Source organism: Xiphophorus couchianus, chromosome 2 (genome assembly GCF_001444195.1).
Source record: "Xiphophorus couchianus chromosome 2, X_couchianus-1.0, whole genome shotgun sequence".
NCBI lineage: Eukaryota > Metazoa > Chordata > Actinopteri > Cyprinodontiformes > Poeciliidae > Xiphophorus > Xiphophorus couchianus.
In genome coordinates, this window is record NC_040229.1 from 9,375,124 (window position 1) to 9,434,258 (window position 59,135).

At 36.4% G+C, this 59,135-nt stretch overlaps 4 protein-coding genes and 1 long non-coding RNA gene across 8 annotated transcripts; 3 read left to right on the forward strand and 2 right to left on the reverse strand.

Moving 5' to 3' along the window:
* Window positions 1–1,716: 1,716 nt before the first annotated feature.
* On the reverse strand, window positions 1,717–6,291 carry LOC114156193 (GTPase IMAP family member 4-like). Its single transcript, XM_028036477.1, has 2 exons — window positions 6,175–6,291; window positions 1,717–3,145 (listed from the first exon to the last, which is right to left on the reverse strand). Exons 1-2 carry the CDS (start codon window positions 6,200–6,202, stop codon window positions 2,241–2,243), a joined length of 933 nt encoding a protein of 310 aa, XP_027892278.1. The 5' UTR covers window positions 6,203–6,291; the 3' UTR covers window positions 1,717–2,240.
* Window positions 6,292–20,414: 14,123 nt separating this feature from the next.
* Window positions 20,415–24,367, forward strand: LOC114156200 (GTPase IMAP family member 4-like). The gene is made up of 2 exons (XM_028036488.1): window positions 20,415–20,694; window positions 22,598–24,367. Exons 1-2 carry the CDS (start codon window positions 20,667–20,669, stop codon window positions 23,431–23,433), a joined length of 864 nt encoding a protein of 287 aa, XP_027892289.1. The 5' UTR covers window positions 20,415–20,666; the 3' UTR covers window positions 23,434–24,367.
* A 2,537-nt stretch (window positions 24,368–26,904) lies between these two features.
* LOC114156227 (uncharacterized) lies at window positions 26,905–27,577 on the reverse strand. Its single transcript, XR_003597914.1, has 2 exons — window positions 27,494–27,577; window positions 26,905–27,291 (listed from the first exon to the last, which is right to left on the reverse strand). It is a non-coding gene; the product is annotated as an uncharacterized LOC114156227 (long non-coding RNA).
* A 71-nt stretch (window positions 27,578–27,648) lies between these two features.
* Window positions 27,649–47,317, forward strand: LOC114156172 (GTPase IMAP family member 4-like). Of its 2 annotated transcripts, none has more exons than XM_028036447.1 (4): window positions 27,649–27,814; window positions 28,376–28,931; window positions 35,690–35,931; window positions 47,006–47,317. In XM_028036447.1, exons 1-4 carry the CDS (start codon window positions 27,793–27,795, stop codon window positions 47,176–47,178), a joined length of 993 nt encoding a protein of 330 aa, XP_027892248.1. In that variant the 5' UTR covers window positions 27,649–27,792; the 3' UTR covers window positions 47,179–47,317. The 2 variants fall into 2 exon arrangements, with proteins under 2 accessions (XP_027892248.1, XP_027892256.1); XM_028036455.1 differs by lacking the exons at window positions 27,649–27,814; window positions 28,376–28,931 and adding exons at window positions 30,583–30,689; window positions 31,800–31,887 and having other exon boundaries at window positions 35,173–35,931.
* LOC114156208 (GTPase IMAP family member 2-like) lies at window positions 45,712–50,162 on the forward strand. Of its 3 annotated transcripts, none has more exons than XM_028036515.1 (3): window positions 45,712–45,975; window positions 49,260–49,834; window positions 49,868–50,162. In XM_028036515.1, exons 1-3 carry the CDS (start codon window positions 45,948–45,950, stop codon window positions 50,000–50,002), a joined length of 738 nt encoding a protein of 245 aa, XP_027892316.1. In that variant the 5' UTR covers window positions 45,712–45,947; the 3' UTR covers window positions 50,003–50,162. The 3 variants fall into 3 exon arrangements, with proteins under 3 accessions (XP_027892316.1, XP_027892307.1, XP_027892300.1); XM_028036506.1 differs by adding an exon at window positions 48,465–48,471 and having other exon boundaries at window positions 45,712–45,950; window positions 49,260–50,162; XM_028036499.1 differs by having other exon boundaries at window positions 49,260–50,162.
* The last annotated feature ends 8,973 nt before the right edge of the window (window positions 50,163–59,135 follow it).

The following is a 59,135-nucleotide window of genomic DNA, read 5'->3' on the forward strand; positions in this document are numbered from 1 at the left end:
GATTGTTTGTCTGTTGTAATTAATATGTTTTATTTTGTACATAATATATAACAGACCGTACCAAACAACTGTGAAATTATTAAAATCTAAGTTGTACGTTTTATAAAAGCAGTGTAAGTATAATTGCACTATATTACTTTACTAAAGAAACTGATTTCTATTTTCACAGAATAAAAACACACAAATCATCTGCCGTCACATTCACATGAAACCGGACAGCATAGATTAATAATTGAAATCGCATATGGAGTCCAGCAGCAGAGCAGATGGAGAAGGTAAGAAAACTGGAAACATGATGCCAATCAGCAGTTTTTCTTTTCTTTTGTTTTTTAACCTGAAACCAGTTGAACTGTTTCTGTTGCACTGAGAGCTGAAGGATGTGTCTCAAAAGGCTGCAAACAGCGCCACCTTGTGGAGTTTTAGAGCTGTTGGATCAGGCTGGCAACACCTGATTTCTCTCACTCTGACATTCAGTTTCCCAGCACCAAGTGAACTGACTGCTCAAACAAATGTTTTTCTCGTTTCATTTCACAGAAAAAAGGTGCACAAACATCTGCTGCAGCTTCCAGACTCCTGCTGCTTTAATAATCTGCTGGTCAAGTCCGATGCGACGGGATTTCAGCTTCTTCTGCTTCCTGCAAGAAAACATGCAGTCACGATGGAAACCTGAATAGAGAGGTATCAGAACCGATCTTTTTCCTTTACTCTTCTCAGCAGACAGTTTCTGTATCAACATTGTGAAGTTTCTTTATTCAGACCTTAATAATTAAGTGTCTGCTGATATTCAGTGCTCTGATAATCAGCAGACTCTGATAATCTTCAGATTGTGGAGAAATGTTCTGCAGACGGTGATGTTTCCTCAAAGACTCCGACTTATTTAATAGCTTAAATAAGCTATTAGCTATTTATTTGACTTATTAGCAATATTTAGTATACTCCGACGGTCTAGAACTGTGTGAACGACCTTTTCTCTGAACATGTTAGCAAACTAAAACCTCTCTGAATATATATTAGGGCTGTTGTAAACAATTATTCTAGTAATCAAGCAATCTATCAATTATTCTTATGATTAGTCAAGTAATCAAATAAAAAAAATTATAAATAAAATCTTAGTAAATACTTCCATAACAGCAGTGATAACATTGGATATCAACATCGGCCCAATTTTCATATTTTTGCATCCCTAACAATTAGTTTTCTGTAGTTTAGAAAATTAACCTGTAACAGTAATGGGTCACTTTTTTAGGTAACCTGAACAAAAATTATAGAAAATCTGAAAAATCAACAGGCTCACAAGAAAATTCATAAAAAAATCAAATTTTCTTTTACGTATTCCTATTGAGTCAATTTAACAGGTGAACTGTCACATTGCTCAGCCACTGATAGCCAAATTCAGTCGTGTGATGAAAAACATATGTTTTTTTTTTGTGTACTGGCCCGGTACACATGTACATCGCTTTATCACACTGTACATACATCATAAATCTCTAAGGCTCCACAAGGTGGCGCTGTTCGGAACCTTTTGAAGCAGATCCTTCAGCTCATAGTGTAGCAGGGACTGTTCAACTGGTTTCATGTAAAACACCTGCTGATTAAAATCACGTTTCCAGTTTTCTGACCTTCTCCATGTAGATCTGTTCTGCTGCTGGACCTGAAACTTCCCATATTCCAGTTATCTACGTATATTGTCCAGTTTCACGATGGCGGACAAACTGATTTGTGAGTAAAAGTGCTTTTATTCCGCGAAAACAGAAATCAGATTTTTTAGTAATGGCTTTTGCTGTGATAATGGTTATACTCCATTTATATAATATAGATAGATGTACTTTATTCATCCCAGCAGGGAAATTACTTCGCAGTTACAGCATAGAGACAAGACACAATAACAACTACCACTGAGTAGTAGTTGTAGATAAAATAAAATATAAAATGCTGTTAATATAAAAAGCAACTTAGAGCAGTCCTTGCAAAGATAATGTAGTAATTACACAATTGTTTGTACTGTCTGCTATTATGTATAAAATCAAACATGTTAATTAACATAGACAAAAAAAGCATGAACTTAGCTTACATTACATTATGATTGTAAATATTAATCATTGTTCAACTGATTGACAGTTAATGCGTCCTCAGTTAAGCCATTAACTAGGTAGATAAATATCTGCTTCTACTGGTAAATATTTTTTTATTCATGTAACATCATAGTTTAATAAGCTGCAGCCAAAACATCACACATATTATCACTGTGTAGAACATCCCATCTTTTGCACTGCTGCTGCAGCTCCAACAATTGCTCCCAGATTAACTCCAACACCAGCTCCAATAGCAACTCCTATTGGTCCTCCCAGAACTCCAACAGCAGCTCCAACACCTGCTCCAGTAGCAGCTCCAGCAGCAGCACCCCCCAGAGTAGCACGCATAAATGAGTTGTCTTTCTCTGCCTGCCTTCTTGCATCTTCAGGATCAATTTCTGGATTTTCTCTGATTAATCGATCTACTTCTTGTTGCTTGGCTCTCTGCGCCTCTTTAAACATTTCATTGGTGTAGAAACTTCCTCCATTTCCCTTTACCAGTCTGTTGATCTTCTGCACCAGTCCCCTGACTTGACCAGGATCCTCAACTGTGTTGTCAAATACATGATATTTATCTTCAAATGTCTGGAAGAAGGCACACTGACTAATGAAATGCCGTAGAGGTCTGTGTTTTAGTAACATTTCTCCTATTGCAATATTTTCCCGTTTTAGTTCGTCTCCATGGGTAAACAGGATCATAGTGTATGTGGCTGCTTCATTGCCAAAAATTTTCTGGATAATTTTTAAGCTTCTTTCTTCTTCTGTGGTGAATCTGGTCGGCTGGAGCACAATCAGGAACACATGAGGACCAGGAGCCGCCAGGCAGATGCCTTTAGCAATTTCTTCCATAATCTCTTTATGACTTTTATTTGTATCAAACAGACCTGGAGTATCAATAACAGCCAGATTTAAACCATCAAAATCATTGATTTTCTTCTCACAGACCGATGTCATAGAGGAAAAAGAGAGACAAGAATGAAAAAATCTTCCTCCCAACATGGTGTTTCCTGCTGCACTTTTTCCAACTCCAGTTTTCCCAAGAAGAACAATCCTGAGCGCCGTATCCTTTTTAGCTGTTGGAGAATTTGAAGACAACAACAAAGAGGGAGAATTTTAATTCTGATAACTTCAAAGTAACTTAAAATATGTCTAATGATGCCAGTTACAGAATTAGATGTTTCTTTTTAGATGTATAGATTGGGAGGAGAATTTAGATGTTTAAAGTTTCAGCTAATAATGTCTATAGAAATATTTTTGTATTAGATTAATAGTTTTATGGACTTAGATCAACCCCGGTATTTTCATATACATGAGTTGCTATACTTTCAGTAACATTAGTAAGCTTGCACCAAGCTTATCTGAGCTCCTGCAAAAAATAATGTTGACAGAGTTTTAGATTCCTCAAGAAAAGACACTGTGTCTCATTACACCGATGAAGTGGTTTCCACTCAATCTTCCTTTAGATAAGAACTGTAGTTCTGGATGCCTGAAGTTTGCGGTTGTCTGAGTGGAATCTTTTCCCAGACGCTTCATCCTAGCGGCTGCTGCTTGGCTTCTTTGCTCATCAAACCCACAACTCACTGACCCACCAGATGCCTTATTGTTCATAAGAGCTGCTCTAATAAGATGTTGTGTCTGGGCAGAGAAAGTTAAATTAATCAATCTAGTTCTGCCAGTCACGTTTATTTGTATAGCACATTTCAGCAACAAGGCATTTCAAAGTGCTCTGCATCAAAAAAACAAAAATACAAAGTCAGAGACGACTCACTCAGTAATTACATTTTGTCAAGTGCCATGTTACACATCAGATGGTTGATTAATGTTTAATTTATAATGTTTCAAAAGCAACTCTAAACAGGTGGATTTTTAGTCTAGATTTAAAGAAACTCGGTGTTTCAGCTGTTTTGCAGTTTTTTGGAAGTTTGTTCCAGATTTGTGGTGCATAGAAGCTGAATGCTGCTTCTCCATATTTGGTTCTGGTTATGGGGATGCAGAGCAGAACCAGAATAGGGGATTAACAGGCTTCTTCAGCACTTGATGAAATGCAGAGAAGGTCATGCAGTCATTTGAATCAGGGTTTCTGCAACAGAGACAGATCTAAAATACGTTCATTGGTTAGAGCTCTGGTAAATTAACAGCTATGTACTTGTATCACCTGCTCAGACCAAGATGTTCAACCGGTCCCTTTGACTATACCCAGTGTCCTGCAGATGTAATATGTGGCTCTGCCTCACCAGACCTGAGTCAAATAATCAGGCAATTAGCAGCACTTTGGAGAACTTGACTGCACTGAGGAGGTAATTCAGCAATGTGATTCAGGTGTGTTTATCCAGGGACGCATCTAAAAGTTGCAGGACTCGTGACTTGGATTTGAGGATTCCTGCTCTAAAGCAGTGGTTCTCAAACTTTTTTCAGTGATGTACCCCCTTAAAAATATATTTTTAGTCAAGTACCCCCTGACACGGGCAAAACATTTTTGGAATTAAAAAGAGGTACAGTGCTGTAAAATCACTGTCTGATTTATTAAAGCCAAACAACTTATATCAGTGAACCTGACAAATACATCCATATTGCAAACATTGCATGGTTAAACAAAAAAGAAAAACAGAAGACGGTGACCACCAGGAAGGTATAAAACCAGTCAAACCGTTTTATTTTAAAGGATATTGAAACTAAATACTGAATATAAAATTCAGTGCATGAACACACATTTATATTTTATCGAACTTTTTACAAAATAATTTTTCCCAAGACTTATTATGAGGAGCCTACTGATTTTTTAAAGATATTTTGAAAAGCTTCACGTACCCCCTGCAGTACCTCCACGTACCCCCAGGGGTACGCGTACCCCCATTTGAGAACCACTGTCCTAAAGGATAAGATTTCCATCAAGACTTAGCTTTAACATTTTAATATGAACTTAAGGCAGAGAAAAAATAAAAAACAGTCTTCACTTTGGGCCTTCTTCTAACAATTACCCACAAATCATGCGTCGTCCTGCTTGTCTCAGTGAAGCCCTGCACAGAGACTTGAACTTTCTTTTAAGTCAATCAATCTGTGTAGGCTCTGCCTCGGCAGGTAGCACAGTCTCACGTGGATCAGGATTTGTGACCCAACTTGTCTTAACTGGTTTCTGTCTTGTAAAACCTTAGGGGCCTTTCCGAAGTGAGTTCAAACTCAAAAGAGAAAACAACTCCAAATAAGGCAAAGGCTCATTGCAGCTTCCTACAATCTAGGAATTGTGGAAAGGTTCTTAGTATTTGAGTATTATTATTGCTACACAAAGAAATCAGAGCTCTCTTTACACGGCTTAAAATACAAAAAACATCTAACACTGCATTTTATTCTGCCAAACTGAGATGCCAAGCAAAACAGGAGACATAAGGAAAACCAAGGAAGTTTACACAGGCAGGAAGTGGATAAACCACCGGTGACAGTATAGGAGGGGATCGAGGTAGAGCCACCAAACTCTTTAGAGAAAAGCAGAACCAGAAGCAGAAATGGAGCAGAAGAGGGACAAGCTGAGCACAAATCAGGAAACCTTCACCCCATTTTGTTTTGATTTTTAAAAAAAAAATCAAAGCATAAATTACATTAACAATTAAAATTCTGCACATTTTAGATAGGGGTTTTTGTCAAATTTTACCTGGTATCCTTAAATCTTTAAGTATCTGAGAATCCTTAAATTCTATTCACTTAAAATTAAAATGCTTTCCAAGTCAGTGTTGATGTTTCACATCAAATCAAAATTTTGTTATGGGTTGAATATACATACTTTAATGAAATAGAAAATAATTGTTGCCTCTGCAAACAAAGAGAAAACTCCATGGAAAACTTTTTATTCATTCACTTGTGCAAAAAAGAAAATTTGAAGGGAAGTCATTTCTGAAAATTATTAAAGGTTAAATGTTAGGACTAGAAGATATTTAAACAAAAAAGTACATTTTGATATTTAATGATACTTAATGGAAGGTGTAATATTTTATATTTCAGTTTAAAAACAACTGAAACAATGAACCTGTTAGAGGTTAATTATTTAAAATTTTTCTGATAAGGTTTGCCCTCTATAGATAATAAGCTATTAATCATAAACTCTTATTACCAGCTGGACGATAGTTGGTCATTTCCATTATGTCCCTGCAGGCTGTTGATTTGTAACGATACAAGGTTGTTGATTTCTTGGCAACTAATGTTTGTATCAGTTCTGTTTTATGGTCCGGGTTCTTGGCTCCTCCTTTTGGATCTGTCTGCCAATCTGTCTGCCAGTGCAGTCACTGTCAGAACTATGCGTGCTCAGTCACTATGCAGGATGCTTTCAAATAGAAAACCATGAGGGAACGTAATAAACTAAATGTTTTGAGAAACACACACACATATAATAGTTCACTACATGTATCTATTAGTTACGACTGTTAGATGGGTTGCTTGGGAAGCAACTCTTCTAGAGCAATTTCCACTAAATCAGCTCAGCTGCAGAAATTTGTAAAAAATCAAACCAGATGTTCAAACGCTATTTGCTTTGTACAGAGAGTCTGGATGTTGGGCCTTTGGAGAAATAATTGCTTGCTAGAGGCGTGGACTCTGTTGAACTTTTAAACTTTACCCAGTTGCTAACATTTAGCCAGGATGTATATAATGCGCAAGTTCTACGCTATGAAGCTTTCCAGAAATTCCCTGCATTGTAAACAACCGTCCTCCTCTGCTCAGAGAGAAGTGCCGAAACAAACTAGATGGTTGTTGCTGTTAATTAAATATTTGGAAGTGTGGCCAATACAGATTGAATGACTCCCATGGATAGAATAGACGTCACTTCCTCCATTGCCACTGCAGCAGAGGAAGTGAATAATAACTGAAGTTATGTTTGGACCCAAAGAGGACTGATCTGGTCAGCACACAGTTTCAGTTGTTACAGCTAGAAACCAACGATCTGGTTGAACCTTCAGAACCACATAAAGACAGTTACAAAGTCGGCCTTCTGTCACCTGAAGAACATTTCCATCATTAGAGGACTAATGTCTCAGTAAGATCTAGAGAAACTCATCCATGGGTTTGTCTTTAGTTGCATTGATTACTTCACAGGTCTGCCTAAAAAGATCAGAGAGCTGCAGCTGATCCATAACGCTGCTGCTGCTGCTCTGACTAAAACCAGGATGTTTTTATGTTTCTATGATGTAAAAGCACTTTGAACTGTCTTGTTGCTGAAATGTACTATACAAATGAACTTGACTGATTTCTAAAACTACAGTCAGAATACATTTCTAAAGCTGCACAGAAAATGTAGCTAATTGCTCTGTTCTGTCTGGGTTCCTGTTTGTCACCAATATTATTTGTGGTGTTAATGCACAAAATCTGAAGGTAAGAGGTCAAAAGAGAGAGGAAAATATTTTCTTGTTTGTCACTTCAGGGTTTCATTCTTGCTTTTTGCAGTTGATGTGGTTTTGTTAGTTTGTTGAAGAGTAAACCTTCAGCATGGACTGAAAGGATTCATAAACCTTCAGCATGGACTGAAGTGATTCCTAGCCAGCTGGAAATGGGTGGATCGATTCTTTTGGTTCAAGGATCAGGCTATGTTACAAACAGAAGAGTGAAAGTATCATGATATGTTTTATACAAGTGGTGAAGTTGAAGGTTGTAAAAATAAGGTAAAATTTTTCTATATGCAGAAAAGTGGCCAAGACAGTAAGCAATGGGAGACAAGAGAAGCGAAACTCCTTATCAGATGAGAGAAGTGGAAGAACATTAAGTAAACTTGTAAGACCAAAAGCAGTACGCGCAATAAAAAAAAGTAAAACGAGTCCATGAATAAAATAAATAGAAAATCAAAATTTTATTTTACTGAAAAATAGCAAAATTCTGAGAAAAAGTTGAGAGCTTTTTCCTGGTTTGTGGTGTTTGGTTTGTGCACCAAGTGTTCTTTCACACATTGCTAAGAACACCTAAATGTTGCCTAGGTTGCTGCTATATATATATATATATATATATATATATATATATATATATATATACTATTTGTTTTTTCTAAATTTTATGTTCATTAATTGGATGAAAAGAAACAGCGGAGCAGCGTATTTAATATCTATACTTTCATCCAATGTCCTGGAAAAGTAGATGCAACTCTTTTTGAAACTTCAGCAGAAAGAAATTCATCAAAGTCGGTTCATCATTATAGTAACATGACTTAAAAAAAAACATCATCGGACTTATTTTAAACTAATCAACAGGTAGAGAACGCCCTCTGCTGGAAACAGGTGACAATATCAAAGTGCACTGATTTACTTTATATTTTAAACACTAAACCTTTCGTTTTATAGAAGTTATTTTTCTTTCTGCTGAGGACATTGTGGTATTGGCATGTCGATAATTATACGGATAACTGAATGTGTAATGAAACTAATGACAGTTTTTGATGAGTCTTTTCAAACAGTTACATTTCCAAGTGCTTTGTGCAAAATTATTGAACCCCTTTTTCTCTGAGGGAAACCAATTACCGTCAGAAGTTGCCTAATGACTAAATGGAGTCCATCTGTGTATAAATAAAAATAAATTAACAAGAAATATAAAGACCTAGAAATATGACAAAACACGGATTGAAGTCGAGAAAGGAAAGAATTTGTATAAAATACAAAAGTCTGTATAATTTAAAATGTTGGTGAGAGAAACAGAAGAAAATAAATTATTTTGATTATTCAATAATTACTAAATGACATGTTGTATTTGATTGGAAAGAAAAACAATAAATGCGAGGGATGTAGAGGGAAACAAAATATAGAAACTGATGAAATGTGAAGAATATGGATCTGAAAGAAGGAAAAGAGTCTTAAAGGAATATTGGGAACTGAAGTAAATGATGAGGAAATTTATATATGGAAAGCGTTATTTTTTCTTTATGACAGAATTTAAAAAACAGAATTTAATTGGTTTGAGTTAAGGCTGTTACACATACATGTTGCTCACGATCTGTTATAAAAAAGAAGAAGCAGGTTCCAACACGTTTTGCTTTTGGCATAAAGCCACTTTCGTTTTCACCAACGTGTGTTTCTATCTTGGCTTTAACCTCAGCGACAGCTCGTCTTCTGTTACACTGGTAAGAAAATAAGGTTATTTATCAACATTGTTTTTGATAAACTTTATAATCTGAAGGTGCAAATGATGAAGTTAGTTACTTTATTTTCATCTTCTGTCTAGTATCAACTTTAGCCACATTAGACTAGAAACAATCTGCTAACGCCAGTGGTGAATGTCTAGAGACGACTCTATTAATGGGAACAGTCTAATAAATGTTGCTGCATTTTAATGCTTTGGTGAAGACAGTTTGTATTTTCTTGCCTTGTTTGACACCAGGGCTCCGTTTTATAAGCAGGTTAAGCAAGTTATGGATGGCAGTTATTCTGAATAAACTAGTATCTGTGTGATACTCTCGAGTTTTCGGTTTCAGAACTGGAGACATCAAGTTAGCTCTGAGTTAAAGCTAAAGTATGTAACTGTTATAAAAATAATAGATTCTTTTTTACATATTTCTTGAATATGTCACTATATTGTGACAATATGCTATTAGACACAGAATCTACAACATTTTTTTTAGCCCCTTTGCCTTTTCTCAGTGCTAACTAGAAATGACCAATCAGTGCCAGGAGGAGGATCTCAGCGCTGTTAATCACCATCCACGTAGCGCTACTCATTCACAATGATGGCAGATAAACTGTTGTCCTGTAAAGATAAGTTGTTTCTGCGCCATTAGCACATTGAGCAGCTAGTACATGAGAGTGATTGACAGCGCTAAGACTCTCCTCCCGGCTCTGATTGGTTATTTTTGGTCAGGAGCGTTGCATTTCTTCAGACAGCATATAGACTGTAAATAAAAACTCTAGGCAAGCCAAACACGCAGGGTAGACTTGTGACAAATATGTGATGAACAGACCAGCTAAGCCTGTCCCAATAATCAATAAATCAGTTCATCGAAAGATAAATTAAGACAAACTCAATAATTTCCATTTGCATGATTTTTCTCTTCTTTCTTTTTTGTACCAAAACCTGGATATCAAAAGTCTTCAGTCTGGTGCTTTGGCCTCAACTATCCCCCCATTTTTTGAAGGATAGTTTTGTTTACAGATTCTTCATGATTCATTTTATTTGTTGTTTCTGTTGTTTTATTTATTTTGGATATTTAAAATGTTTTCCAGTTCCAGTGATAAAAAATCATTAGGATTTAAGGTTTATTGATCTTTGAGAGTGTGTTCTTGCATTATTATGTCATTAACATTATATGATTTGAAAATGGTCTCAAAACAACAATATTATTTATCACAATAACTTGAGACAATTTATTATAATAATAATATAATAATAACTTTTGTTACTGTGACAGGCCTACGACCAGCATCAGATATGATTTTCATTCTACAAAACTTAATTTGACTAACATGTCAGCTACATGTGTTGATTAAGTGCATTTAAATCGAAATAGCATAAAATAAAGTCGACGGTTCTTTGTTGTTCCATGTTGGTAAGATTCAGACGTGTCAATGGCAAAGCAAAAGGAAAGTGACAGTTTACAGGTTAAGACACTAAAACCAGAGCAATAATAAAAAAACTAAAAACTATAAGAACCAATCAGAAAAAACAGGAGCCACAAAAGTTTTTATAGGCTGTTTAGTAAAGAAGAATAAAACTCAGGATGGAATAAAATGAAATGTATTATTTGAACACAGCTTATGTTTCATCAAAAAGGTTTCTCAGATTTATAAAATATAAAAAACAGTCAAGTGACACTGATGACAGCACATACAGTGAACCGGTTCAGCCTGTAGAAGCTCTTGTTTTTCATTGCAGACCTCATCATAACGAACCCGGGTTTTTAAACATTGTAAGCCGCTGTTTTCTGGATATACAGCTTCAATGGATTTATCACCAACATCCGCTGTTTGTGGTAAGTAAATAGAGCTTTTTTTTTGCTTTGCTTTTTAAAACATGAGACTGAACAAGAGTACAAGAACATGGCAGTTACACCAGAAAATGTCATTTTGAATTGTTTTGTTGCTTAAATGTAACAAACACTGATTTCAGCTTAGCATTTACTTGTTTATTTTTTTATCATTCATATGTCCTAAATCTAAGATCACAGATGATTAAAAACTAAGAAAAAATGCAAAATTTTTCTTCAGATATTATTTCTTCAAATAACTGTCTTAAAAGTCAAGTTTATTTATATTTCAGCTACAAGAAAATTAAAATTGCTTTTCATGATAAAAAGATATACATAAAATCATGAGACCGTGGGAAAATAAAGAGAAGTTCTGAAAAGTTGTAATCCAGCCTAGAAATAGAGTTCTGGTTATTATTAATTCAATGCAACTAACCGGGTGTTTAATATTTATTTATGGTGTATTTGCACCAGAAACGTCCTCTGGTCTGGACCAAAAACGGACTTTATGATTTGGTTTGGTGCATGGCGCTTTACAGGGACCAATAATCTATTCAAATCAACAAAAGAATAATCTCAAGATATGAAAACAAAGATTTTGGAATGACTTAACCAAAGACCCATCCTGATCCCAGTAGGGACAAGCAGAGGTGTGACCAAGTCACTGTGTTGCAAGTCTCAAGTAAGTCTCAAGTCTTTGTCCTCAAGTCCGAGTCAAGTCTCAAGTAAAGACTGGCAAAAGTCGAGTCAAGTCTCAAGTCAGGAACCTTTAATTTCAAGTCATTTCGAGTCGTTTTTATTTTTTATTTTTTTTTATAATTTGCAATTATACATAAAATTCAAATAATAGACCATTTGTTTGTTTTAAAATATGTATTTATCTCAAATGATAGAACATGTGTAGCTGAACACAAAGTATAAAAAACATTTTTAAATTGGACCACTTTATTGCCCAGTTCTGTTAAACTTGATATTCAATAAAAAAAGACGAAAATGCTGACATTTCCACAGCACAATACAAAGAACCATAACAGCAGTTTTTTCCTCTTTTCTCTGACCTGTCAAAACAATATATTGTCAATATAATTTCCCAACGTAGATGTCTTCAAACACACCAACCATCCTTAGATGATACTAGACCCGGCTCATCATCATGATGGGACAGAGAGACTCTGTTCCCTGTGTTCAGGTCCAGAATCTGCTTTCTGTTCCGGAGCCCCGCTCACTATCCACCGGCTTCCTGAGCTAACACGGTGCACATTATTTGTGGAGGCATTTGAAGGACCGGATTTATGGTAAATAATCACCAATTTAACCCGGAGTACACATGCTAACACGAAGTTAGCTAAAGTCAACTATCTTACAGCAAAAGAAAAGCGCCACCTACCGATCTTTGTGAAGCTTCAAATGCCGGACAAAGTTGGACGTCGTGGCATCTCCATCCGATATTCTCTTCTTGCATGTTTTACAAGTTGCAGTTCGTTTTTTAGTCGAAAGTTCATAACCTACGTAGCCAAAAGAAATTACTCGCGGAAGCATATTCGAGCGGTTATTTCGTATTTCGTTCCCTGAGCTCTGCAGCTTTGCCGCGTTTTTTTAAACGTCCAAATCCTGTTAATTTGATTGGTTGTGCTGCAGCTACGTACACATACATACATAAGGAGAGAGGAAAACCATAGTGACGGTCTGCGCATATTGATAAGGAATGAGTGACATTAATTAATGACGCCACTTTATAAATAATGTGTTTTAAATTTTAAGACTTTGAGTAAAAAATATCAAGTCTTTTCAAGTAAACAGCTTCAAGTCGAGTCAAGTCCCAAGTCAATGGCATGAAAGTCAAAGTCAAGTCCGAGTCTTTGAGCATTTTTTCAAGTCAAGTCTCAAGTCGTGATTTTAACGACTCGAGTCTGACTCGAGTCCAAGTCATGTGACTCGAGTCCCCACCTCTGGGGACAAGGATATATGATAATGGATGGACTTAACCAAAGTACAGAGTTAGATCTGACAGAAAAAGGTTGGATGCAAACAAGATAATAAACTAGTCGGTTTTAGGTATTTGTTGTATGTTAAATATTAACTTGTGTATTAGCTGAAGTTCTTAGTGCTTATTTGCTGTGTGTTTATGTCGGTTTGCTGAACCGCACCGAAGTGTACAACAGTGTTAATTTCTTTAGAAAATGTTGGCTAAAAACTGAAATAGATTTTCTTACATGAGGATGATTGGCAAAGTATAAAAGAAAATGTATTTTGCTACAAGTCCTTTTTATTGTTTCTACAAATTTGCAATCTATCTAATTTTCTTTTAGATTAATAAATGTAACCATAACATATCCTTTTATAACTGACATCTATCTGAATAAAAAATGCTCAGGTTGTTGTTTTCTAATTCTCCAACAGCTGAAAAGGAGCCAGAACTCAGGATTGTTCTTCTTGGAAAAACTGGAGTTGGAAAAAGTGCAGCAGCAAAAACCATATTAGGGAACAAACCTTTTAAGTCTCATCCTTGGTTTTCCTCAGTGGCATTGTTCTGTGAGAAGAAAACCAATGTTTATGCCGGTCTAAATCTGGATGTTATTGATACTCCATTCCTGTTTAGGACGATAAAAAGTAATAAAGATATTGTGATGGAGATTGCTAAAGGCATCAGCATGGCGGCTCCTGGTCCACTTGTGTTCCTGATTGTTCTCCAACCGACCAGATTCACACCAGAAGATGAAAAAGTGGTGGAACTAATTAAGAAAATGCTTGGAGAAGAAGCAGCCAGATACACCATGGTCCTGTTTACCCATGGAGACGAACTGAGAAAGGAAAGCACTAACATTGAAGACCTGTTAGAAAGACACAAACCTCTAAAACACATCATCAGTCAGTGCTCCATCCTGGAGAAATTTGAAGATAAATATCATGTTTTTGACAATAATGATGAGGATCCTGGTCAAGTCAGCGAACTGCTGGAGAAGATCCAAAGAATGGTTCAGCAAAATGGAGGAAGTTTCTACAGCAATGAGATGTTCAGAGAGTCTCATAGAGCGAAGCAAGAAGAAATGGGACGACCGCTCAGATTAACAAGAGCTGCTCCTCAAGGTAAGGCTGGGCGATATGACCCAAAATCAATATTATAATATTCTGATCAGTTCATCTAAATAACAATAAGTGGATGTTAACTCTAATCACCCCCAGCTGCTGCACCCCTGGAGATAAAGAACGTGATGGCCCAACACAAACTCTTCACAGCCTCTTATATTGGTGGTATAATTTATGCAATTATTTTTATTACCACTTTAATTAAAAATAAAGTGGCAATCAACAAGGTTTATAAAATATGTTTTTTTGTCAAGTTATGTAATTCTGTGATCTACCTAATTTTTTCCCACCAAATCAGTAAATCTGAGAAACACGTCATTCTGTATTTTACGTCATCAAACCCATTTTTAGTTTCTACTTTTATCTGAAAAAAGAAATTGATTTCAGTTTATCATTGTTTTCTAATTCTCCCAACAGCTAAAAATCCGGACCGTAGGATTGTTCTTCTTGGAAGAACTGGAGTTGGAAAAAGTGCAGCGGGAAACACCATTTTAGGAGGAAGATTGTTTCAGTCTAGATTCTCTAATTCTTCTGTGACATCGGTCTGTCAGAGGGAAAGCAATTCTGTCCATGGCTTAAATCTGGATGTTGTTGACACTCCAGATCTGTTTGGGTCAAACCTGGAGTATCTGGTCTGCCCCAAACAGATCGCTAGATGCATCAGTATGGCGGCTCCTGGTCCTCATGTCTTCCTGATTGTTCTCCAACCGACCAGATTCACAGCAGAAGAAAGAAAAACTGTGGAAATAATCCAGAGATTGTTTGGAGAAGAAGCAGCCAAATACACCATGGTCCTGTTTACCTATGGGGATGTGCTGAAAGAGAAAAACATAACAATGGAAAACCTGTTAGAAAAACACCAACCTCTAAAATGCTTCATCAGTCAGTGCTCCGTCTTGGAGAAATTTGAAGAAAAATATCACGTTTTTGACAACAAAGCTGCAGGAAGAACTCAAGTCAGCGAACTTCTAAACAAGATCAACAAAATGGTTGAACAAAATGGAGGAAGTTACTACAGCAATGAGATGTTCAGAGAGGCACAGAGAGCCAAGCAACAAGAAATGGACCGACTGCGCAGAGAATATCCAGGGACAGTTTTTAAAGATCGAAGAAAAAAGGCAGAGAGAGAGAACTCATTTATCTGTGCTGCTATGGATGCTGCTACAGGTGGAGCTGCTGCAGGTGGAGCTGCTGCAGGTGGAGCTGCTGCAGGTGGAGCTGCTGCAGGTGGAGCTGCTGCAGGTGGAGCTACAAACATCTCCAACATGTTAGAGTTGGTAGGAGGGCAGCTACTGCTAGAGTGAGAGGGGAAAGGGTTAGAGATGCACCGATCCGATATTAATACCCGTATCAGTTATTGGTGACGATGGTAATTGATGGCGACACACCAAATTACAGAATTATTTTGTTTTACGTTATGTTTATTAGATATTTTGAATATTTATATGGAAAAAGGGAAAAGGGACAACAACAGGACAAAACTTATACAGGACAGAAATAGAAAACAAAACATAAATAACTGTAATTACTGGAACAAAGTAACCCATGTAAATATAATATGGGTCATTTTTGCACCAAAAATGTAAATTTCAGACCTGCTACAATATAAAGGCTTCAACATGTTTAAAGTGAAAGATGCATTTTAAAGATATTCATCATCCCGGTTCACATTTATGGCCTTTTAATTTTGAGATAATCCAGAACTCGCTCCCATTTTTTAAATGCATTTTCCATTCAGATAATTTCTCAGTCTTTCTAATACAATAACTTCACAAATTAAGTTTTCCCACAACTGAAGAGGCCTCGAAACTAACACCTCTAATCATTATGGACTTTCTAGTCAACATCAATAGGAATTGTTCAGTCTCTTTGTCAGTATCCAAGTGAAAAGTTTGTTTTTTTTATTTATGTTAAAGCAATATAAAGCACATGAATATGTATAGGCTATATTTGTACCAGCCATAATCAGAGTTTGAAGTGGTTTTAAGTATCATGAAATGTTGAATTTTACTTTATTTTGAAAAACCAACACCGCCGATGCGTTTCCCTTCATAACAGCAGCTCCTGCAGGGCTGCAGAGGGAAAACCTTCAGCTGATTATCATACTGGGCTTTATTTATTTATTCACATGCTTTTATTTTGGTTTTGGACAATAAGTTGAGTTTGAATTAAGCAGATGGCTCATTAACATCTCCAACATATCAGTCTGGGTTTGTACTGCTGCGTCTTTATTTATTTTCAGGGGTACCCAAATATTTTATTCAAGAGTAGCACTACTTCAACATATTTTCATACAAGTGGAAGTAAAAAGTATTCATCCAAGAAATTACTCAAGTAAGAGTAAAGAAGTATTTGGTAAAAAGTCTACTGAAGTGTTGAGTAACTGATCAAATTATCAGTCATTTAATATTTAAAAAAAATACATTATCAGATGTACCAAAATTTTAAATATAGTGGAAACTTTGATATTTTGAGCACCAAAATTTACAATAATTCATATAATTCAAAAAATAACAAAATCAGGCAAATTAAAATGGAGTTTCTTTCAATTAAAAAAACGTCTTAATCTCCATGTGTGTCTGGTGAATTTTTGGTTAAAACATGTTTGTTTTTCATTGAGTGGGTAGAAAATCCAGAAACTTTGCTCAAGTAAGAAAAGAGATACTTCATAATGAAAATACTCAAGTTAAACTAAAACGTACAGTGTAATAAAAACATTCCTAAATGTATTTTTTTCCTAAAAGAGTTACTTAAGTAAATGTAAATGAGCAAATACAATAGTTTTTACCCAACTCTGTTTATTTTACATTATATTTAGTGTTCCTAATTGCACTTTCTCGACTGTTTCTTGCAGTTTAGTTTTGCATGTTTGACCAAAGTCTACATATTGATTTTATCTGTATTAGTTTCTTTATTATTTATGAATAAACAGTTTTCTACAAACTGGTTGTTACCCTCCTAATTGCACCATAACAAATTAAAGTTTTTATGTTTTTACATGTTTGACCAAACTTGTGAAGCTGTTGGTGTATTTAAGTGTTGCAGAATTATCAAGCAAATTAGTAATTTGCTACATTTATGTTTGTGTTTTTAAAAAAGTTTTAAATCAATTCAGTTCTGTTTTTCTGTATCGGATCGGTATTGACTGATACCAAACTTCAGATATCTGTATCCGTATCAAAAGTGAGACCCGTGGATCTGTGCATCCCTAGAAATGGTTTTATTTGCTGTAGCAGTGAAAGAGAATGATGATGTGTTATACAGTGAGGATGTGTCTGATGTTTTGGCTGCAGCTTGTTGAACCCTGATTTTTATGAATAACATGTTGGGCAACATGCTGAATCCCACATTAACAGTCTGAATATTAGTGCATAGAAGTCGGAAAATCTGAAGATGACTGTACTGTGGTTAAACTTTAAACTTGACCTTGAAAGGTCAAGGTTATAGGTCAGGTTTAAAGAAGTGAAGTGAAAACTTCATGTTTTGAGAGCTGTTTACTCACTTATTGAGGAACAGAATGAGTGAGTAAACAAATGTTTATGCATTTTAAGCATGCATAAACTCTTTTATGTAAAAGGAGAGGATGTTAAACTAGACTTACGCTGAAGCTTGTTTTCTGTTTGTATGTTGCTGATGGAACAGAACTTTGTGTGGGAGGAAGTGAGAAGTGCGTATGTGATGAAGAAGAACATAAAAACCACATATGTACGGTGGGAGCTTGCTCTCATTCTCTGTGAGTCTTCAGGATGCTGCTTTAGCTTCTTCTTGAATAAAATTATAATGACGAAATGCATCTTCAGTCAAAACTGATTCTGTGTCGTTAATTGAAATTGTGTCTCTGAATGGGAAAATACCCATAACAACTTGTACAGAAGCTTCTAACCATCAATAACAGTAGAAACAAATACTGTTAATTTAACAACATATTGTCCTGATTATTTTAGACATTCTACTTTGAGTAATTATTGATTGGTTTATCTGGTGATTACCAATCAATAATTAGTGATAATCATTACCGGATGGAATATGTAATATATATATTTTCATAACCAAGAAAAGAAAGGAGAGGATCTACATTTAGTTTGCTGATTAATTTTACTGGAGATCTAAAAGAGGAACCTGGGATTAGTGGTATTTCGTTTTGCTCTTAAAACTCCAATAAAGATTGGTTTTAGCTTTTTATTTCTATTTGGTATTTCCCCAAATAGATTAATATTTTACTAAGATATGTCTATAAAGTTGAGTTTTCCTCCGAATAGACCCAACAGCTTCAATGCTCTATAGGCAGGAATGGGGAATATATTGAACTTTATCACAACATTTTGCTGTGTTTATTGCAATAACAATTAATATTTTAAAACAAATATAAACTTATTTTTTGCAATAGATTTAGGGGATATGTCTGTACATCACTGCAACTCATCAGAGCCCCACAAACACACACTTATTAGAAAGTTCCCCATAATTAAATAGGCTATTTCATTACTCTAGTTACATCTGGTAGTGCAATTGTACTGCTAACTGCACAAAAGTGCATTTAAATTATTGAATATATTTATATTGTTCTCACAGAGCAAGCCAACGGAGCTTGTTCTGTGAGAACACCAAAATACCCTGATATATGTGATAAAATCTGAAATTTTATAATCTAATATAAGTCTTTAAAATGTTCAAAGAAAACTTGTTACACACTTAAAGTTTTAGAATATTTGGAGAGTTTGTAACCGAATCTCAGAAATATGTACACATCATGTATAAAGTCAAGTTTTGTGTTTTGTGATAGGTAAGATAAATTATTTTAATTGACCAAATGCCAGAATAATAGGAGTTTTTTTTAACCATGTACTTTCTTTATTTAATGACAACGATTGACATTTAAGATTACTACTTGTATTTTGTAAGGAGCGTAGCTGAAGGAAGTAGAATGTTATGGTCATGAGATGAAAAGTCTTTGCATGAGAAGCCAGTCAGGAAAATCAGCTGGGAAATGAGATGCAAACCTTCAGGAACTGAAAATGAAAATAGTTCATGCACCTGTTTTGGCTTAGAGCAAATATATTCTTAACATTAAAGCTGTAGTTTGTAATTATATATATTACATTTATGTTGAAATTATTATGCTGTGACAATATAAGACTGATAAGCTTTGAAAAAATATCCATCTCCTCTGCAGAAATACACAACTCAGTCAGAAACAGTCCATCAGAACCGGGAGGAGGGACTTAACGCTGTCAATCAGGCTTGTATTTGCACTGCTCAGACTGTCCCCCTTGTGCTTTGCTAAACTATAGCTGGTTCACCGCAGTAGACCCTTTCATGGATGCTAAGGCTAGTTAGCATAGCCATTGATGATGGTGGATAAAAAGTTTTTGTGGGACTGTAAGTCGTTTCTCCGCCATTAGCACATTGAGCAGCGAATACACTAGCTTGATTGACAATGCTAGGACTTTCCTCCTGGCTCTGATTGGTTATTTTCAGGAATCACCAAGATATTCTCAATAGTCACATTTTAAAAATGCTTAAAAGAAAATTTTAAGTAACTGTTTGGTTACAAGAATGAAAAAATAGAATATTTATTTGGTAAATTCACAAAAGCACAGCACTTCATTGCAGCTCATAATAAAACACTTTTTCTTTTACCAAGCTTGTGGGTGTCACTGAAATTATTTTTGCATAGAAAAAATGATATTTGTTTCTGACAGTTAAAATATTTTTGGTTTTAATTTGTTTTTGGTTACGTTTAGGAAATATGTATTATCTTTGTATAAGTCGTGTTTATTTTGGCACAAAGGACTATTTTTGTTGCATCACTATTGTCACCAGGTTTTTGGAAAGACAAAAGATGTAAAGACATGAGATATCTGCAGCAGCTTGGTCAGTTCACTAACTTTTAATGGTATTTTGTAATTATTATGTTGTAGTATTTGGTAAATTTGTAACCTTTGGAGTTCTAATTATTTTATATGTTAACTTTAGAGGGCACAACACTGAAAATATTTGCCTACAACCTCTGAAGTGGCAGGCAGCCATGAGGTAACGTCTGGATAAAACGTGTAATTCAGTAAAGTGCTTAAAGCTTTTGTATTTCTGTAGTTTTCATGGCGTTCAATAAAAACAAGCAAAGTGTCCATCGTGAAGAAGTCGTGTCTGTGTTGTCCTGTTAGAGTTCCCATCCCTGCAACATTATTTCTCAGATGCCTTAAAACAGGCAGAACCGAAAACCAGAGGAAGTAAAGTTACCATAGCTGAACGAAACATTTTGAAAACAGAGGATACTTCAATGGGAAAGGAACATTTTTCATTGAAAACATAAAACCCTAAACATAAACTTTTGCTAAATTAAACCCAACTTCCTCTCATATGAGCTGATCTTTCTGTGATTGTTGAAACTTTTAGTTTTTGTTTTTTTTCAGGACGTTCTGCTTAAAGCGTCCTGGGTGGTTCCGACTGTGATGGCAAACAAATTCAGAAGGAGGAGGAGGAGTCTGGACTCAGAATATAACACAGCAGGAATTAAAAAGTAAAATTATTCACCACCATCAACAGCAAAACATCACAAATCCACTGCCTGCAAGAGAACAGTGGAAATGGCCAACGTCAGCTACGATCGACTTGGTAAGAAGTTTCATTCATTATAATCTCCAGAAGGTAAACATCATTTACCAGAAAAAAATAGATAAGGAATCTTAAAGAGTTTGTACTGGAACTGCTTTTTAAACATTTTTTTCATTAAATATAGAAAAATATACTACAAAATATTTTCCTTCTTGTAAAATACCTTCTAACTAGAACATTTAACTAGTAACAGTGATGAGTGACGACTGTTTTCTCCTGTAAAGGCAACAATGTTTTTCTACAAAACAATGGCCAACAACAGCTGCAATTGGTAATGAAGGTTTTCATTAAAGAGGCACTTTGCTCATCATTACATCGTCACACTTGAAAGTATTTTATTTGGATTTAATGTGAAAAACATGAAGCAGTGCTAAATTATAAAGACAATATATAATCGCACATTGTTTTCAAACTGGTTTATACCTACAGCTAGTATTTCATAGCAACATGAGAAATATATTAAATGATAAAAAAATTTAAATGGTTGATTTTTATTTTTTGTGCTGAAGTTGAAGACAAATGATATCGGAACAAAAATTACGTATGTTTACATACATAAATCTTTGAGCTCTTAGAATGTTTTAGGCATTTCAATGTAAATATTGCAGGTTTAATAAAATATTAAAACCACAGACAGTTAACTCTGATGATACAGAGAGCCTTTTTAAAAGGTTTTACTATAGAGGCCTTTATTTAACAGTTGTCACTTGGCAGACAGGAGGTTGTGAGAAAGAGGAAAGACAAGCAGCAAAGGTCATCAGGTCCTTACCTGAAGTAAACACCCCACACCTGGAAGGACTGAGATTCCAACAAAGTTTTCAGGTCTATCTAGCACTGCATGCGGTCTGAAGATTAATTTGCTGTGGTCATAGAGATTTGGTGGAAAATAATCGAAAAAAAATTGTCAGTGGGAAACATGCACTTAAACACTTTTGCCCAGAGCATTTAGAGGGCAGAATAAAGTTTATTCCATTTTTAAAATTGGAGTCTGGAAAAATGTAAAAGATGGATAAATGTCTGCAACTGACCTCATGAACAGCTTAATACTACAATGATAGTATTACAGCAACATGTTCATATGAAGGATTGGTCATAATTACATCAGATGCCTTGTGGTTAAATCAAAGATCAATGGGTCAAACTGGGTCCAAAACAATAAATATGTGCTATGGCTACAAATGGGTTCAGTTTATGTGTAAAGCAGTTAAATTTTATGTAGGTACAACAAATATTAATGCGCAGCCTGACATACATGATCAAAACATAGTTCAGATACACAGTATTAAGTCATTGCTCACCTGCTTTTTGCAAGTGCAAAATGCTCACAGCACAACGGTACAGTTATGACATAAAAATGACTGGTTAAATATTAGCTTCATGGATTTTACTGAGTTGATGAAAGTAGAGGTTAAAGTTGAAGAACAGAACTTTTAATATTTTGTCTCCTAAAGTTATTCCAATTGACGGATGCAGCAAAATGAAATGAGAATTGATCTAGTGTATGAATTATGTGTGTTAAAATATATTAAATAATCTATATACAAAAACCAAGAGTTAGAATCAGCTAGTGTGTGAGCATATTCTCAGCTTTGTGCCTCTATTGTTTTGGTTTTCTACACTATACAACACTCTTCATTGGGTATTTATTTAGAAAATATTTCTTAAAGGAAATTTTCATAAGAAATGACACCTTGCAAAGTTTATAAAAACAAATATTCAAGTTATTTCATTCTGTGGTCTACATAAATTTTTCTCCAGATCTGTAAAAATAAGCATGAAACATCATTTGTATTTAAGTATTAAGTAAGTTAAGTATTTGGCATAACTTTACCCATTTTTAGTTTGTTCTTCTACTTGGGAAAAAATAATTTCAGTTTATTGTTGTTTTCTAATTCTTCAACAGGTCAAAAGAAGACAGGCCTCAGGATTGTTCTTCTTGGAGGAACTGGAGTCGGAAAAAGTGCAGCAGGAAACACAATTTTAGGAGGAAGATTGTTTCAGTCTAAAGTCTCTCTTTCCTCTGTGACAACAGTCTGTCAGAGGGAAACCAGTAATGTGGGTGGTTTAAATCTGGATGTCATTGATACTCCAGGTCTGTTTGAGACAGGTAAAGGTAATGAAGAGGTTGTGAAGGAGATACCTAAAGCCATCAGCATGGCGGCTCCTGGTCCTCATGTGTTCCTGATTGTTCTCCAACCAACCAGATTCACTAAAGAAGATGAAAAAATGGTGGAGATAATCCAGAAAATGTTTGGAGAAACAGCAGCCAGATACACCATGATCCTGTTTACCCATGGAGACGAGCTAAAAAAGGGAAACATGACAATGGAAAACCTGTTAGAAACATCCCAGCCTCTAAAACACGTCATCAGTCAGTGTGCCGTCTTCCAGGAATTTGAAGATAAATATCATGTCTTTGACAACACAGTTGAGGATCCTGGTCAAGTCAGAGGATTGATGCAGAAGATCAACAGAATGGTTAAGGGAAATGGAGGAAGTTTCTACACCAATGAAATGTTTGAAGAGGCGCAGAGAGCCGAGCAAGAAGAATCAGAACGATTCCGCAGAGGAAATTCTGGCAATAATCCTGGAGATGCAAGAGGGCAGACAGAGAGAAACAACTTGATGATCCAGGGTGCTTGGTTGGGAGCTTCAGCACTGGCTTGTGGAGTGGCTGTTGGAGCTTTTGGTGGCGTTGTTGTTGTGCAGATCCTGAGGCAGTGGTTTGAGCTGCAGTAGCAGTGAAAGAGAAAGCCTGCATTATACAGTGATGATGTGTCTGATGTTTTGGCCGCAGCTTATTAAATCATGATTAAAATGTTCAGCTGTGCTTTGATCAACGTGCTGAATCCCTAATTAACATCCTGAATATCAGAGCATGAATGTGTGAAAATCTGAAGATAACTTGCAACATATTATCTTGTACTGCTGACTCAAAGTTTATATTTTTAGCTGAGTCTCTTCGAAATGAAGCCACTAAAGAGCTACAACACCTCAACTCTTTACTTCCTCCTTAATTCATAAAATAAGGAGGAAGTAATGGTGCATTACTTCTATATTTTGTTTCTGTATAAACTTATCTTAACTGAGTTTCTGTCCTCTGCACTACATTCATCCATCCTGCAGATGAGGGATGGATGAAACTGTTGGGTTCTGCAGGGAGTGGTTTCCTTCTCCTTCACAGGGTGGCAGGCTGATGGGATCCAGCTGTTGCTCATCACCACCAATCTGCAAGGTCCTTAAAGGGGAGCGGCTTCCCAGAGTCAGATGCCAGATGGTTCCGCTTCTACAGTGTGAACCCGAGCTGAACACTCTCTGAACTGGCCCCACCTGAAGAATCGGATCCTAGCTGCTCTGTTTGGCCTTGCACCTGGGTGCGTGACGCCGCCACTCAGCTGCTGCCTGTCTGCCCTCAATCGCCTGCTGGAACTTCCCCCATCTGGAAAACCACCACACCTACTGTTGGACCCCCATGTACTCTCCTCTGCTTACCTCAACCCGCAGCCCGTAAGTCACCATCAGGTTACTCCATCATTCCCTTCATTACTTCCCACTTTAACCGCTCGCCCTTTGCAGTTCCTCCGCTGGCCCGGTTCCTCCCTGCTGCCGCAGATCGACGCCCCTCCACACGCTCTCCAGCACATTCAGTTACTAAATAAATCTGTTAAAACTGTTTGGGTGTCCGTAGTTGTTGCTTGCCTTAAGAGTCCTAGAAACCTCGCATTATGACAGAAACTATAAAACTTTCTTCCTCTGAATGATATTTTTACCAATGGATGTAAAATAAACTGAATTCAACTGTAATGTGATTTATTTGAATTACATTATAAAATGAGTTTGATTCAACTGGACCTCATAATCTCATATGATCGATTGCCATATAATTAATTCAGATTTGTGTGTAAACAAGTTCATTAATATTTTATCCATGTTTTAACATGCTAATAAATAGAGACATTAAAATACAGTCTGACTCCTTTTATTGTATTCACACATTTTTCAGTTTCTAATAGTTGTAGCAGCAGAAGGTAAAAGATTTATTTAGTGCTTTGCTCTTTAAATTCACGTCTCACTGAGCAGAGTAACCAAAAGGAAACACCTCTATGGGAATTGGACCAAGACCATCAGCACCAATAGGACAAACGTGGTTTCACAATTTATAAAGTTACATTTATTTCTAGTTTTCTTTAAAAGACATTTAAGACCAAAAATAACTCTGGAAAATGAAGTGGAAGAGTTAAAGCCTGAGGCCTGACAGCAGGGAGGGCGGTCTGAACAGGGAAACTGCTCCTAAACTAAAACAAAAAGAATAAAGCAAATAAATCACCTCAAGAACTTCTGAACATTTAATCAGTCCTGACAGGAACCCGGCACCAACCACCAACCACCACCTCCAGCTTGACACGAGGAACGGACTGTTTGGTTGCACAGCAAATGCAAAACTATGATTGAGAAAATCTGAACAGTATCACAGCATGTAGTAATTGTATGTGATCATAATGTAATTTGTTAGAGTTCCTTTTGGGAAAGCAGAGGGCAAATAAAGTATTAATAAAAGTGAAGAACTAGAAATATGGCAAAAAAACAAACAAACATGGAATGAAGATGAGAATTGAACAAAACCAAAAGTATTAATTGAAAATGTTGAAACAGGTGAGAAGATATAATATATATTATAATATTTATTTAATTTGGAAGATAAGATAAATATGAGGGATGTGGAAGGAAACAACATGTCGAACATTTATTGATGAATTGTGAAGCAAATCTGAAAGGAAATTGAGGAAAATGGTGAGAAGGAAAAGAATGGAGTCTAAAAGGAATATTGGAAACTGTAATAAATAAAGAGAAATTTTAGATAATAAGGAAAGCTTTATTTATTTATCTTCATGATGCGAAATTAAAAAACTGAATTTAATGAGTGGGAGTTAATGCTGTTACAGCTTCATGTACAGTAGGTGGCGGTATTCAGCTATAAGCTCCTGTCGATCCGCCATTATGGAAAAAAAAGAAGAAGTTGTAATTCAGACCAGAATTAATAAATGTTGTACATATTAATCTAAGGCAATTCTAAAGAATTGGAGTTTAAGCACCGATTTGGGGAGCATTCACACCGGGAAAATGGTCTGGAAAATGCACAGTTCTTTGTTCTGATTGGTGTGTTTTGCTTTCACCTTGTGCTTTTTTACAAGTGGACTATAATTTATGAACCAATACCTGCTGGTGACAGACATCGCTCCCATTGGACAGAAATGATGGGAAATGTTTTTTAATGTCAAGCAAAACAGGTTTCACGATGTGACATTTCTAATTTTGGTACCAAAGACTGCTGAAGCTGAATGGGACAAGATACTCTGTGTGTTTTCACCCAACAGCATCGCTAAGCAGATATACTATATATATATATACCATACCATACCAACTTTATTTATAAAGCACTTTAAAACAACCACAGCTGATACAAAGTGCTGTACATCAAAACACAACATAACAATAAAAAAAAACATAAAATAAAAACTTACAGTTTAAAAACAAAAACATACAATTTAAAACTAGATCCCGCTAGAGTTGAAAGCCAAATAAAATAGATGGGTTTTAAGACGAGCTTTAAAAGTGGACAGTGAAGGGGCCTCCCTGACCTGCAAAGGCAAGTTGGTCCATAATTTGGGGCCCATGACAGAGAAAGCCCTGTCCCCTCTGAGCTTCCTTCTTGATCTCGGTACCTCCAAAAGCAGCTGATCTGCGGACCTAAGAGACCGATAAGGTATGTATGGGTGAAGAAGCTCAGAGAGGTAAGCCGGGGCAAGATTATGTAGTGATTTAAAAACAAACATAAGAATTTTAAAATGAATCCTAAAATATACCGGCAGCCAGTGAATATATATATATATAAAAAAATATTTTATATATATATATATATATGTATATATATATATATATATATTTTTTTCCCCTCCGATTTTTATTTTACGACAATCCCACAAAGTCCTGCAGTGTGTGGTGTGTTGCGTGGTGGTGTGTTAAATATGCCCGATTCAACTTGGTCTCGGTCCGATTGTCTCAGCCTGTGGGGTTTTTCCGCGGTGACGTAACGGAGAGGAATCCCAAACAGTTGTCATGGCAACTGAGAGTCCGGTGGACATCGGAGGTGATATGTGGAAATGTTTATTACTATATGTAAAAGTTATTTTTATATATGTTTATTATACGTGGTTTTGTTTATTCAGTTAAAAATGTTAACTACGAGAAAACATGCTGAAAAAAGTAAAATGCAACTCCTTCATTACACGAATGGAAATAGAATAACATTTATATGGGAAATGCAGTTTCAGAATAAAATTTACATTAATGTAAATTAATTACCTATCACACATACTAGAACTTTGCTACATTAAATCTGTCATTTTAACATAAGTCGGTCATGCTGAGTGTTCGTCGAAACATTTATTTAGTATTTCCATCAGGAAAATGTTCTTCAAATCTGTGTAACCAGGTTCTGGTTCGCTCCACTGTACCAGGCCGGCCCAAGTAACCCCTGCGTTGTGTAGATTTTTTAATGAAGACGAGAAGTTTCTGGCTGATCAGGCAGTTTATTTCCTGAATGAGAACATATGGGGGTTCAAATCAGAGAAACGGCTCAGCTTCACTCAGCACACTACAACAGAGCGTAAAGTTAGCCTTTAGCTTAGCACATGAAGTGTTTTGCAATATTAACTAAACTAAAAGTACAAACATTGGTGCCAGGAACACATCTAGTAAATTTCACACTATTTGTCAAACGCAATTGCGAAAACTGCACCTCTTGTGCAGTTTTCACAGACTGGCACCGAGTACACGAGCCAGCAACATTTAACCAGCCACACAGAGAGGGGGCGCTATTTCCCCATTGCACTGATACAAATAAAGCAAGAGGAATTCTACAACTTAAACCTAAACACTGTTACATCTGCATGGTTCTGACAGTGACTGTTGGCAGAGACAGTCCAGTCTGGAACCAAACTGTGAAACAGCAGGAATCAAAAAGTTAAAGTTTTCACTACCAAGAAATCAACAGCCACACATCATCCCAGATCAACTGCCTGCAAGAGGACAATAGCAATGACCAGCCATCGTTCAGTTGGTAAGAAAAATACATGATTTATAACTTATGATAAAATGGAAATTCTATTATGTCACGATGAGCCACAACACAAGTTAGTTTGTTAAAAATGTTTCATTTTTATGGGTGGACATAAACTCAAGAAGTTGCAGAATCAATTTGCAGTTTTCTATTTGGAGGCTTTAAATGACATCCATGAAAAATCAAAGATTCATTACTCAAATAAGTTAGTAAATTAATGAATAAATTAATTATACTTCTGAAAACAAATAATTGGAGAAACGCATTTTAAGAGTTTTCAAAGGTCCAATTTACTGCTTGCGTACTGAAAGTTTGCGAAAGGCTGCAAACCTTGATGTGGCTGTAGATCCTCGAGTTGAATTCTGGTCTCAGGCACATAATCACATTAAAAATAATAATATTAATAATAAAACTTCCATGGACATTTGGATAAACATGGACATTTGTTTATTGCAATAATGAAAAAATATTTTAAAATGAATCTTTCTTGGCAATAGATTGTGGGAATAAGTCTGATGTAAATGTTGCTCTGCAGCTCCTGAACTGCTGTGTTGTTTTCAGAACCAGAGTCCAACCTCAGAGTGGTGCTGGTGGGTCAGGAAAGAGTCGGGAAGAGCTCAGCAGGAAACACCATCCTGAGAAATAAGGAGTTTAACTCTGAAGACGGTCTCAAGCTGCTGACTCTGAGCAGTAAGAAGGCAGAAAATGAAGTTTTGTCTCGTAGAGTCTCTGTGGTGGACACGCCCGGACTCTGCAGCTCTGTTCTTAAACCAGAAGAAGTGAAAGCTGAGATCCAGAGAGCTGTGAAGCTCAGCTCTCCTGGTCCTCATGTTTTTCTGCTCACCATCAAGCTGGGAAGATTCACTGAACAGGAGGAGAGAGGATTGAAGATGCTGCAGGAGATTCTGGGTCCAGAGGTTTCCAAGAACATCATGATTCTGTTCACCCACAGAGACCGACTGGAACAAACAGGCATCGATATTCATCAGTTTGTACAAAGAGATGAAAACTTGCAGAAACTGGTTAAGAGCTGCAGTGGGATGTATCATGTGTTCAACAACAAGAAGATGGAAGACAGGAAGCAGGTCCAGGATCTGCTGGACAAAATAGATTCACTCTCAGACAGAGGACGTCGTTATTATCAGAGGCAGAGTTCTCAGATCACTTACTTTAGATGGGCTCAGTTATTGTGGTCAGACTGGAGATTCAAACTGGGAGTTTGCTTCCTGTGCTGTTGGATATTGAGCGCCATATTGAGTCGGTGGAGAAAAGAAGAGATGAAGTAAAAAGTTACCTGAGGAAGAAGGTTTTATGGAAAATGTCAGTGTGAATAAAATGATCATTATCCATTACAATCCAAACATTTGTTGTATTTTAATGGATTTAAAAATAATAAAACATCTTTTGATTCTTTCTGGTTTTTTGTCATAGATTTGAGTCTTACAACAAAACGTTTGCGGCAGCAAGATGTATGAGATTCAGTTCAGAAGAAAATATCCAAATTCTGGGTCTCATTTTTATCCAAAAACATCTACAGAAACGTTATTTGCTACTTTGTCTTTAATTTTATTGTTTGAAACTCTGGTCTTTGTGTTTTTCTTATAATCTGTTAGATGAAGCAGACCGTTCACACCTACAACAATAAGTCACTGTTAATGTCTCATCTGAGGAATCAGCATCAGACCAAGCAAGAGGCCTGTAGCTACGGGGACGGGGTTTGTTTAATCAAGCAATGAACAAACTTACCAAGGAGATCAGGGCAACTAAAATACAATACAATAAGAAACTAAACAGTTTCTCATCTAATGACCCAGTTTGGAGGATTTTACACAACATAACTTCAGACCACTTCATCTCCATAAATAACGGGCAAATTTGAATAATCTGCATTTAATTATTAAATCAAAAATAATAAAACAACTAGTCAGATATTTGTTTTTCAACAATTAAGGCTTCCTTTCTTTAGACTAAAACCTATAATGTTTAAGTTATTTTTAATTTAAAATCCTGAAAAATTATTGATCATATTTTGATTTACTAGTTAATTAAATGTAGATCTTAGAGATGTGATTAAAACTATGTTTTATTACAGAAAAATAAAAGATTAAATTAATAAACATAATATAAAGTTGAGTTATTACAGCAGGAAAACTCTGGGAGGTTTTCCACCTCTCAGACACAAGCTTTTCTGAAAGTAGATTTTATTAAAAGTTTTAGAATATTCTATAAATATTGATTGTAGTTTAGTCACAACACAGTTTTGTGTTTTAATAACTGACATATCCCCAATGTCGTTTTTTTTACACATGCAGTGACAAGGAGGCGTCGGCAGGTGGCGCCATTTAATCATTCATACACAGATTTGCCAAGGGAACTTTTACGCATATTTACAATTTAATTAAAATCTATTTATAATGTTCAAATTGACAACATATTCTCTTATTTACAAGAACTGACCCAATTCTCAGATCAATATACTTACAGAAGCAAATTAAATTAATTTACATGCTTTCCTGTTTTAAATACTAAAGTTCCTTCAAACAATAACTACTTTGTAAACAGTGAGAGACTTGAATAATATCCCATTTAAAGATAAAACGAAGGTTGTTTAAATTATTATTGGTGTCCAATTTAATCAGATTTTGTGTTTCAAAGACATTTGACTGTTTGTCTCGTCTGAATCCAAAAGTAGAAAATCAAAAGTCATGCAGGTGATTTAGACCAAGGAACCTGATTCATGCATTTTCTTACCACAACAAGAAGATGAATGACGCTGTGGGTCTAACAGGGAGAACAAGTTTCCTGGTTCTGGTCAGAATAAACGAGCTCTTGCCAGAGTAACTTTGTATCAACTTACTTCCTCTGTGATCCACAGGTAGGATAAAAGGCAACTTTTATAAGCCGATTTAAAATGTTCTGTAAATATATAAAGATTAGTTTTGTGTTTAATTTGGACAGTTTTATATCAGCGTTGATCTGTTGCTTTTTGTTGTTGGAGCCTCCGGATTTTGGATTTATTTAAATCGCTTGATTAATCAATGTTGTGTTTGTATTTCGTAGTGCTGTAGTATTTTTATTTCTCATAAAAGTGTATTTATTTGTGGTAGGCTTGATCTCCTTTGTAACTGCTGTAACGGCTATATCTGCCCAACGTTAGTGATTAAGAAAATCGTTGTAACTGAACAACATTCATGTTTACTGGAATGTTTAGTTCAGTTTGGTTATGTTAATTTAGGATTAGATTCTCTAATTTTTTGGGGGGGGTTTTGCTACTATGTTATTTTATTTGTGCATTTTGTTTTATTTCTTTGTGGAAACCCCGGATCTTGTTGATTGAATTTGAATTGTATTTTATTTATTTATTAGTTTTTCTTTTATTGAAAATGTGTGTCAGAATAAACGAGCTCTTGCCAGAGTAACATTGTTCAACTTACTTCCTGTTGGTGCACAGGATTCATCTGCCTGTGCACCAGTTGTTACAGGTGTATAACACCTGTACCAGATCCAGGGAATCTGAGCCAGTTTTACTGTTTCTCAACCCGCTACATATTCACCTATAAGATCCTGACGATCCGCAGTTATAGAAAAAAAAAGGATCGTCAAGGAAAGAAGATTCAAAAAGTTTCACTTTCGCTTTTGGCATGAAACCACCTTCGTTTTCACTAAATTGTTCCTATTTTTCTTAGATTGAATCTAATCGGCTGTATTAATGAAAGGTCTAATAAGTGTTGCTACATTTTAATGCTTTGGGTAAAGGAAGGCAGTCTGTATTTTCACCAGCCACAACAATAGGCTGTTTGGTAAAGACAAAGAAAGACCAGGATGAAATTAAATAAAATTAAATGTATTATATGAACACACTGTATGGTTATTAAAAATGTTTTCTCAGATTAATAAAATATGGGAAAAACAAGTTAGGTGATGCTGATGGCAGCATATACAGAGAACTGGTACAGTCCCTTAAAACTTTTGTTTTTCATTTCAGACTGCATCATAACGAACTCTGGTGAATTTTAAAGTGTTTCCTGGATGTGCTGCTTCAATGGATGTGCCATCAACATTCACTGTTTGTGGTAAGTAATCAACATACAACTGCATTTCTTTATTTTCCTTTTAACACGAAACTAAACAAACTAAGTGTATAAGAACATGGCTGTTACACCAGAACATTGTACTTTTAATTGCCTTGTTGCTGAAATAAAATAAATGCTGATTTCAGTTTAGCATTTTTAAAAACATTTTTTAAATTATTTGTATCATTCGTGTTGCTAAATCTAAGATCACAGCTGAGACTAAGAGAAAATAAATGGATGATAAAGTGAAATCAGTTTTCGTCAGTGTTTTCTAAGTCTGGTGGGAAACCAGGTTTAACTTGGGCTCTAAGCTTTGATTTGTCCTTTGATCTGCTTGTTTGGTCCAGATCCAAAATGGACTGCATTTTTCTGAGTTGGTGGGATTTGCTTTCACATTGTCCTTTTTTGCAAATGGACTATAATTTATAAGCCAAGACGTGCAGCTGACAGACATTGCTCCCATTGGACAGAAATGATGGGAAATGGTTCTGAATGTTGAGCAGCAGCTCATTAAACACAGGTTTGTGATGTGATACTTCTAATTTTGGAACGGTGTCAGGAAATGCTGCTGGAAGCTCAATGAGACAAGATGCTGTTTGCTCTTGACCCAAAACATGCTGGCAGCAGCATCACTAAGCAGAAAACAGAAGATCAGACATGATTTCATCACAATCAGTACATGCAGGAATAGCGTTAGCAACACTGAACGGATCATTTTTACCATAATGTGTTTTTGTCAACTTTGGATTTGGCGCTTTTGAAAGTTTGCAATGAGATCTCACAAGCTGAGCTTTAAAAAAAATCATTTTGTAACTGACATCTGAATAAAAATTATCCTGTTAATTATTTTCTAATTCTCCAACAGCTACAGAAAAGACAAACCTCAGGATTGTTCTACTGGGGAAAACTGGAGTCGGCAAAAGTTCAGCAGGAAACATCATTTTAGGGAGGAAAGCTTTTGAGTCTCATCCCTCTTTTTGCTCTGTGACATCAGTCTGTGAGAAGAAAACTGATGATTTTCATGATTTAAATCTGGATGTTATTGATACTCCAGGTCTGTTTGGGACTAAAAAAAGTAATGAAAAGGTTGTGGAAGAGATCACTAGATGCATCAGCATGGCGGCTCCTGGTCCTCATGTCTTCCTGATTGTTCTCCAACCGACCAGATTTACTGAAGAAGATAAAGAAACAGTGGAAATAATTAAGAGAATGTTTGGAGAAGAAGCAGCCAGATACACCATGGTGCTGTTTACCAATGGAGACGAGTTGAAAAAGAGAAACATTAACATAGAAGACATGCTAGAGAAACACCAACCTCTAAAACACATCATCAGTCAGTGCTCCATCCTGGAGAAATTTGAGGATAAATATCATGTTTTTGACAATAATGTTGAGGATTCTGCTGAAGTCAGCAAACTGGTGCAGAAGATCCAAAGAATGGTTCAGCAAAATGGAGGAAGTTACTACAGCAAAAAAATGGTAAAAAGAGCCAAACAAGAAGAAATGTAACGACGGTTCAGATCTGCTGTAGCAGGTAGGACTGGGCGACATGAACTAAAATCAATATATTTAATTATTATTGCCAATTTAACAGATTTTAACACTACAGTGTCTGCAAATAAATTAAGAAAAATTGTATTTTTATTTAAGAGTTACTGATCAAATAAGCATAACTGAACAAGTTTAGAAGTATAAAATAACTGAACTTCCAAGAAGTTGCACTAGAGTTTTTTGTTTTCAGGCATTTTGACTGATGGCTGATTCATCCATTTTCTTAGCAGGGGGGCTTGTGCCTATCTCCAGCTGTCAGTGGGTGGGGTACAACCTGGACAGGTTGCTGGTCCATCGCAGGGCAACAATCATGCACACACCTAGAATTTAGACAGACAGGGAGAACATGCAAAGACCCTAGCTGGGAATCAAACCCAGAATCTTCTTGCTGCAAGGCAACAGTGCTACCAACTGCACCACTGTATTTAATTTTCATTTGATTTAATTAATATTCAACAAGCTGAATAGAAAAACGGTGTAAACTAGTGTTGTAGTCGAGACCACCCAACCCGAGACCTGATCCAGAAGAACCCTCAGCAGGAATAAACTCCCACAGTGGTTCTGTCACAAAAACAGATTCTGCTGAATGATAAATTGTCCCAGAAGTTATTGCAATAAATGATTATATTGTTGCTTTGAGACCATTTGCAAGTGATGTAACACTTACAGCATTTATTATAACACAATACTAATTTAGCATAGCATTTAACACTGATAAATGCTATTTAACAGTGTTAAGATATTTTAATATTCAAAATAAAACATCAGAAACAAAAACTAAAATTAATCATAAAGTCTGTAAACAAAACTGTCCTTCAAAAAAAGCTATTTGAGACATAAACACTTTTGTCATCCAGTTTTTGACAGAAAGAAAAAGGGAAAAATGATAAATCGTGCAAGTGGAAATTATTGAGATTGTTTTAATTCATCATGTTATTAATTAATTTATCACTTATTGTGACAGGCCTAATTCAGCTGCAGCAGATTTGCTCCAAAGCCTCCATAACTCCTCCAGGAAATCAGTTTGAAAAGTTATGAAGGTTTTGCAGCACGTTCAAAGAGAAAAGTTGTTTTTACCATCAGATTATAACAGTGTTGATATCTGACAGAAAATTATAGTGAAGCCACATTTTTGTGAAGATTTGGGTTTTTAAATGCTTTGATTTTAAACTTTTGATCAGCTGATGAGCAGTCTATCTCTGCTTACTGCTTGTTTGCAATAAACTGCTAACTCAATGATTTTTGGTCTCACAGCCATTTCTTCTTTTTGCTGTAGGAAAAATGATGATTTTTTAAAATGATTTAAATTGAGATCAGAGTTAAATTGGCAGGAAATAGATGGACTTATCAGAAAATGGCTGTGAACAAGATGAGAATCTGGTTAATTTCAGGTTTTTGTCGTTCATGAAAGGATATTAATTTGTTTATTAGCTGACCTGTAAGATCTGTTCTAAATAATTATTTGCTAAATACTGGTTTGCTGAACCATAACAAATTACAACATTATTAATTGTTTATAAAATGTTTGCAGAAAACCAAAATAGATTTTCTTACATAAGGATGATTGGCAAAGTTTAAAATAAGTATTATTTTTCCTTTTGTTTTTTTTATAGTTAATTTTACAATTTTGTAATCTACTTAATATTTTTCTTCCATATCATTAAATCTAATCATAACAAATAATTTTGTAATGAATATCTTTAAATTTATTGTTGTTTTCTAATTCTTCAACAGCTGGAAAGGAGCCAGACCTCAGGATTGTTCTTTATGGGAAAACTGGAGTCGGCAAAAGTCCAACAGGAAACACCATATTAGGGAGGAAAGCTTTTGAGTCTAAACTCTCTCTTTCCTCTGTGACATCAGAATGTAAGAAGGAAACTAATAATTTTGCTGGTCTAAATCTGGCTGTTATTGATACTCCAGGCCTGTCTGATACAGATAAGAGTAATAAAGAGATTGTGGAGGAGATCACTAAATGCATCAGCATGGCGGCTCCTGGTCCTCATGTCTTCCTGATTGTTCTCCAACCGACCAGATTCACAGCAGAAGAAAGAGAAACAGTGGAAATAATTAAGACAATGTTTGGGGAAGAAGCTGCCAAATACACCATGATCCTGTTTACCCAGGGAGACGAGCTGAAAAAGGCAAACATTAAAATAGAAAACCTGTTAAAAACATCCCAACCTCTAAAACACATTGTCAGTCAGTGCTCTGTCTTGCAGAAATTTGAAGATAAATATCATGTTTTTGACAACAATGTTGAGGATCCTGCTCAAGTTGGAGGACTGGTGCAGAAGATCAACAGAATGGTTAAGAGAAATGGAGGAAGATGTTACACTAATGAAATGTTCAGAGAGCCAGAAAGAGCCAAGCAAGAAGAAATTAAACGACTGTTGAGAGAAAATCCAGACATGAATCCTGAAGATGCAAGAAGGCAGGCAGAGACAGACAACTTATTTATCCGTTCTGTCCTGGAGGCTACTGCTGCAGGAGGTCTTGCTGGAGCCATGAATCCTAGACGTTCAGTGAAAGAGGAGGGATGTTTTATACTGTGATGGTGTTGTGATGTTTTGGTCACAGTTGATTAAACCCTGATTTTAATTAATAACAAAATCTGTTCCAGTAATAAACAGATATTTGATCATGTAATTAGTTGCTGTAATGTTTGAGCAGCTGTGGTTGAGCTGAGGAAATAAGAGTCATCATCTCATTATAATGAGGTTGTTGGTTTGATTCCTGTTTCCATCAGTTTCATCTTCAACTGTTAACCCTGATCAACAGAGCATGAACATATGAAATAATGTACAGGAGCGTTGAGCTGACAATATGAGAACCAATACAGTTATATTAATAATAAATTATTATAAGCTGCTGATTTTTTATTTTAGACCTCTGTGATTAATTATTAATTTTTTTAATCTGGTAATTAGTGATGCAAGATTACCTGCTGGATTATTTAACGATCTTAACATTCTGTTTACTCTCCTTGTCTTACGGGCCAGAAATGACCCAGACGACCAAAACCCTAAAATAAAGCAAATTAATTGAATTTTAAATGCAAAATATATTTTGGACAATGAAAGAATCTGTTATTTATCAATTCAACTCAATTTAATTCATTTTTCATTGTTTCTACTTTGAACATCTTCAGCACAAGAAAATGTCCAACATGTTTTGTTGAACATGTTGAAGATCCCATGAACAGAAGGTGGCAAATGTACAACACAGGACCTGTTGGGCAGTGAAACGTTTACTAGGACTTCAGCAAAGAACCAACTAGGAGAACTCAGATTCAGAATACTGTAATATCCTCTATTCCTAATTTATCTTTATTATGTCTGAGATGATTTTCTGTTGTGTTTGGGAACTTGATGTGGGGTTTAGCTGCAGAGTGAGAGTGCAGATAAAATGCAAGTTCAATTCGTACATCAATCCAGGTCCATTGATATGTGTGTAGGGGTGTGTGTGTGTGTGTGTGTGTATTAGAAAGAGAGTTTCTGTGTGACCTTTGAACTCTTTCTGGTATTTAAATGCTTTTATAATTCACGGGTCAAAAATGGCCAATAACACAATCCTTGTACCCCAGTGGTGTAAAACCCACATGGAAATATAAAAGAAAGTTTCACTTTTTCTAATGATGGGGTTCATTTAGGAAAAGTCATAAAATTTAAAGTCAAAAAAAGATCATTTAGGGAATTTTTTTCTACAGCTAAACATGCTAGTGGGTCACTTTTAACCCACAAGACAAGACAAGGGTTAATTAATATTTAAACTTTCTTTGAGATCAAGGCACAAAGGAAGATGATCAACATCTAATCATTATTCTTTCTTTTTGCTACTCCAGTTGTAACAAATCTTTGAAATGCTAAAGATTAAGTACTTATTATTATTTATTGCCTCCAGTTTCTCTTAAATGCCATTCTAATAATGACAATTCTTTATTTTGACAAGTAATCTTTTGTAGATTTATGTAACATATGTTAAATACTCAAATTATGAGTTTGGGACATTGTATTTATGTACAGTGGGCCAAATACTCTGTTGTACCACAAACACAAAAACCCTTAAAGATCAATTTCCCTGTATAGTCAGATATAATACTTCAATATTCTAGTTTATTTAAACTTATAAATGCATAATTTTTTATATTTATATGCCCTCACAGAGGTTCTATTCTAAAGTTTTGTGGTAAAATCTTAAATTAGTTTTCTGACCTGAAAAACGAAAACTTTGAAAACTAAATTACAAAAACAAACTAAATCATGTTACACAATATTTAAAACTTATGGAAAGTTTATTAAAGTCCTGCAGGATCAACGTTTACATGTTTATCTGTCTTTTCTGCAGATGAAGCCTCTAGTGCCTCACTGTAGATTTTCTCAGGGACAGTTTTTACTGTTCCTGGTTTTCTCAGAAAATAAACTTCTGAATTTATCTGTATATAAGTTTGAATCAGCTGGATTCTAGATAAGATGTGGCTCATTGTAAAGATCATTTAAATTACACTGGCAGTGAATTTGTGGATTATAGAAAATTAATTCATTGAGATTTTGTGGAAAATAGATCCAGAATCAAGAAATGATATTTATCTTTGTTGTAATAAATATTCTGATTAAATGGACAGTCTGTGACTCTTTTTACTGTTATCACACATTTTGCTTTCTCTAATATCTTATATATATATATCTTCTAATATATATAACAACAATACACTGAAATAACAGCAGGGATCACGAAGGGGGATCTAACTTGAATGATCTTTAACCCTTTCATGCATAGTGGTCACTACAGTGGACAGCTATCTACAAGCCATTTTCTCGTGCTCCTTGTGGATTTTTATGTTCAAAATGCACACAGACCACTGAAGTGGACACTAATGCATCATAAAATACACTATCAATTACGGGGCATCAGCTGAAAATGTAAGAAATTATTTTTGGTAAATCCAATATGGCTGACAGACAAAAAAGCCTGCTAACCGACCCTGTCCCTTCTTCTACTGTAGACGACTCCTGAAGGTAAAAAAAATATTGTGATGTCGGACAGCCCCTAAACAATACTACTAATGCATTTTTCGAATAACAACTTTGTACTTGGAGAAAATTACAATTGATCACCTAAAAAAAAGAAAAAAAAAAATTCCTACCTTTTTTTTATGCCTTAAGAAAATTTAAAAAAGGAAAAAATTCCTGACACAAATGATCATTATTCATGCATGAAAGGGTTAAGTTATTAATTAAGAATTATAATCAGGTATTTGGTTTCTTTGCACTTTGAAAAGAAACTAGATAAGAAATTTTGCTTTTCAATTATTCTTGATTATAAAACCTGACAATTTGTTGATCAAATTTTTTATCTACTATTAAACAAAGAGCTGGATGAAACCACTGCAATCATTTCTTATTGCTACAAAATAAAAGGTAAAAATTTTACACTTTTGCAGACAGAGAATAAGGTTCAGTCACTGCAAATTCTGGGAGGTTTTCAGACACAAGCTTCTCTAAAAATATATTTTATTTAAAAACATTGGAAGGTTTCATAAATATTGTCTGTAGTTTCCTCATAAAATTATTTTAGTGAGTTTTAAGAGTTGACATGTTTCTCCAATGTTGTGTATTGTAAAATGCTATGACAAGATGGCGCCGGCAGGTGGAGCTATTTAACCATTCAGTTCCAGTTAGTACCTGGCAAGTTTTGGATTTAAAAATGAGGGAAATGTTCCGCCGTCCCAGCAGTATTTTAAGACAGATTTATTAGAAATATGAAGTAACTGTCTTTCAGTTGCTTACAAACTCCATTTAGGTGTTGAGAATCTGAAAGGCTTATATCTTTGTTAACATGATGTTAACATTCCTGTGTACGTCTTAGAGCCTAAATGAAAACACAAAGGGAATTAAATCACATTCTTTTATTTTACATATCTATATCATATAATCCATTTGAGTGTCATTTCAGGTAGAAATTGCATTTCAATGGGCAGAAAATGGGTCTTAATATTTTGGCAGAATTTATTTTTTTGTCATTTTTTCACTGAGACACAGAATGAATTCAGCCTTATAGAGCATGTGTGCATAAAATACCTGAGCCTTAATGCTTCAAATGTTAAAACATGACCTTTCTGAAGTTAACAAATTAAATACAGGTTTTTTTTTAAAGTTTAAAATCTTTTATTTTATTTGGCTACATCTATCATAGGACAGTAACAAACTGGGAGGACTGGGATCAAACCAGTTAGAGGCCTTCTAGTGGGAAAATGCTGTTGGACATGCTAGTAAAATAAAAACCATTAAAAAGTATTAATACATGCTGTGATCTTCTTTTAGCCAAGATGCTCCCCTTTTTATAATAGTATGAGCAAACGCTGCACTAGGATCAATAATCTATACAAATCAACAAAAGAATGATCTATGAAAGGAAAATTCAAGTTTTGGGATGATTTAGCCAGAATCCAGAGTTAAATCTAAAAATGTGAACTTATCAGAAAAAGGCTGAGGACAAGATTTAGTTCCTAAAATAAGTCAGAACTCCAGCAGCAGCGTTCTGGATCTGATTGAGTTTTTATTCAGACCTGTGAAGACACTGTTGCATTAATTAATGCGAGTAAAGGTAAACGTATGGATAAGTTTGTCTAAATCTCGCTGAGACATTAGTCCTCTAATCCTGGAAATGTTTCAAGGCCGACTTTGTAACTGTCTTTATGTGGTTCTGAAGGTTCAGGTCAGAGTTCATCACTGGATTTCAGGCCTGATTTCTCATTTCCACCTGTAATAACTGAAGCTGTGTGTTAACTCTAGATGGTTCATCTTTAGGTCCAAAGATACTTCAGTTTTGTTTCATCCACACATTTATCTGTTCAGTGATTGGATGGGTTCAGACCCCTTGTGACATTGAAATGTAGAGCTGTGCATTTTCTGCATAGTTATAATAACTAATCTTATCTGTTGTTATAACCTGAGTTAGAGAGAGCATGCAGAGATTTAAGAAGCTGTCTGTATCTTGGCTCTGCTATGACCTCAAGTTTCATGACAGCAAGTCTTGTTTTTCATGGTCTAATGATTTTTTACAATACAATGCAGGATTTATCTGATAGGATTTTTAAAAAATCTAAAAACTGGGCAACACAAACTGGATCAGACACATTTCTCTGTAAGTCAAGCCCACAGTGTTTTGTTATGGGGAAAGAACATTACCTTACAAATAAGATACCTTCTAAGTGGAAATGAAACCAGTTTGTACTTTTTTAACTATCATGTGGCAAATCATTTGTCTCCACTTAAAAGTAATAATAGAAGATGATAAGAAGGTACAAAGCCAGGGTTATTCATGGTTTCAGTTATATCAAACATCCACTTTATTTAAAGAAGTTGAAATATCACATTTGCAATAACTGTAACAGTACCTGAGTATTTGGGTCTTGCGTTTTGGGTTCTGTTTTTAGTTATGTTTTTTATTCATAGTATGGTAATTTTCTGTTCATTTCTCTCTGGTCATTATTGCCAAGAGCGTTGTTGACCAAGTCCAGTCCTGAAGAGATAGAGCCACGCTCCAACCCTCCTGAATCAAATGACTGAATTCCTCTGCCAGTTGTTATTAATCTGTAATGATGAGCCATTTATTTGATTCAGGTGTGTTGGTGATTTGGGCATCCCTGGTCTAAAAGGTGTAACCATGTTAGTTCATCTCTGTCTGATTTGTTTCTTGTTTTTATTATTGCCTTCTGTTCTATGTGCATTTGAATTTAGCTTCTTTAGATTAGTGTTTGTTTTTTCTGCATGGTTTATTTATGCTTACTTCACCTTTCCTCATGTTAATAAAATTATTCCCTGAGACTGCCAGTTTTTCCTTATCACCTACGTCCTGTTACTTATCAAGCAGTTGTTTTTTTTATTTTTTCAGAGCTGAATTAATCGATTTTATGTCTGTTTTTGTTTGTTTTTTTACTTCCATGGTTGTTACTCCATTTTGTGTTCTGTTCCATATCTATAGCTGACTTCTATTACTAATATTTTTGTCCTTCTCCGTGTGGAGAACCAGCTACTGGGGACTTTAGCTCAATAGACCCCCGCTCCCCTTCTTTTAAAATATCTGATAGTCTTTCCTTTAAATATTTTTGTTAAAAAGTATTATGTGTTCATTGTCCATGTTAGGCTGTGTACTTAAATGTACATTGCTGCATTCATAAGTGAGATACGATCGATAGCTCAGTCAGGACTGCAGCTAAGTTAGCAACAGTGCTGGAGAACATATGATTTTTTTTCTGCAGGCACCAGCTGTCTTTGCCTTGGCTTTGCTATGACCTCAAATTTCGTGACAGTAAGTCTTGCTTTTCATGGCCTAATGATTTCTTAAAATAAGCAACAGATACAAAAGGGCTTCTGATGAGAATTTTGTTCTTGTTACCATCTAAAGACGACATAAACTTGATCAGGCACATTTCTCTAAGTCAAACCCAAAGTGTTTTGCTATGGGAAAAGAACAGGAACTTACAGATAAAATACCTTCAAATGACAACAAAACCAGGCTGTCCTATTTTCAGACTATCACTTAGTTTATCATTTATCGCTTAAACCACTGAACTAACCACCATGCCTCTGATATGGTTTCACATTCAAGATCTCATTGAAAACAATAGAACATCACTCATTTTCATATTGTTTTCTTAATCGATTTTGAGCACATATTTTATTTTTGCCACTAAGTTGAGATAGATGGATGTGTGCATGTTAAATTGAGCAATAATTTGCTTAGCATACATTCACTTCTCAAATCTATGTCAGATTTTTATTGGTGGTACCAGGACTGGTGAAAAAAATTCTTAGTGGCTCTGATGTACCAGATTTTTCACCTGGGTCCAGTATTAGGATTCAAATGAACAATAGGAAAATCACGACAGTTCCACAATAATACAACACACTTCAAAATAACATGAGTTAAACTAGACAACAGTAAAAGGTCTGTTCAGAAAAATATCCAGTATTTAATCACTTTATCAGTGTCAGCAGCTAACATTGAGGGTGCATTCACACCAGCCCTGTTTAGTCCACTTTAATCGAATTCTAGTTTGTTTGTTTGTCTGGAAAGTTCAGTTCGTTTGGGGAGGTGTGAATGTGAACTCTGGCACAGTTTGAATGCAGTGTGATTGCAACCAGACTGGAAACTGCTCCAAAAGCAGGAAGCTAACTACCATGCTGGGTATTCTGGTCTCATTCTGTGGGTTAGCAGAGATAATGAGCCAAAGAATGTGTGTTATTCACCTGAAAGAGAGCAAACATTACACAAGTTCAAAAATTTAAAAAATCATTTTGTGAAGAACAAGATGAGATAACAAGGAACATGAGGTTGTGGATTTTTGACCATTGAGCGCCTACTGACTGCACCACACTCCCTTATCAACCCAGCCAGCTGATTATGAGAATCAGATACCGATGTGTCAGCTTCCCAGCTTCTCTCCACAAAGACCCTCCTTAGTCAAAATGTGAGCAGCAGCGTTCAGGATCAGCTGCAGCTGGAGGATTTTTTTTGTCAGACCTGTGAAGACGTTGTTGCATTAATTAATGCGACTAAATACTGCTCAAAAAAATAAAAGGAACACTTAAACAACACAATATAACTCCAAGTAAATCAAACTTCTGTGAAATCAAACTGTCCACTTAGGAAGCAACACTGATTGACAATCAATTTCACCTGCTGTTGTGCAGATGGAATAGACAACAGGTGGAAATTATTGGCAATTAGCAAGACACACTCAATAAAGGAGTGGTTCTGCAGTTGGGACCACAGACCACTTCTCAGTACCTATGCTGTCTGGCTGATGTTTTGGTCAGTTTTGAATGTTGGTGGTGCTTTCACACTCGTGGTAGCATGAGACGAACTCCACAACCCACACAGGTGGCTCAGGTAGTGCAGCTCATCCAGGATGGCACATCAATGCGAGCTGTGGCAAGAAGGTTTGCTGTGTCTGTCAGCGTAGTGTCCAGAGGTTGGAGGCGCTACCAGGAGACAGGCCAGTACACCAGGAGACGTGGAGGAGGCCGTAGGAGGGCAACAACCCAGCAGCAGGACCGCTACCTCCGCCTTTGTGCAAGAAGGAACAGGAGGAGCACTGCCAGAGCCCTGCAAAATGACCTTCAGCAGGCCACAAATGTGCATGTGTCTGCACAAACGGTTAGAAACCGACTCCATGAGGATGGTATGAGGGCCCGACGTCCACAGATGGGGGTTGTGCTCACAGTCCAACACCGTGCAGGACGCTTGGCATTTGCCAGAGAACACCAGGATTGGCAAATTCGCCACTGGCGCCTTGTGCTCTTCACAGATGAAAGCAGGTTCACACTGAGCACATGTGACAGAGTCTGGAGACGCCGTGGAGAGCGGTCTGCTGCCTGCAACATCCTTCAGCATGACCGGTTTGGCAGTGGGTCAGTAATGGTGTGGGGTGGCATTTCTTTGGAGGGCTGCACAGCCCTCCATGTGCTCACCAGAGGTAGCCTGACTGCCATTAGGTACCGAGATGAGATCCTCAGACCCCTTGTGAGACCATATGCTGGTGCGGTTGGCCCTGGGTTCCTCCTAATGCAGGACAATGCTAGACCTCATGTGGCTGGAGTGTGTCAGCAGTTCCTGCAAGATGAAGGCATTGAAGCTATGGACTGGCTGCCCGTTCCCCAGACCTGAATCCGATTGAGCACATCTGGGACATCATGTCTCGCTCCATCCACCAACGTCACGTTGCACCACAGACTGTCCAGGAGTTGGCGGATGCTTTAGTCCAGGTCTGGGAGGAGATCCCTCAGGAGACCATCCACCACCTCATCAGGAGCATGCCCAGGCGTTGTAGGGAGGTCATACAGGCACGTGGAGGCCACACACAATACTGAGCCTCATTTTGACTTGTTTTAAGGACATTACATTAAAGTTGGATCAGCGTGTAGTGTTATTTCACTTTAATTTTGTGTGTGGCTCCAAATCCAGGCCTCCATTGGTTAATAAATTTGATTTCCATTGATGATTTTTGTGTGATTTTGTTGTCGGCACATTCAACTTTGTACAGAACAAAGTATTCAATGAGAATATTTCTTTCATTCAGATCTAGGATGTGTTATTTGAGTGTTCCCTTTAATTTTTTGAGCAGTGTATAAATGCATGGATGAGTTTCTTTAGATCTTGCTGTAACACTAGTCTTTTAAGCCTGGAAAAGACCAACTTTGTAACTGTCTTTATGTGGCTTTGAAGGGTCAGATCATAGTCCATGAAAAACCCTGTAAAATCCTCTGCATTGTCATGCTAAGTGGAGAAACTTCTCCTCAACTGTCAGCGTCGCCATCAACCACTTTATCACCAAATCACTTTCTGGCATCTGTCTGATGACTCTTAAATACATTAAATTCAGCTATGCTTGTTTGCAACATGTTTATTATTGTTTTCCCAGCAACCACAGACAATTGGATATTTAGCTTTAATTCTCGAGCGTTATCAGGAGCGCCAAAAGAGGACTGACATGAGTCTGAAATTCACTATTGAAGTCAGTTGGTGGAAATGTTTTAATGTAATGTGTAAATAATTCAGATTACATTAAGGCACGCACTATTAAAGAAGACTGACTTTGATAATACAAATTTCTCATTCATATGTCCAAGTGCAACTAAACTTGAATTTTAAAAAAACGAGCCACATACTGGTGATGTCTTACACATCACCATCGTTGCTCATACACTCTCACACACAGTTAATAATACTCATTCTTTAAAACACAATAAAGATTTGATTTTATTTTTATCAGTGCTATGTGAGTTTTCTAAAACATTAAAAGGAATTAAATCTTTTCCATCAATATGTCGTCTAAAGATTTAACCTTTGACCCTTTACCAAGCCAAGAACTCTTTTATGCAGGGTGTCGCATCCAAATGGATTCATCTGAATTTAAAATCTATTCCTTTTGGGACATTTCCAACAGGCTCTTTTGGCTTTTACAGATTTTAATTTTGTGTGTCAGGCAAGACATTTTTTCATATATACACATATATAGTATATATATACTGTATATTATATATATAGAATTCAATTATTATATATTATATACATATACAGTATATATATGGGTTTGGTTGGGATGATGATGTTTTGCATTAGTCATTATTGATGATCAGATCCTCTTGTTTAAGAAGAGGATCTGGGGAGATATTTCCCATTTTTTGGAAATATCTCCCCAACAATGGTGGGCGGGGGTATTTGAGGACCAAGGAGGAGGGGGCTGAAAGGGGGATGCTTATGCCCCCCCTCTCCTCCACACACAAGATGTTGCCCTGGGCAGTTGCCCATGTCCCCCATATCAGAAACCACCACTGTACATAGTTCTGACTCTGACTGCATCAGCAGACAGATTCAAAGGGAGGAGTCTGGAACCAGACTATAAAACAGCATCAACATAAAAAGTGAACCATTTAATACAAAGAAAGAAACCAACAGCCACAGATCATCACAGATCAACTCCCTGCCAGAAGACAGTCAAGATGTCCAAACACACCTCTGATCAACTCGGTAAGGAGAGTTTACGATTTTATACATTATTATCTCTAAGGGCAAACATTATTTACCAACAAAATATATAAAATAAAAAAAATTAGAGCTAGTATTGATGCTACATGTTAGTTGTTTTAATTATTTTTCATTAAATATAAAATACTAAAAAGTATATTTGTGTAAAATACCTTCCAGCCTCAACATTTAGCCTTTAACAAGTGACAGTGATGATTCCCATATAAACTTTTATCTTTTTGCACGAGTTCAGTGATTTAGTTCACTGAAAGGCTCAGCATCACAACACATTAAAGATCTGCTGGTGTATCAACCATCCAGACCTCTCAGGTCTTCTGGTTCTGGTTCTGCTCTGCATCCAGAACCAGAACCAAACATGATGAAGCAGCATTCAGCTTCTATGCACCACAAATCTGGAATAAACTTCCAGAAAACTGCCAAACAGCCGAAACACTGAGTGTCTTTAAATCTAGACTAAAAACCCAGTGGGTTAGAGTCTCTTTAGAAACATCATAAATGAAAAATTAATCAACATTTTGATGTGAAACGATGGCACTTGACAAAATGTAATGATTCAATTATTGACTGTTTTATGATTTTGTATTTTTGTGTTTTTATGATGTGAAGCATTTTGAAATGCATTGATGCTGAAATGTGCAACACAAATAAACTTGACTTGACAAGTTTCTCTCATCTTCTTTAAAGCACAAATCAATTTTCTGTAGGGATCGTGGCCGTGGTGGCATGGTGAAGGTAGACGTCCAGCCATTGCAACATGTTTGGCTCTAAATTCCACATATTTCAGCCAAAGTGACCAAATTCACTATAGTTGATCCTGTAGCTCCAAGTTTGTTGAATATCTGACCTCATAGATTTGGTTTTGTCTTTTACTGTTTCTCTTCTGAAAACCCATCTTTTTACCTGGCATTTCATACGAGAGCTGAAACGATTCATTGAGTGATTTGGGTAAAATCACAGGCAGAGATAAACAACTTAATTATCCATGGTGTCCTTGTGGCTGCTGCTGCAGGAGGTGTTGTTGGAGGTGTTTGTGGAGCAGGTATTGGAGCTATTGCAGGAGCTATCAGGGGACCGATAGGAGCTGCCATTGGAGCTGGTGTTGGAGCTGCTGTTGGATTTCCTGTTGGAGCAGTGCTTGAAGCTTTAGTAGCAGTGAAAAGGATGGGAGGATGTGTTATACAGTGATGATGTGTTTGATACTTTGGCCACAGCTTATTAAACCCTGATTGTCATGAATAACAAAATATGTATCAGTAATAAAATATTTTATCATGTAATTAATTATTTAATAAATATTTCAGCATCTGTGTCTGAGATGAGGAAGGAAGAACCTTTATGTCTTTATTACCAAATTCTTTGTTTCCTGTTTATTTCAGTCTCATGTAAAACTGTCAACAGTCTGAATAATATAGTGAATAAATCTAAATATAACTTGTAGTGTAAATAACCTGTGAGCCATCAATGAGGGTAGAAACAAATAGAGTTACTTTAGCAATACTTTATCTTAAGCTGCTGATTTATTCTGATTTCTCTTAAAGTAAATATTTATTTCTAGTCTGGTGAGTAATAATAACAATCATTACCTGCTGGTTTAACTGGTACCGAAATTTTTAAAAAAAACAAACATAATTAAATTATGGAAGACTCTGTTGCTTTATTAAATCTGTGAGAATTGCACTTTTCTAAATCAAATCAACAAAAACATCAGGTCAAATTTTCAAGCAATTCTAGTTGGGGTTCATTTGATTGTAAAGGATTCACACAAAGATTTAAATAACTTGTGAACATAAACTGTTAATTTTTCATAAAACGTGAAAATGACAGGGTGAGCTGAGAGGATGGACACATGAATGTCATAAAATGGTGTAAATGTAGAGCAGATGATCAAAATACAGAGACTAAAATCCTCAACACACTGAACTGGGTTTGATTCCCAAAATTCTCACATTTGCAACATATTTTCCACTTTCGTGTCTCGATTTCCTTTCTGGTAATTTCAAGAAAAGCCACTAGTTCCTAAATTATTACATAAATAAGAGCGACCCATTAATAAATAGGCTACATCAGTAATCTATTTACTTATTTTGTTGTACAATTGTACTGATAAACAACACACAGTTAATGTATTGAATTCAAATACATTTATATTTATTGTTGTTGTCATAGAAACATTCTGTACGAATAGAAATCACAAATATACTCTATATTTTGTAGTGAAATCTTAAATTAGCTTTCTAACCTGAAATAAAGTTTTGAAAATTAAATTACTAAAACATGCTACACACATCATTTAAAACTTTTGGAAAGTAAATTCTTTTTAAAGTCTTGACAATCAAATACAATTTGTCATTATTATTGTTTTAAATCTCAGTTTCTGATCACAGTTTATCCAGCCAGGATGACTTTATCTGGATAACTCATGTGCTGCTGCCTCAATGTTTAAATGTTCAGCTTTGCTTCCTATTGATGAAGCTGCTGGTTCTAAAATTTAGATTTTTTATGGATCATTTCTACTGAATTGTGTTTCTGCCTGATTTTTTCAAACCAAGTTTTACCAACAGGCAATAAATGAACACATTTATTTAACTGTACTGTATTGAATGTGATTGAATTGCATGTTATGAAATGAGTTTGGCTGAACTGGATTCCAGTAATCAGATATGGACGATTCTAAATTTATTATTTATTCACATTGGCAGTGAATTTACACCATTTATATAAATAAATTCCTTCAGATTTGTGTGTAAATAAGAAAACAAACATGATTATTATTTTATCCATGTTCTAACATGTAAATAAATAAAGAGCTTAAAATAATCTTTGATTCCTTTCATTGTTTTTACACATTTTCAGTTTCTAACAGGCCTGGGATGGTTTCCAGTTACCAGATGGACACTAGATTTAAAAAGTTGTAAATCCAAACATCTATTGTGTTTCATTGTTTACATTTTTAATGATATTCAGACGGTGCAGTTTTCTCCAGTTGTATGTAGTGTAGAGCAGCGCCCCGCCCCCACCTGTTGCTCTAAGCTGTCAGTCAGTTTAGAGCTAATTAATCAGTTTATGTTAACCAGATTTTATCTGTGGTCAGATTTCTACTTTTATTTCACAAACAGCAGAATAGCACAAATTACATCACATTCTAAGAAAACAGATTCTTTGGTGGTTAAAATCATGTTAAATCTGATGTCTAATGCCTGTTACCTATAATACTATCAGAAGCTAAATGTTGCTCTGCAGCTCCTGAACTGCTGTGTTGTTTTCAGAACCAGAGGCCGACCTCAGAGTGGTGCTGGTGGGCCAGGAAAGAGTCGGGAAGAGCTCAGCAGGAAACACCATCCTGGGAAGGAAGGAGTTTAACTCTGAACTCAGTTTGGTTCCTCTGACTCTGAGCAGTAAGAAGGCAGAAGGAGAAGTTTTGTCTCGTAGAGTCTCTGTGGTGGACACGCCCGGACTCTGCAGCTCTGTTCTTAAACCAGAAGAAGTGAAAGCTGAGATCCAGAGAGCTGTGGAGCTCAGCTCTCCTGGTCCTCATGTTTTTCTGCTCACCATCCAGCTGGGAAGATTCACTGAACAGGAGAAGAGAGGATTGAAGATGCTGCAGGAGATTCTGGGTCCAGAGGTTTCCAAGAACACCATGATCCTGTTCACCTACGGAGACCGACTGGAACAAACAGGCATCGATATTCATCAGTTTGTACAAAGAGATGAAAACTTGCAGAAACTGGTTAAGAGCTGCAGTGAGATGTATCATGTGTTCAATAACCAGAAGATGGAAGACAGGAAGCAGGTCCAGGATCTGCTGGAAGAAATAGATTCACTCAGGAAACGTCGTTTTTTCCCCAAAATAATAACTTATTATCTTGGTTATTCTCCCAAGATAACAACAACTGCATTAGTATCTATTGTTCTTGTTATTTCATTAGCAATAGCATTCAAAGTGTTCAGATCAGGTCCTACACAGCAAAATATGAAGCAGAGTGTAAATATTTCATCAATTCTGAGTTAAAATTAAACTTTGTAAAGTGTTAATATTTTAACTCTTTAATAGTGTTAAATATTTGACACAAGATGCCACATAGAGGCACATTTAACAGAAAATTATGTTATTTTCTTTCACTGTAATGTACTTCATGTCATTTTTTACACAATAAAATGGATCTTCAACATTAAAACTGTTATTTATTTTAATTTTTTTATTTTACAAAATGTTAAAAGTACATCCTGTGGGTATAAGCCTAATATATTTCTAACAAGTCTATAGACAATTAATACATATTGGGATGGCAGCCCCACAGTTTCAGGAAGATAAGTATAATTCTCATTGTAACTCAGAAATCTTCTATCACATGGTCTTCTTATAGTTTTAAATATGTACCAAAATGGTTGGAGAAACAGACAAACTCATACAATAATCAACATATTGCAGCAGAATGATGCTGCAATGCTGCCAAACATCTGATCCACAAAATGATGCATTAGCAGCCAATAAAAATCACTCATATAACATTGAAAGACTGTCACACAATTAATAACTGGAACATTTTTGCATCAAAACTTAAAATAGACCTAAAACTAGAAAAAAAATCTAGTTGGTGGTTAAAATCAGTCCAGCAGCTTCTGAGTTTATACATTAAATAAAAATACTATAAATAACTGTAGATAAACTACAGAGCAACAGTTCCCAATCAACACTTGACAACAGTTAAAGGTGAAATTAAACATGGCTAAAAATGGACAGTATTAATTATGATAACAGTTAAAAACATATAGCTACTGTGGTTTACAGAAACATATATTTCACATCAGAATAGGCTCTTATTGTGAAGGGCACAGACCATAAAAACCAGAACACCAATGGTTGTCCACCATTCTTTTCTGCTGTTTTGGTTGTTGCAAGACATTGAGAATAAAACTAGACTCAAATTATTTTTGTCCCTTTCTGCTGACTTCCACCAACTAATAGTAAGTTGCCATCTTTGTTGTGGCAGATGCTGAGTAGATTGGAGCCATGCATGGTGTAATGCTAACCAACCAAAAGGTAAATGTTGGAGCCTTAAGACTGCAGTATGTAACTTTTATAAAAATGTATTGTTTTACACATTTGTTTAAACTATGTTGTGATAATATGTTATGAGACAAATAATCTGTGAAAAAATTGAGCTCCTCTTTTTCTCCTGGGGCTTTTAAAAACAACTAGTCAGAGCCAAGAGGCACCTTGTCAATCACACACTGCGCTAGCTGTATTCATACCCTGCAGCTAGCTGTATTCATAACCTGCAGCTAGCTGCATTCATAACCTGCAGCTAGCTGCATTCATAACCTGCAGCTAGCTGTATTCATAACCTGCAGCTAGCGCAGTGTGTCATAAATACTACAGCTAGTTAGCATGGCCACCGATGATGCCAAATCAGCAATTTTCATGTAGTAGTAAATATTTTCTCAGCTGACAAAACTAAGACCTTCCTCTTGGCTCTGATTGGTTGATTGTGGTTGTGACGTGGTAGTGGAGCGTTTCTTCAGATAGTAGCTCAGAAAGGAGGTGGAGGAAATCAATCTTTTCTCAGATTGTCTGTCTCATAACAAACTGTTACAAAAAAGTGACAATTTGAATAAATGTGTAAAAACGTATTTTCTAATAAAATTTACATGCATACTTGCATGCCTGTTTAGAATTGTATTTGAAACGTAATCAATTACAAATTTATTGATGGAACCTGACTAAATGTCGTGTTTTGATTGTTGGTTCTATGTTGCATTGTGTTTCTGTGTTTGATATGATGTAAAGCACTTTGAAATGCCTTGCTGCTGAAATGTGCTATACAAATAAAATTTTATTTGATTTTGATTTTGCATCTTTAAGATACTGCTCCTTCTCATTTGTGAAGCAGAAATTCAAATTCAAACATACTTTATTTTTCCCAAAGAGAAATTAAATGTTGTAGCTCATTAATTCAGATTCTTGAAAGAGTTATTAAAGATGGCAGGAAAGATCTCTTGTATTACAGTGAATCTGAAGAAGCCTCGCTTTTATTTTTAATTATGTCCGTTTTGGTCCTCCATACAATTCTACATAAGGTCTGAAAGGGGTAATGTGATTTTAATCAGCAGTTGTTTTATCTGAAATCAGTCCAACTGTTCCTACTACACTGAGGTCCACCTCAAAACGTTGCCAACATCGCCACCTTGTGGAGTTTTAGAGCTATTGCCATCACTGGCAACAGCTGATTCGGCTCACTCTGAAATTCAGAGTTAACAGCAGCAATGTCAGTAATCAGTAATGTCCCAGTTTCTTCTGTTATATCATGGATATGGAAGATCAAAACTGGCTTAATAAGAAATAAAAGCATAAATATATATTTAGTTTTTCCTTGTCTTTACACATGAGTTTCTGTCAAGAAATGTATATATTTTCTTTTTCATTTCCCCTAAACATGCGTTTTTGTCAAGAAAAGTAGATATTTTGTTTTTCATTTCCTTATACAAGCCCTCCTTCTTTTGTCATTGCCTCCTCTCCTTTTTTTGTTTGTCCTTTTTATACTTGTCCTTTTTCTTGCACTTTTTCTTCTTGTCCTTTTTCTGCTTCTCTGTGTGCATCTTTATGTTAATTAGAAGAGCTGCCTTCTATGTCCAGCTCCTACTATTGGCCAATAGAGCTTTGGAAAAGACGTTGTGCAACGTTTACGTCTCACGCAGTTGCTCGTTGCCATCGTTACAGGCCACAGACCAAAACAAACTTTACAAGGAAAAACTAAATATGTATTTATGCTTTTATTTCTTTTTATGTCAGTTTTAGTCCTCCATACTGAAAGTAGATTTAATCCAAAATCTCGGAATGTTTTATGAATGTTGACTGTTATATTATTATTATATTGACTATTTTGTTTGTGTTTTAAGAGATGACAAGTGTCTCCATGTTGTATTTTTTAAATGCAATGGCACGGCGGGGTCGGCAGGTGGTGCTGTTTAACCATCCAGTCACAGATTTGCCAAGGGGACGTCTCAGCATATTTACAATTTGATTAAAGTATATTTGTCATGTCCTCAACCTCCATCGCCTTGTTGGAGTCGACATTCAGATAAACTCCTCTCCAAAATGACCACACAGACAAGAGCGCTTACGTTGACTCTTTACTGAAGCCAGTTGAAGTAAAACTGAGAAATAAACATACAAGATTTCAGAAATAATACACAGTAGCAAACAATACAGCACATAAAAGTACAATAAATTTGCTCCAGAGAAAATAACTAGCTCAAGGCTGTAAAAGTTCTTATAAAAGAAATATTGCTTTATGCAAATGGCTAAATTATTCTTAGTCAACCAAATATCCATTGCAAAATTGAATACATACCAACAGTGCTTTCAAAGACCAACTAAATCGAAGTTGCAGTGTTACTGAGAGCAAACCATGCTTTGTATTCTCCTGCCTGGTCTGCTTTTTATGGCATCATCAACAAACGGCACTCTTAAATGTAGTACATAAATTCCGCCACTAGATGGCAACAACTAAGCACTTCTGTAGTATAAATCTGTGAAATGTCAACAACTGGCATGCAACAGCATAATATTTATATTGTTCAAATTAACCACAAATGTCGTATTTACAAGAAAAACAGGCCCAATTCCCAGATCAAGCTAGAGATAGAAGCATATTAAATAAATTTGCAGCCATTCCTATAAATAAAGAAGAAAATTCTCATAACTATTTAGTAAATAATGAGTGACCGAAAGTTGAAACAAATGTTTAAATTTTATTGGTGGCCATTTTAATACCACGAATGACTGAATAAGTTTCTTCATCAGATTTTGTGGTTCAAAGATGGCCGCCGTTTGTCTTGTCTGAATCTTAAAGTAGAAATTTAAATCATCCAGGTTCTTATGTCTTCAAGGCGTCATTTTAGACAACTCAACTGATTGGATTTTTCTTGGTCATATTTGTACGAGTCTCCGTCAGCCATTGGGTGAAAGGTCATCGGTCCATCACAGAGACGCACAGGAAAACAACCACAGACACGGAGGAGGACATGACCGTCTGTAAAACATTCTTCCACAATTATCTGAGTTTGCATCAGAAAGCTGAACATCAGTAGACACAATGGCCTTAGTTAACTTCTGAATAAAGGAAACTCCATAATGTTCATACAAAAACAAACTGCCTGCTGAGAAGAATGAAAGCAGAAGATCAGTTCTGATACCAAACAGACACAACAAGCTCAGATGGTGGAGCTGATAGTGAAGCTGATATTTCCTAAGCCTGTCATGTTGCCTCCATCTTGTTGTAGCACATCAGCTTATTAATCTCTGCTGCAGCCATTCCTGTGATGCAGAACCACACACTAAGCTGGAGCAGGAAAACATTCAAAGTCACGATAGGAGGCCTGAATAGAGAGAATCCACTTTCAATCCAACATTTTCTTACAATGAAGCTGAGCTGAAAACACTGAGGGCAACTTCCTTCTTCACACAATGTAAATAAAGGATATTCTCTGAATTACAGAGCTGCATCAGCTGCTGTTAAGTTTCCTCTAGTCACGCAACATACAGAGTTTCATTTATTCATATAAACACAAAAGACCAACTTCCTGTTTGTCTGCAGCTGCTGCTTTCAGTCATGTTTCACTGAAACCTTTCTGTAATTCTCCTGAAATATTGAATCTTTTTCTACCAGCAGAAAAAGGAGTTGAGTTTTAGTTTGAGTGAAATTGGAGTTTTGTAAAGCATCCAATAATTTTGTGAAAATATAATTGATGCTGATGTTGTCCAGTGAATATCCAAAAACTTTGCAAGTCCTTCAGAAACCCTGAGAAACTTCAGATCTCTTTAGAGTAAATTAAATAAAGGGTTCAGTGATACGGCACTAGGGCTGCACTGATGATTATTTCAATTAATCAGAAACAAATTGGCTCATTATGCAAAGGTTTTATTTAACCACTTAATTCTTATTTTATACAACGTTAAAGCACAATAAAATATATAAATAAATATTTTTTTTCTTTTTTTTGCTTAAAATGCAATAACAGTATTTCTATAGTGAACACTTCATCATTTGCTGCACAAGATGCATCTGCAGCTAAAACAAACATTTAATATCAACTTATGAAACGTTCAGTTCTTTCTGCTTGACTTAACGTAGTTTAGAGCCGATGTGTCGATTATTTTTTTAAATGAACTAATAACTGGATATCAAAATCTGCTTTGTGGGAGATTTTATTTTCATAATTTCGGTTTTTTATATTTTGAATCCAAAATGTAAATAGTTTTTGTACAGTTTTGGCTTCATATCTGCTATGAATATGTTTTTTTTTAGCAAATAGCCTTTTTAGAGTTTGTAGCGATTAATTGATTACTAAATTAGTTGATGATTATTTCGATAATTTATTCATCACAATTAATACGTTTAATCGTTCCAGCTCCATATTGCACCTTTCAAAACTTTCTGTGGTAACAAAAAAGACTAAAACCAACAACTTTAAACATCACTACATGCATATGTGGATTTAAATGAGTTTAGGACAGTTTGGATCACAAAATGAAAAGTATGAAAACATTTGAGACATATAGATGATCAGATCTTTCCTGTTTGTTCCTCAGGCAGTCAGTCAGGTTATCTGTTTTCTCCTTTATATGTTTCATCCTCAGTTTTCCTTCAATGTTACCAGTTCAGACTTTGATTCTATCTGCATGTTTGGTTATCAGATTAAGTACATTTGTGTCATCAACAGTGTATATGATCAGAGAACTGCACGCATATGACTTCTTTCACTCTTCTTTTTCTTCACATAAATACCTTTAAATCTGATGTGATTTTAAACTAGTTTTGTTGTGTTTATTTCAACATCTGAACAGGGACACTGCGTACTGATACACAGCTTGAACAACACAAATATAAACACACCCAATTACAACAAAGGCTGATTTTCATTTATTGTTCTCCTGCCAGAAGATACAGAGTGAATGACCTAAAATTAAAAGAAATCTCTAAAATAAAAAAACAAACAAACAAAACAATACATTATATACATTATATGGGTTATACAACATGTTGTACGTCTCAGATGATTATCAACACAGATACAGCGGTATCAGATTGTTTTTCCTTTGATATTCTGAAAGAACCACCTGATTGAGCTCAAGCACCAATTTACCTCCAGGTTCTCCAGCAGACAGAAGCAGCTTCAGTGATCAGAGCAGGAAAATATTCACCAGTGAGCCGATACAGAACCTGCATCACTGTAACTACTTTTTATTGATTTCAGTGGTTAAATAAGGATCTTTGGTAGAGATATAGAGTTCTTGTCTTCTGACAGATAGAAAAGTGTTGCTGACTTTGACTAACCGACTCTTGGTCATTTAAACCAACATCTTCCCCTGAAATTATTTTAATTAACATTTTATTTAAATCTTTATTATGAAATATGTCCTTGTACAGTGTGTAAACAGGGACCAGCAGGTTTCTGTGGATTAAAACATCCTATATTTGATGACAGACCTCCAACAAAAGTTTTCTTCATATGTTGTACATATCATGGGAGGGGATCAGGGTCAGGCGATTATATAAGAACCGAGACGGGAGTCAAAATATTCATCAGTAACGCATCACCAGCGGCTCTACATTGACCTACTTCCACCTCAAACACATCCATAGGAAAAGGTAAGTTTGTATAAACATATAAACTCCTTCCTGGTTCTCTTTGGATGTTTCTAAAATGTTTCAATGACTATCATTTTTGATTTATTTTATACATTTTATATGTTTGATCTTTTTTTTTATGGTGCTAAAGATTAATTTCTTTTATTCCAGTTTTTCTCAGTTAAACAATTTTTTTTCTGCCTGAATTTTGATAGTGTTTAACTTTTAACATTTGTAAATGCAAGACCTAATTACCAACAATTATTTTCTCTATCTTGACTTTATTTAATTTAGTCTCTAAATGTGACCGCAAATCACAAATTAAGTAAATTCATAATTTCGCTTTGAAAATATTTGAACATATTATTTACTGTATCAACTTTACTTGGACTTGTTACTATATATTTCTAACTATTCCTTAAGTAAGTGGGTCTTGTATATTCTAATTTTGTATTATTGAAAAGAAATTTCAGATGAGTTATTTTCTTAAATTATTTATGATTTTTAGGCAAGTTAGCTTTTGTCTTCTAGCACATCTGAACTTGAATAATTCAATAAACTTTCCACCTCTTTTAATAGAAAATAATTTTTCTGCATGTTAAAATTTGTGTTTTTTGAATAGCTAAACAGCAGATTCCATTTTTATTTTATTTTGTTGTTTGGACCAGCAAACAACAAAAACTGTTTTTGTTTGGACCAAAAACAACAAAAACACAGCCCAACCAGGGTGGGTAGAGGAGCAGGAGGCGGACCGTCGTGGGAGGCGGAGGAGAGGCTGGGCCCTTGGAGGCAGGTCTGGTGGACGACGTCGGCGCAGGAAGCGGACCCCTCGGGGAGGGTCCAGCAGGCATTGGTGGTGCAGGTACCGGACCACCGGAGGCGGTTCCGGTGGCACAGATGCCGGGCCACAGGAGCTCTAGGAACACCAGGAGACGAAGAGGGGGCACTAGGAGACTTGGAGGGAGCACCAGGGGGCGGAGACTCGGAGGGAGCACCAGGAGGCGGAGACTCAGAGGGAGCACCAGGAGGCGGAGACTTGGAGGGAGCACCAGGAGGCGGAGACTCGGAGGGAGCACCAGGGGGCGGAGACTCGGAGGGAGCACCAGGGAGCGGAGACTCGGAGGGAGCACCAGGGAGCGGAGACTCGAACGGAGCACCAGGAGGGGGAGAATCGCAGGGAGCACCAGGGGGCGGAGACTCAGAGGGAGCACTAGGGGGCGGAAACTCAGAGGGAGCACCAGGGGGCAGAGACTCGGAGGGAGCACCAGGAGGGGGAGACTCGGAGGGAGCACCAGGGGGCAGAGACTCGGAGGGAGCACTAGGGGGCGGAGACTCTGAGGGAACACTGGGGCCACTAGGGGGCGACGAGGGAATACTGGGAGAGGGTTCTAGAGGGACATAGGGGATGTACCCACTAACTGGGGCAGTTAACCCACTAACTGGGGCAGACCACACCACCAACCGTGCCGCCTATAGGCCAGGAGCCAGCTTGGTCGCCTTGAATCCCATTACCATGGGGACGGTGGCTGGAGACACGGAGAAAGTGGCAGCTGCAGGCGGAGAGGCTGCAGCGGCGGCGAGAGGAGCAAAGTCTGCTGAAGCAGCTAGAGGTGTGGCTGGAAGTGTGGCTGGAGCTGGGGAGACTGTAGTGGCGGTGAGGGCGGAGAGACCGCTGCGGCGATGACTGGAGGTGTTGCGGCCGCAGGAGCTGGAGCCAGAAGTGGCATCTGCTCCGGAGACACAGGAGCTGGGGTGGTGGAGCGGAAGAATGGGATGTCCGGCTTGGGAGGCAGAGGGTCGCTAGCTAAACGGCTAGAGCTGTCTGGCGTTCCCACTCTGCCTCCTGCTTCCGTACCAACCCCAGGTACGGAAGGCGCGGAATCCAGTATTCTAACATCAGAACCATGCGAGTGGCGAAACCGAGCCCGTCTGCAGGCGGAGTAGGATTTGGCGATAGCCTCCACATAGTCCTTGATAGTTGATGTAAGATCCTTCAAGCCATCTGGGTCCATGATGTTATTAATTTTAGCGTACCTCATTGTAGTTCCTTGCGTCTGGTCCTTTTGTCAGAAATTGCGGGTGTAGGTGGTGAGGCAAGACGCTGTAGACCCAGGTGAAAATTAATGATGGTGTTTAATCATGAAAATAGGGCACAAAAATACTCCAAAGTCCAAACTTCAGGCAGCACTGCTGAGCGGTAGACAAGGGCTCAACACAGGTAGCGACTGGTACACGAATGGACGGCTTACGACGGACTGAGAAAACATTAGACAAACGACTGATACAAGATGAGAACCCGACGGAGACGCAGAGACACAGGTGACACTAAATACACAGGAGGTAATCAGGGAACGAGACACACCTATTCCTGTAAATAAATAATAAATAAGTTCCTTCAGACAATTCGCATAGATACTTTGTAACTAGCGAACATTTCTTTCACTTAGTTAAAGATGAAAAAAATGTTGTTTAAATTCTTAATGGCGGTCAATTTCATTTCATCCAGAGTCC

What these genes read in the sequence shown, in the direction of transcription:
- LOC114156193 (XM_028036477.1), bottom strand. Translation starts at nt 6,202, where the DNA reads ATGGAAATGACCAACTATCGTCCAGCTG. An exon ending in GACCAACTATCGTCCAGCTG is followed by an intron (nt 3,146 to 6,174) that starts GTAATAAGAGTT and finishes ATTCTCCAACAG; the next exon opens with CTAAAAAGGATACGGCGCTC.
- LOC114156200 (XM_028036488.1), top strand. Translation starts at nt 20,667, where the DNA reads ATGGCCAACGTCAGCTACGATCGACTTG. An exon ending in CGTCAGCTACGATCGACTTG is followed by an intron (nt 20,695 to 22,597) that starts GTAAGAAGTTTC and finishes ATTCTTCAACAG; the next exon opens with GTCAAAAGAAGACAGGCCTC.
- LOC114156172 (XM_028036447.1), top strand. Translation starts at nt 27,793, where the DNA reads ATGACCAGCCATCGTTCAGTTG. An exon ending in GACCAGCCATCGTTCAGTTG is followed by an intron (nt 27,815 to 28,375) that starts GTAAGAAAAATA and finishes TGTTGTTTTCAG; the next exon opens with AACCAGAGTCCAACCTCAGA. An exon ending in CTGGACAAAATAGATTCACT is followed by an intron (nt 28,932 to 35,689) that starts CTCAGACAGAGG and finishes TCATGTTTTTGA; the next exon opens with CAACAATGTTGAGGATCCTG.
- LOC114156208 (XM_028036499.1), top strand. Translation starts at nt 45,948, where the DNA reads ATGTCCAAACACACCTCTGATCAACTCG. An exon ending in ACACACCTCTGATCAACTCG is followed by an intron (nt 45,976 to 49,259) that starts GTAAGGAGAGTT and finishes TGTTGTTTTCAG; the next exon opens with AACCAGAGGCCGACCTCAGA.